The following is a 72,089-nucleotide window of genomic DNA, read 5'->3' on the forward strand; positions in this document are numbered from 1 at the left end:
ACATTTGAATGATCAGCATTAGTTAAAACTAAGAAGATAATTAGAACTTTTCCTAGGTTACTATTTTAAGAGATTATATGATCTTGCAGAATTCTGTCTGAAATAAGGGAAAGGTCTCTTTGTCACATAAAGAAACCAGGTATGGTGAGAATGGAAATAATGTAGTCTCAAAATTCTCAAATATTGAAAAAAAACCCATTCTAAAGGATTAAAGAATCAGATCTACAGGTTTCACTGTATTTCTTTAAACAAAAATCATTCCAACCAATTCTGGATCTAAACATTGTCTCTTTTAAAGACACAGAATTGCATTTACCCTTTGAAAGAGTATTAGGGAGCATACTGGATGGGGCCATAACAAAGGCCACATTTGATTAATTAACTTAAAATTAATTAAAATAATTATACACAATTCAGGAAATGTTCTCCATGTATTAACAATGTTCCTTTTCATTATATTAAAAGTTGCAAACTGAAATATTAAATCAGAATAACATCAACCACAATGTCAAGTGTCACAGGTGTATGCATGCACATACATAAAGCACAAATATAACTATTTTTGTACAATACTAACATTTCTGACTGTATTTTTTATCTTTAAGATCCCCAACCATCAAATGTATAAAAATAATTTCTGAAGTTCTAATTATCTTCTTAGTTTTAACTAATGCTGATCATTCAAATGTACAGTAAGGTTTTCAGTCATAAAACCATTTACTAATGAAGGATTATAGAGGGAAATTATAAATTGAAACAAGCCACCTTAAAAAAATTAACAGTAATCTATCTGTAGATGTTGAATATACATTACACTTAAGGCTATTTTACAATTATTAAGTGAGCTTACTGAATTGGGAAAAAAGGAAATATATTACCACCAAGTTATTTGGTTTAAGTACCCTTGGTACATAATTTTAAACTAAGCCGATTAAATGACTTAATAAAGGAACAGAAAAACTCTAGAAGACTGTAAAAGCTAGCCAGCTGGCTATGCAAGCATTAACAAATTCAAGCATTCACTTCAGAAAAGCATAAGGCTGGAACTGTGCAAACACCTGCAGCTCAACCAGAAAACGAATCCATCTTTTCAAGTGTTCTACTCAAAAGTACAGAACATTTTGAGGGCTTTTAACTGTTCAACATGAAATGACCAATTAACTTTCTACCACCACTAATCTCTTCCCAGCTAGTTCCTCACCATGTTTTCCAAATTACACAGAAAAGAAAAAAGGCTTTCTCTTGAGGAAGAAAGAGTAGACATGGAAAGAAGAAGAAAGGAGAGAAGATATTTTTAAGCGAGATAACTGTTACAAGCCCATTCCTCATGATTTTTCTCAGTTTGAATCCTTCCAATATCAAAACATCTAAAACAGTTTCTGCAATTGTGCTTTATTATAAATTTATAGTAAAACGAAGAATTCTTTGGATATTCCTAACCTAATCCTTGCATTAAAATTTTAATTTCAAGTACCTAAGATTTACATGACATGAAAGAAGAAGGCACGCACACAAGGTCAGATTGATAAATATTTTAAGCTTTTCCCCTCATTTGTGTAGATGTACAAATTTTAAAAAGAGATCTGAGAAACTCTACCAAGTACTTGTACTGTAAAATACTTTTACTATTTTAGATTATAAGAATAAATTTATGACCCATTAGAATGATATTCAAACACAGTAGTATGACAGTTCACATATGCAGAACCCAAATATTAATGGTTACAAGCATCTGGTATGATAACATTATGGCAAGTGACATGGAAAGTATAATACAGTGACATTAAGATAAAAAACTTTACTGAGTAATTATAAACTGTAATGTCTTAACTAACAACAATGCACATTCTTGGTTTCTAAATAAATTAGATTATTCTAGATCTATTTCAGTCTGACTACCGTATAGCCTGCAGCTGAAATAATTTTGGTTACTAATTACTGAATTTTGGTTACTAATTACTGTAATCCATGCTGAGAACAAGACAAGGTAAATCAATGTTCATTAATATTCAAATAAAATAAAATCCTAGTTCTCCTCACATTAGGATCCATGATAATTTGTACTTTATAAGGTTCCTTTGGGTTCCTGTAATTTGCATCCTGAATGACTACATCCATTCCTAAATTTGGTGGTACATATTTCAGTTACATCCATTTTAGATACCTCTAATACTTCTTAAAATTGGCCCCTTTTGAATATTGGAATGCAAGATAGGAATAGATGTTTATCTATGGGTTCATGTTTCTTGTAATCCACAATACTATTAGCAATTTTTTTCCTTAAACAAATGCCGTATCATAATCACAGGACATCTTTGTTTAACAACCATTCATTCAGCAACTGCTCAAACTTACAACAGTGCTGAATGTATGGTATTTATGACTAGTCCTTGTAACTTATGAGGTCACAGTGTCCATCATTATGTGATTCAATATGCAACTTTCACAGTTGGCTTCTGACAAGCTGATCAATGGGGAGACTAGAGAAGACTGCAAATGGGAACCATGTGACTTTGTGTTAACAATGGCATGGGATTCCTTTAACAAAAGCAACTAGAAATGCAACTGCCTTCAATAAGTGATCACCTTTTGCATCTTCTGACAAGCAAAGTCAATGGGGAAGCAAGATTCACTTAAGAACAATGCAGTGATTTACTTTACAATCAAGGCAAAAAAAAAGTCATAAATGGGGCAAAACTCACTTAACTCTCTTGCTTAGCAACATAGGTTTTGGGCTCAACTGTGATAATAACTGATGAGTACCTGTACTTTAACATGGTCACTTAAGTGACAGAAATTGCAATCCCAATTATCATTACTGGTAATAGCATACAAAACCTTATGTTGTTAAAAGTTTGAATTGAAAATATGTGTTTTGATCTTACTGGGCATGTTCTGGCCATATTGGAACCTTTACCTTATAACTGGAAGAGAATGACTACATTTCAGGTAATGTCAAAATAATCTTGTTTGAATTCAAAATATCTGTCTCAAACATGCACATTATGTTTAGGACAAAATCTCTTAAATTTAATATGGTTGGCCTATCTCCATATGCCTTTAAACGTGAGTAATACTTCCTATCCAATCTTTTCATTATTTTTGTGTCCCACAGAAAGTTGTGGTATATTTAAGGTTATTTTCAGGAGACATTACTTACAATTAAAATAACTTGCCCAGTGAAATCCATTTGGCTCTTTTATTAACCAGTTGAAACATTTCCTGTTCCTAAAATACAGTGTATATACTTTTGTAGAGCTAACGGAAATTAGGATTCATTCACAGACTGATATGGGATATGTGGAACATGTCTCATTGATCTTCTTGATGCACTTCTAGGGATGGAAATAAAGCACTACTGTTAATTTATAAAAGCCTGTAACAATGGACCCCCAAGACCCTCCTATACAAGATTATTAATATTTGGGAAGGTCTTTCTCAATAGCCTTCTATCCACCAATAAAACAAACAACGTAATCAATTAAACAGATAAAACCAAACCTGCTACATCAGACCAAGAACCCTGAAATTCAAACATCCCAATTGTCTCATACTGGGCAACCAGATATCTGTGGGATAATGCCACAGATTGTCTGTTCTCCACTGAGCTGAAGGGAGAATCCAGGATGGGTAGTCTCTAGTCTCACAGCTCTGCAGACTGAGTTGAAAAACTGAGGACACACCCCCTGGTAACAGTCCCCAGTTCTTAACTTGGTCTCAGCATGTTCAGACCACCCTTTAAGGGCTCTGAATAATTCAGATTGTAGAAGAATCTTCACCCCCTGGATTGAGATTTTTTTTTCTTCGAGAGGCTTAAAGCACGTTTGACAGCTAGCCGGCTTGCTGGTTAGCACTTTTGCTTTTCATGTTTTTTTATTTGCCTTTTTAAAAAATTCTTTGCTGGTAGACTGGTTTTTCGAATTGTGATTGTAAATTTGGTTGGAGGTGCCCCTGAGAGTCCATGTGGCCCGGGCTGGGGGTGGGAGTCAGTGTCTTATTCAACTTACTTTCTCCCAGTCCATTTTTATTAATCTGTGCTAGCAGCAGAAACCGTGAGGCGCTTCTGCCCCTTTTCGGCGTCGGCAGCCATTTCAGATGTTTCAGGACAATTCTGCAGTTTGTCTCCATGATTGTATCTTGGTGGGGGTACTGGCCATCTGGATTGAATCCTGACCCCCTATCCAGTCACCAAAGCATGGTGGCAGCTGTGAGACACTTGAGACTGCCAAATTGATTGCGGTGCAGCCAGCCTCTGATCTGTTTGCAAGCCTCTGATCTGTCAGGGCTTGTAACAATTTTAAAGAGTCAGCCATTTTGTTTTTACTTTTTGCTTTGACTCTTGCCTTAAATTGCAGAGCTGCTCACCACTTCAGGGTCGCACTAGCCTCCTGAAGTGGTAGACAGCTGCTGTGACCAAAGCAGACTGCATTAGATCAAATAAATTTTGTTTTTATTTTTCTTTTGCCCCTTTTTTCCTTTTCTCTCTCCCTGTTATTTTTGGCGGGCTCAAAATGGCTGCCAGGGAAGCTGGCCAAGAATTATCAGCTCTTCAGCAGAGTAGGGAGAGAGCTGCAAGGGGATCAACTAAATCCAGGTCTACTGGGCTGGAGGCAGCTGCTAAGATCAGACCTAGAACCCTAGCCCCTAAAAGACCCTCTAGGGCAGAGGATAAACAGGCCAGGCATAGACAAAAAGCCCTAGATAAGGAGTTTGATAAGGCGGCGAGAGACTCCAAGATGGCTGAAAACAGGAAGACAAGTCTCCAACAGAACCAGACCTGCACCTGAAAATAAAAAAAGCCACCTTTACCCTATAGTGGCTGGGTTGTGGCCTGAGGAGACCCATAGGCAAGAGATGCCATCCTTCATGAGAGCCTGCATCTCCCAAACAATGACAAGAATTTCAGGCTTAAGTCAACCAGCTGTGCCAGCTGTCTGGTTTGGACACCAACAGAGGCGTTCCTCAGGGGCAGGGGCAGGGGCAGGCTTCTGCAGAACAGCTGATCTACTTCAGAAATCTGCATCCCCTTTGGAAAGAAGCCAGTCTTATGTTTCTGAGAAGGATGTCCTTCCAGAGAGGGCTTTTCGGACAGGGAGTCGGAGGTGGCAGGTCCCCCCTGCTTTAAAGAACTTTTCCAGCTGGCTCTTTTCAAAACTCTGCTGGTTAAGGCTAAGAGCACGGCTCATCTTAAAAAAAGGGACAAGGTCACCCGGGATCTTCCCCCAGAGGGGGAGGATCAGGAAGATTACCTATTCACTGAGAAAGCATCTGTGGTGGATGCTGTATCTGTGCCCCAGACGTTTATGAATGTGGTTAAAAAGCAGTGGGAGTCCCCTGGGGGGTACACTTGCCCCAGTGGGTCTCAGTCTACCTTATTTAATGGGTGGCTGCAGCAACTGCAGGGTAGAATCCCACCTGAGGACCTCAGGGTGCATCAGGACCTAAATAAGATAATAGCCACAGCTCAATCGACAGCTAATGCCACCCTCAAGTCAGCCACCCTGTTTCGAAGCATGCTGCTCTTGATAGACTTGTCTTCCTATATTTAGAAACAACAAATTTAATCAGTATCACCATACTCTCGTCTAAGGAATTCCGTAGTGTTTTGTGATGAATTGCTTTTCTTTATCTGTTCTAACTTTCAATCAAACAGCTTCATTTTTAATTGCACTGAGAAAGGAGGGAATCCTTGGCTATGTATATTTTTTTAAAATCTCAATCTATCATTTCCCTAAATCATCTTTCTTCTTGCCTTACTATTCCAGACTTGTTTTTAAAACATTGCAGATTTGGGGGGGAGGGGCTTTGATCAATTTGAGGATTGTCTTCTTTACTTCTATATATTTTCCACTCTTCTGTTTCTTTTAAATATGGCAGCCAGTATTCCACATGCAGACTTATAGATTTTTATAACAGCAATCCAAGATGCTCTTTTGATTTTCAATTCTTTTAGCCAATTATCTCTAGCATGGAATCTGCTTTTTTCAAGGCTGCAAAACACTAAATTGCCTTTTCCATTGAACTCTCCAAGATATGACCCATCATTATATATATGAAATGAGGCTGATTTACCTCAATGCATCTCACTTTACAGTTAGTAAAATTTGACAATTGGCTAATGATTCACCCAAGTTGAAGAAAATCTGAGTGGTTTAGCATCGTCTGAAAACCTGGCCAGTTCACTACTTACTTCTAGGTCAATACCATTTATGACATATTAAAAAGCATCTTTCACAATAGTCTGTTCCAAAACTGTAGACTGACACTCAAAACTATGAGTAAATACACTAGCAAGGTCTCTACTTGGCACATTAACAACCAAGGGCTGAATTTTTTAGTGTACTGATTCCAATGATACTATATAAAATAAACAAGTCTATGCCAAAACACTGCCAGTGATTTTTTTAAAAAGTATTTAAAGCTGTGTGGAGCCTTTCCAAAATGATTAAATCCTGTTGATTAGCTGTTTTTTGAATAGATAGGCAGGTGGAAATTTTACAGCGGTCTGTATTATTTATATTACTGGTCCATTTGACTGATGAGCATTCTGATGGCATAAGATATTACAGACAAACAGTATCATATATACAGGTGAAACTCGAAAAATTAGAATATCATGCAAAAGTTCATTTATTTCAGTAATGCAACTTAAATGATTAACCTATTATATGAGATAGACTCATTATATGCAAAGCAAGATAGTTCAAGCTGTGACGTGTCATAATTGAGATGATTATGGCTTACAGCTCATGAAAACTCGAAATCCACAATCTCAGAAAATTAGAATATTGTGAAAAGGTTCAATATTCTAGGATCAAAGTGTCCCACTCTAATCAGCTATTTAAGCCATAACACCTGCAGAGGGTTCCTGAGCCTTTAAACGGTCTCTCAGGCAGGTTCAGTAGGAATCACAATCATGGGAAAGACTGCTGACCTGACAGTTGTGCAGAAAACCATCATTGACACCCTCCATAAGGAGGGAAAGCCTTAAAAGGTAATTGCAAAAGAAGTTGGATGTTCCCAAAGTGCTGTATCAAAGCACATTAATAGAAAGTTATGTGGAAGGGAAAAGTGTGGAAGAAAAAGGTGCACAAGCAGCAGGGATGACCATAGCCTGGAGCGGCTTGTCAGGAAAAGGCCATTCAAAAGTGTTGGGGACTTTCACAAAGAGTGGAGTGAGGCTGGAGTCAGTGCATCAAGAGCCACCACACACAGACGGATCCTGGACATGGGCTTCAAATGTCATATTCCTCTTGTCAAGCCGCTCCTGAACAACAAACAAAGTCAGAAGTGTCTTACCTGGGCTAAAGAAAAACAGAACTGGTCTGTTGCTCAGTGGCCCAAAGTCCTCTTTTCTGATGAGAGCAACTTTTGCATCTCATTTGGAAACCAAGGACCCAGAGTCTGGAGGAAGAATGGAGAGGCACACACTGCAAGATGCTTGAAGTCCAGTGTGAAGTTTCCACAGTCTGTGTTGATTTGGGGAGCCATGTCATCTGCTGGTGTTGGTCCACTGTGCTTCATTAAGTCCAGGGTCAACGCAGCCATCTACCAGGAGATTTTGGAGCACTTCATGTTTCCTTCTGTAGACGAGCTTTATGGGGATGCTGACTTCATTTTCCAGCAGGGCTTGGCACCTGCCCACACTGCCAAAAGCACCAAAATCTGGTTCAATGACCATGGGATTACTGTGCTTGATTGTCCAGCAAACTCGCCTGACCTGAACCCCATAGAGAATCTATGGGGCATTGCCAAGAGAAAGATGAGAGACACGAGACCGAACAATGCAGTAGAGCTGAAGGCCACTATTGAAGCATCCTGGTCTTCCATAACACCTCAGCAGTGCCAAAGGGTGATAGCTTCCATGCCACGCCGCACTGAGGCAGTAATTGCTGCAAAAGGGGCCCAAACCAAGTACTGAGTACATATGCATGCTTATACTTTTTAGAGGTCTGATATTGTTCTATGTACAATCCTTGTTTTATTGATTGCATGTAATATTCTAATTTTCTGAGATTGTGGATTTGGAGTTTTCATGAGCTGTAAGCCATAATCATCACAATTATGACAAATCATAGCTTGAACTATCTTGCTTTGCATGTAATGAGTCTATCTCATATATTAGTTTCACCTTTTAAGTTGCATTACTGAAATAAATGAGCTTTTGCACGATATTCCAATTTTTTGAGTTTCACCTGTAACTCATATAATAAAACATTACATGTCGATCCAAATTTAATTGACCATACCACATTTTCACAATCTATTCCTAAAATGTATACAGTTCACACAGAGGCCATTCATTTCTTCAATCTTGAAAAGAATAACAACAGAAGTGATATAACAAAAGTTCTGCTATCAAGAAATTTTAGATAAAAATATGCAAATAATAATTCATTATTTATTGGATTACATTCCACTCATCGAAGACTCTAGGAAGCTTAAACTAACACCTCTAGTGTAAAACTGAAACAGGAAATAACATTAAAATATAAAACCTGTTATCATTATCAGCAACTAAATTATACTGTATACTGAGATACCGAGGCAGCAGCTTCCAAATATATGGTAGCACCCTCTGTTCCAATGGCTGTATAGAAAAGAACCATGTTGACAATTCCATTATATACAGTATTAACAGTGAGAGAGAGTTGTTCTAATCTGTAGGAGCAAATTGTTCTACAGCTGGGAGAAAGATTACTGCCCTGTAAGCCATCACCTCCTTAGTTAAGTAACTAAACATCTAGATCTACAATCAGTATCAAGATTCAGTTAGCCTTTTCTAAACAGCTCAGTTTTCTCTGCTAGCAAAATAAAGTAATCCAACGTAGATTAGAGCCCAGTCTTCTTGAGAAGCTCATAATACTGAGAAAGGTAGGAGGAAAGAGGAAAAAGAGGATGCTCAACAGCAAGATAGACACTCAATTACAATAGCGATGAGTGCACCATTAGAAGACTTGAAGGCCAGGTTGGGACAATAACATCCTGGAAAAGGACCATCAATATGGCTAGTAAGAATCAACATTAATTTCGTGGCATTTAATCACTCAACCAATTGCTAAACTGTATATATACACATTTGCCTTAAGACACACAAATTACTAAGAGCAACCAGACAGAAATGCATCCATGCTATCCAATGCATCCATGCTATCTTAAAAAAAAAAATCAGACACACAGTCACACCCACTTATAATAGTTTCTAACTACTGTGCTTTCTTGTGTTTGATGGAGCATCAGCAACTGTTAATTCTTATTTCATTTCACTTCAATTTATTTTATTTTTCAGTTTGAAGTTATTGCATTTATTGTATCTCAAAATAGTGAGTGTGCATGGCAGTTTACAATAAAACATTCAATCAATATACCTCATATAACCACAGCCATGCTTAAATGAGAAGAAACTATTTAAGAGCGAATGCAGTCAAGTGAAAAGGAAAAACAGCTAAGCAACCTGTAGAAGGGAAATGAGAGCAGGTTATCCTGAACCTACTTTGAACAAGACTGAGAACCATTTACAGTTCACATGACTCTCAGCCTAATCTTCTAAAATGTACATGCAAAACAAGACCTTTCTTGAGTTAACATCACCAGTATGCATTGGGGATTGAATTTCCATATTTCTCAAAACTCCCAGATTTAGTCTTGAAACAGCCAGATGTTCCAGGATGCCTACTAATAACATTTTCAGTTCTTTATGACAGACTATGCTATTTTAGTGCATGCTTCAACATCTTCTCCCTCCTTTCCTTTGGTAAGTTTGGCAAAAGAAAACACCAGCAAGTAAACCTGTGATATACGTGGAAAGAGTCTCTGAGAAGACTTAATTTCCCTACTTATGAAATTAGGCCTTTATTTTATAACTAAATTAATTTCCAACATTCAGCAACTGGCTTTCAAATTTACACATTTGATACAGACCCATTCCAAATGAAACACTGAAAGTTACATAAGATTGCATTTGAAAAACTGCAGGGTTATATATTCATTTGGAAGTAAACCAAACTCACTGAGGGGAAAAAATGGAACAAACACAGGACTCTGCTGTGAAACATTAATTTTCTTTCTATTCCCATACTTAAACATATTCTTTGGACTTGAAACATTATTAAGAGTGTAGTGCTACAAGGCTGTGCCTAATTATACTAGATATCCAGAAATAGGTATATATGACTCAGAATTTCTGCATACTCAGCCAGACTATCAGACTACAAGAAATTCACCAGCTACAGTTAAATTAAGCAATAAGATAGAACAGGCTACACAGCTTCTGACTTTTATCCGCACACCTCATAGTACAGAAGAGTTACAGAGCAGGATGAAAGCATTTATTTACAACAGTAGCTGAATTCTGCCTGAGATCTGAATTAATACTGATAACAAAGCATGGTCTTACAGAAATATGTGCATGCGCACACATACACACAAACACACACAGAGAAGAATGAGTTTAGTAATAATATTTACATAATCTGATATATACAACAGCAAATACTATAGGTTGTGAATTGTGTGATTCTTAACCCTCAAAACACTTGTTCATTATAATCCATTGATTATATTAAGACAACACCAGTATTCCTCTTATGCCATAAATGCTACTTGCTTCTTCTTTTTAAAGACCCTGTTGTACTGTCATTCCTAACGGCTTTAAGACCTGGCTCTGCCAGTCGGCTTGGGGCCCCAATGGGGGAACAAGGCAGTGGAGGTGGTTGATCGACAGATAACAACAGATCCCACATCTCCCTTCACAGAGGAATTATTGAGTCTATCATCCGCATCTCTATAACTGTCTGGTTTGGTTCTGCCACCCAACAGGACACAGACTTCAGAGGATAATTAGGACTGTAGAAAAAATAATTACTACCAACCTGCCTTATGTGTGTGTGTGTGCGTGTGTGTGTGTGTGTTTGTGTGTGTGTAGTATTTAGGTTTTTTTCGGGTGTTTTCCCACGTCTTAATATTTGTGCTTTTATTATAGTGACGTTTTGGCAGAATCTCATCTGCCATCCTCAGGCTTGCGTATTGGATTCCTTCTGTTGATTTGTCCTATGTATGTGGCAGGGCATGATGCGCAGGGTACTTCATATATGCCTTGGTTTTCTAGGTCAATTTTATCTTTGGGGTTTCTTAGAATGGCTGCTATTTTTTGTCCATTTTGGAGGCAGTCTTGATGTGATGCCTGCGTAGTATCTTGCTGACAAAATCAGGACATAGGACAAACCAAAATCATACATAGGACAAACCAAGAGAAGGATAAGTACCCACCTTGAAGAACACAAGAATGCAATAAAAAAGCTGTAACACACTTCCTCACAAATCCAACATATGAAAGCCACAGGTCATAGCAGCGACTTCAATGGCACCAAAACCCTAGCTACTATAGAAAACCTCGGCTACAGACTCATCAGAGAAGCCATAGAAATTGATAAAAGACCTAAAAGTATGAATCCCATTATAATTTTGCTTCCAGGTGTTACAGACATTCTATTGGGATTCTCAGTGAGGCAGCAGCATAAAATGAGACAAAAGGACCACCATGAGGCAAAAGAGTATCACCCCCCCACACACACCAACACCTGGAAATAACCATCCAAATCAGAATAGAACCACCATGATACAATCTCCACATCCCACATTCTGACAACCTGTTCAGGAGAAAACCATTGTTGATGTTATTGAAAGCTTCTGAATGGTCTAGAAAGACCAACAGGATTGCATTAATTCATTAATATCATTTCAATTAAGATATTTCTTATGTCTTTTCTATTTTCTCATAACGGCACTAAGCTCTTCCTCCTTTTCCTCCCTTCAGCAACTTTGAGCAGCAGCTAATGCAAATAGGATGAAAGTAAAACTTCTCTTGCTAAGCTTGAGTCCTAGTTACTATACAAGTTATTTTCTTGGCAATAATATAGTAACGATTTGTCTTTCACTTCTGGAATCTACTATACAGCCAGATAGTTGTCTCCCTCTGAAGGACTATCCAGATCTAACAAATTTAGCTTTTTTGATATCAGAAAAAATGGATTTAGTGCTGTTGTAAATGCAAACATGAAATATCTTCAGGTAAGCCTGCAAAAGGCTCCTGTCTGAAATCTTGGTCAGCCACTGCAAATTATTCTGACATTGGTCTAGTATAACTTCTAGCGTCCAACATTGGAATTTTAATCAAAATAAGTCCAATAAAATGTTATTATTTGGCCATCATTTTTATTTTCCTACAATTCATAAACATACCCATCCAGATATGCTTGTCCAAGTAAATTTCTTTAATCACTTTCTGATACTGATTAAAACAAAGAAGACAGTGTGTCCCTATTTACTTCATGGAACCATGTAGTCAGTATGTGATCTTTCAACACTGTATTTGTAGGTGCCAAAGGGCAGAGAAATAGTTTGGACTTTATGTTTGGGGGAAAAGTAATGGAATAATATGCCTCCAGGTCTGCCCAGACTAGACCAATTTTTTTCTCTTAAGGGGTAAAAGTTACAAAAATGCCATCTCAAAGGCCTACCTACGCTACTGACCTCATAGCACTACCCATCTCCCCTGAAGCATCCCAACAGAGCAAAATAGAAAGTATACTCCTGTCCCTTAAATCAATTGTTTTAATAAAAAAAAGAACATATCTAATTTTGTTTCCATTTGGAAACTGCTTCTGGATTTTGTGCTTGTGATGGAAAAAAAATAAAACTTTGATTTTGCTGATTAGATAGGTTTGTTGTTATAGATATGGCCAGTATAACATTATTGTGTAAAAGTAAAAAAGTTGAGGCTGTAATGTAATATCTAATACTGTAATCTTCCACTGTGCTAAAAAAAAGTCAGAAGTCAACATCTTTTTTCTTTCCACCACCTTCTACTCCACACTTTTTCCCTTTCCCTTTTCCCTCCCTTAGTTTCTCATTATTTTCATTTGCTTCATACTGTATATTCTGATAAACCAATACAATTTTAAATATAAAAAACCTTCAAAAATGTACCAAACATGTACTGAGATTGGCAAATTTATGTACAGTAGCTTTAAAAGAGGATTAGATAAACCCATGATCAGCTCTATTAATGACTATTAACCAGGACAAAGCAGAATTTCCATGTTCAAATGCAATATGCCATTGAACAGTAGTAGGTGTCAGCGTTCCAAGGAAACTCCCCTTTTCATTCAGCACTAAGAAACAAAGTTCATCCAAGTAAAGAATTATTAAGGAAGTCATACCGGCACATCTGGGAAAAAACGAGTCTGAGAGTTCTGGGTTTCCCCTTCAAAACTGAAAATTCAAAACCCATCTCCTGCACCCACCGGATTGCACCATCGCATGGTCCAATCAACCATCGTCCCAGACATTCCTCCAACCATTCCTTTGCAGGTGTAGGGTAACATGTTCTTGACTTTATGAGAAGAATGTTGTTATGTCTAATCTTCCACCTCTTCATGAAATCCCCCCTCTCAAATTCCCAGGCATTAAGATGTGGCAGCTTGGAAGCTTCTGAGTAAAATATGGCTTCCAAAGCTGACAGTAGGTGTTAAGCTCTAATAGTAAACAAATGCTGCCACCTTCGCCACCTTCATGTCTGCATATGAGATTTCTCAGGCATACCTGCTTGGCTATAATTGGGAAAAACATTGTTGGATTAGATGCAATCTTTGGTTAATCAAGCAAATTTTGTGTTTTTATATTGAGTTAGTGGCAGTGAAATAATGTAATCATTTTGGAAATAGAGGCACAGCATGGCACGGTATGTTTTAATGCTGAAGGCTGCTGCTTGACAGACTATCAAATCTATGTCTATATATACTAGTTATGAGAGCCAGTGCATTATACTGATTAAGATGCTGAACTGGAAGCAGAAAAACTCAGGTCCTAGTGCTTTCTCAGGCATGGAAGCCAATTAGATTACTTTGTGCCTGTTACACTTTTTCAGGCCTGAACTGGGAAATTGAAAAGTATCTATCTACTAACCCAAACTGGACCACTGTGATAGATCATAGTCTATAACCCAGAGGTGGTATTCAGCAGGTTCTGACCAGTTCTGCAGAACCAGTAGCAGAAATTTTGAGTAGTTCAGAGAACTGGCAAATACCACCTCTGACTAGCCCTGACTCTATTCTCTGACTCTCAAGTCCCAGCTAATCAGCTGGGTCTTCTTTGGTTGCCCTGCACAGGAGAACAGAGCTGGAAAGTAGGTTAGTGGGATGGGGAGGGAATGGGATTTTGCACTAACCTTCTCCTGCCATGCCCACAGAACCAGTAGTAAAAAAAAATGAATTACACCATTGCTATAACTCTTAATGAAGAGTGTCCTCACTGGATTGATTTAAGATGAGAATGCATCATCAGCAGGCTGAAAGTGGTGTTTAAATGTATCTATAAAAAAAGCATGGCAGATTTTTGACAGACAGTCAAACCAACCATTTTCAGCTTTTCAGCTTTTTTATAGCTTTAGCTAAAGCATTAAGTCAAAGTATCAAATCACATCAGTGTATGCATAAATCATATTTTCAAAACTATGAACCAGATTATATATGTATGTAATAGATAAACATATAGAAAAATGTAAGCAAATAAATAATTTTCTGATACTTTAGGGCTTTTTATCTGTGACAGAAAATTTTAATTTTATTGATAACTATACTTCTATGAAGCTCATGGGTGTACTTCACAGTTATCTACATGGCATCTGATAATTGTTGAATAAAATGTTACTGAACAAATGGAATAGATAAGGGCAGAAGTTATATCATTGCTGATTTCATCACTATTTTGACATAGACTACTAGAAATGCATTCAGGTTATATTATTATGAAATATACCTTCATATTATAAAAAGCAACAATTAGTGAAAGTTAAATCTCTATGGGAGAAAGCTAAAGAACTGTTTGCCTTTTCATTTCTTGAGCAAGAAAGAGATCTGGTTTCTGCTAAATATTAAAAACAAGTTTATATTTTCAAAGCAGAATCCTTATTATACTATACCAGACAGTGATACTGGGAAACAGGAAATAAATTCAATAAGGTACTGGCTTTTAAATTTCAAAAACATTCAGCCATGTAATATTGTACTTCTACTCATGCTACATTCAAAGAATATATACCAAATTCTGTTGAATCAATAGGTTGTAAGGTTTTTTAAAAATTATTATTACCGCATTTAGATGTGCGACAAATTTCTCAAATAGATTCCTATCCTAATTTCAATGAGGGTAATATATAGTCCTTCTGAAATCATGCCAATTGCAAACTTATATTTTTTATAAGTGAGAATATTAAATTTTTGACTGGCCCAGTGATTACATCTTAATTCTTCTGATCACTTGTCTCCAATCTCAGGATGCAATTACAAGGACAGTCAATTATCTGGCAATGTTTCTTATTTCATTTACAGGACAATTCCAATCCCTCTACTTAACACTGGCTTCTTACAATACACTCACTAGCCATTGTTGTGAACCTAAAAATCAATGTTAATTTACTTCAGGACGTTTCTAAACATTTATTCAACTTAAGCATCATTATATGAATGATTTGGTCCTTGTGCTTTGATTCTGCAGAAGTTCCACTTTGTTACAAATGATGGGGCTTACAAGTGTTGAAGTTTTAAAACTAGTAAACCATTTTATTTAAGATTGCAAAGGCTTCTTTACAACTTACAAAGTCCAACTTATTCTAGTTTTGCCACTTTTTAGGCTTTTTATCCACAGAGTTGCTAAAATGATTATAACTTGATTGCTGGATGTCAAAGATACATATCTCAGTATATCTTCTTTCACAAAGTTGGTAGACAGGTTATTCTCAGGTGTTAGACATTTTCTGAATTCATGGTATTTCCTAGCTTCTTTCCCCTCTTTTCCCTTTTAAAGTTATATCACTTGTTAACGTGGATAGTGCATGTCTATGGAGATTCTCAGTCATCCAGGTCATGGTTGTCCCAAAGGTGCTTTTTCAAGGGGCAACTGGACTTTCTGGTTTTTCTTTGAAGAAGTTTCGCTTCTGATCCAAGAAGCTCAGCTGAAGAAACTTCTTGAATCAGAAGCGAAACTTCTTCAAAGGAAAACAGAAAGTCCAGTTGCCTCTTGAAAAAGCACCTTTGGGATACAGACAATTCATGGCAATTGTTTTTCCTTCTCTCTCTTTTACTCAGTTACATATAACGGAAAGATGGGCAGACAAGTAAATATAACTAGATAAGGAAGAAAATTTTATCTGGCTTCTGTTTTAATACAGGTAACCCTTATGGCAAAACCACAATGGAGCCCAAAATTTCCATTGCTAAGACAGTTGGTAAGTGAGCAGTGCTCCATTTTATGACCTTTTTACCATATTTGTTAGGCAAGTCAGTGCAGTTGTTAAGCTATTCATCTGGCTTCCCTCACTGACTTTACTTGTCAGAAGCAAGCTGGGAAGATTACAAATGGTGATCACATAACCCTGGAACAATGCAACTACCATAAATACATGTCAGTTGTCAAGCACCCGAATTTTGATCATGTGACTATGGGGATGCTGCAATTGTTTTAAGTGTGAAAAACAGTCATAAATCACTTTTTCAGTGCCATTGTAACTTTGAATGATCACGAAACAAACGGTTGTAAGTTGAGGATTATCTATACTATTTACAGTGCCACATGAGGACCATTTTGAATTCTTCTTGTCATTTTAGAATCTACTTGAGATATTTTGTTACTATTTTATTTTCTTCTAAATTTATTATTATTGGTGTAATATGATTTGTTTTAAATTCCCTGCTCAGAATTAAGATTATGTTTAAGAACTGAAAAGTATATTCAACAGATAAATTAATTCCCCTTATTGCATTCAATTTCACTATACCTTGCTCAAAACAAACTTAGCAGAAATATTTAGAATACTTGTTTTTTTTTGGCATTTAACTATGCTAATGATATCTCATTAATTGATAAAGTATTTGTGAATGGAAAACATATAAGTTTGAAGTTAGTTCACTCTGAATAACGTTCCTCATCTTTTCATAACTCAGTCACCTCCCACTATGGTAGAATTATTTTAAACTGATCAATGAGTGGCTCTTATTATTAAATCATATAATTTTGTTCCTCCTAACAATAGGTGCAGTTAAAGAAATCCGTTGCTTTTGAAACAACCGAAAGTCATAAGCCAAGCACAAAATCATGGCTTTTATCTCTGGCTTTTTAAGAAAGTAGCAAGGTAGAGTTTCTGATTCATAGTAAAATATAAATAGTGTACGGGTATCCCAGTCTGGGTATGCATATCCACTCAAACTAACAGGAAGAGCGAAGTGGGAACAATTAGGCAGTGCATTAACACCTGCCTGTTCACAATTCAAGCATGAAGTCTTGTTTATTGTGGTATCAGAAATGTTGTTTCTGTGGCTTCCAAAATATTTCTACAACTGTTGAAAATCACAAGAATTTCATTTAAAATAGCAGTTTGGGTAGGCTGGGGGATGGATGGAGGTGCAAAATTATATCAAGCCTTACAGAGTGAATCCAAAAGCCACCTATACACAGCAAGGAAAACATGCACAAATTCTCAAAAATGTCTGATTGTCTCAGACATTGATTGTAACAGGTTCAGGTAACATTATGAACTCATATATAGCTCAAACTATGGATACTACACATATTATTTTAAAACCCAGTTGTGAAATAGTAAATAAAATATTATCCCCAAGAAAGTGTACTTAGAATTTCAGCTGCAAACAGTAACCAAATTCTGCAGAAAATGTTTGGATTCAGTCTCAGGCATTAAGCTTGTCACTTCATATGCTTAGTGAAGAATTTTTATGATGAAACAAGAAAATGAAATTTGTAGCAATTAAGTTGTTCAAAATTGGGTAAAGCAAGTACAAAAGCTTCCTATTCTGTCTATTTATTTATTTAGCTATATCATTTAAATGCCAAAATAAAACAGATAGAAACTGGAATTAAAATTTTTGGGACAAACATCAGAAGTCTCATATAAGCTGATGAAATTACTTTGCTAGCTGGAAATGAGGAATATAGAAGAATTCTTTTCTTGGATGTGAAAGCAGGTATATAAAAGTTGCTCTGTATTTAAAAAAAAAATTATGTCAAAAGGCAAAGCCAACCCAATGCAAATCAAGTGGAGAAGAATCTGAAGTTGTAACAGACTTGCTTTTCCTAGCTCAAAAATTCACAGTGATGGTAACTTAAGCCAACAAATGTGATATCTGCTCTTCAGGAAAAAAAACATCAAGACAAGATCAAGACAAAATATTATAGTGCAGCAGAGGCATCACACTGAAAACACAGATTTATAATGCTACAATCGTGTTTTTCCTTTTGTCACATATGTCCCTGAAAGCCAGTTTGGTCTAATGGTTAAAGTACTGACATAGAAACCAGGAGACTGCAGCTCTAGACCAGGGGTATCAAACTCAAGGCCCGCAGGCTGCATCCAGCCCATGGGGTGCTTAGATCTGGCCCATAGGCCTGCCCTGGAAACAGTGAAGGACCAACACACAGTGCCTCTGCCAGCAAAAACAGAGGAAGGGCCACACACAACCCTTCTGAGCTCTGTTTTCACTAGCAGAGTGCTGCAGGAGACCGTTGCAGCTGAAAATGGAACTTGGGAGGGTCGTGCATGGTCCTCGGCACTCTGGCCATTCCCATCCCAGCCACACATCCCCCCCCCCCGAGTTCAAACAGAACCCTGATTTGGCCCTCAATGAAATCAAGTTTGACACCCCTGCTCTAGACTTGCATTAGGTATAAAAATCTGTTGGGTGACTTTGAGCCAGTTCTTCTTTCAGCCAAAGGGTTTTACTTCACAGGGTTTTGGTATGGAAAAACAGAAAGAGAAAGGAATATTAGGTATGTTACTTATATACCTTGAGTTATTTATAAAAAATTTAAAGATTGATTTTTAAAAAATCTGTAAAAACCCTATCAAAAAAGCAAAACCACAACAACAATAAAAATGGATGTCTTTGAATCGCAGCACATGAAGTACAAATGATTCAATATTAGCTAAATTATATCCAGACTGCTCTTCGGAATCATTAATAATGAAGCTAAAGCTTAAATAATGCGGATACATAATGCAAAGGCAGGAGACATTAGAGAGGCTCTAATGCTTTGGAAAAAAATTAATTGCAATTGAAAAAGTGCCAATAGAAAGTAAGGTGGCTAGATACTGCCACTGATGACACAATAAGAACTCAAAAAAGCAGTAATTGGCAAGCAATTCTGGTGAAATGATGTGCTTCAGAGCACTAACAGTTGGAAGCAACTAAATGATGAGCATAAATTAAGAATGAATTGCTAATTCATTGGATCACAGCAGTGAGAGTGACACTGTTGCATTATGAAGGCAATAAACTTTCCACAATATGAAAAAAGAATTGTTTTTAAATAAAGTTTTGTTTTTTTAAAAGTAAAGCTTTAAGAATATAAAGATGACACCTTTGTAAAATCACAATTTATTTCAGGAAAATTTCAATATTGTCACACAATACTATCATGTGACATCAAAAGGCAAAGCTAAGCTATTCATAGCTTCAGTAGCAAATTTCTACTCTCTTAAGAAATGACAAATTACATCTGAATCTGGAAATAAGAGATCCAGGGCAAAATTATTTAAAATCACAATTAAATGTAACAGATATATAGCTGTAGTTTCTTAATTAATCCAATGTCCAAATCAATCCATTACCATTACCACCATGAGCTTCACTGCTATGATCAATCTGAATTATTCCACTGCAGGATGAAGATCTCTTCACTAAAAATTAAAGGCTGAAGACCTGAACTCATGGTCTCCCAAAGTCTATGGAGATTCTCAGTCATCCAGAAAAAGAACTAAAACACATCAAGGAAGCTCTCAGAACTTGTGGTTATCCCGACTGGGCCTTCATTAAATTCAAAAAGACCCAGCAGGAACTCCTTAGCAGACAAAAAAGAGAACAACAAATGAAGCAATGTGTTCATTGCATATGTTACAGGAATATGTGAAAACTCATGAGGATTTTCAACCAATACAATAATTATACACTGTAAACCCCAAAATACAATAAGGCAGAAGCTTGTCCATCCCAAGGATAAAACACCCAGATGTGAATTGAGCAATATAATGCAGTGAGACATGTAGGACCTGTACTTTGGAGAAACAAAATAACCACTTCACAAACGCTTGGCACAACATAGGAGAACAAACCCATCATGACAAGATTCAGCAGTCCATCTGCATTTGAAAGACAAAAGTCATTCTTTTGCAGATAGCAAAGTCCACATTCGGAACAGAGAGGACTGCTGGTTTGAAAGAGGGGTCAAAGAGGCCATCTACATTAAGACTGAATAGCCCTCTCTCAACAGAAGGGGAGGAACAGGACACCACCTATCTTCTGTTTATAACAGCAGTTCCAATAAAGTTCCACACCCATTTGCACTATTCAGGTGACCCTGGGGGCACAGATGAACCTCAGAAGAAGTGCTAACGACCAGATGACTACAGGAACATAAATCTTTCCATCCTCCATCATTCAGTCAGAACTGAAGAGCAAAATGTCTTCAAAGAAAAAAAAAGTCCAGTTGCCTTTTGGAAAAAAAATATTTGAGACAGTCATGGTCTCCCCAGTTTCTAGCCTGATGCCTTAACAAACTCTTAAGTAACATATACCTATGTGGTTGCAATTTTTTCTACAAGAAATGTAGTTTTCTCTACCATGAATGGCAATAGTTCACCAAAATATATGAGTACTGTATATCCATACAATATAATTGAATTACACATAATTATGTAATTTATATTTTTTCCTCTGTTCTCTTGCCAATTAATTTTTTAAAAAAACCTCTCAAATCAATCAAATTTTATTACAATTATAAACTAGAGGGAGAGAGAGAAAAACCATCAGAACATATCAAGAATCAGTAGGTTTGAACAAGGATGACTATCAAGTTACAAAGTGCTTAATATAGTTTAATTCAATGGTTTAACTTTAATTGGTACTCATTAAATCTAGTTTATAATGTTGTGATTCAAGCACAGGTCAACATCCAAAAAAATTTAAGCATTAGTGAAAAGACCCTGCAAAGACAGGGTGGTGTAAAATTGTCCTATGTACCTTTAATATTTATGTAATACATTCCTCTCAACAACTAATTTCATCTTTCATATTAATTCTCTGAAGTCATTCATTTCTTTTCCACATTATTTCCTTTTCCAGAGATCAAGTTTCCTATTTTCTGTCTCTAAAATTCCAGATTGTACTCAAGTCATATGATCTCCAGTTGTCTTAGACTAAGCAAAACACAAGTCCTAGTCTGTTTTTCTACATCCTCCAGGTTTTAATAGATTTTTAAAATAAATGACATTTCAATAACTGCTGCTTGGAGAACCAAAAAAGAAGTCTGCCTTTGCCACCTATCCTTGTCCCTCTACTCTATACTTCAACAGACCACAACTTGGCTTTAGTTTCATGTTTAGGTATAGAAAATTTGTTATATTTCTTGCAGATTTTATAGATACTATTCCTTGTAAATTTTATATTTATTATTCCCTGGAAAATCTCAACACATTTTCTAATTGTCCTGGTCAATTTCCAATTAGTATATTTCTATCCTTTGAACATTAAATAAAAATTCACAACTAAGTATCAAACAAAGGGATATCTGACAGACAGCTTTGCCCATGCTTAAGCTCAATGAATATAAATGAAGTGTACAGTATAGAATAATACAGACCTATATAAAGCTAGATATAAAGATAAAATATAGAGTCATCTATATACTGATTCTTGATGAATGGACACGGTCATGTGATTTATCTTGGCAACACTACTGAAAAAGTAACTCACAAGTGCCAAACAATTACAGAAAATCCAAACAATTGTTTATTGATCCAAAACTAGTCATGGATTTCTTGCACAGAGACAAAGAGTGACAAGCTTACCTTTTAGGTAGGAATCCAAATACAACAATAATTGCTTTGTCTGATAAGGAAGCAAGATAATTGCAAAGAGAGGCATGGATGTCCTTTATGGTGTGAAATCACTAAATACATTCCTAGAAAGAAAACATAATACCTTACAAGTTAAACCAAGAACTTAATTGTTATATTAGGCAGAGTCAGCTCTAAGCTACAGTTAGTCCAAGTAGGCACTGGCTTGGGACACCAAATTTTAAGGAGTGCTACAATTTAAATTTAATTAAACTTGTGAAATATACAATAAAAAAGCAAACAGTGAGTCATGCTATATGCTCAGTCATATAAATATAATTTCACAGAATTCTTGCCATATGATAACAACAAATGATGTAATTAAAATTATTTCTTGTATAGCAAGTAGGATGAAAAAATCTGAGAAAAGAAACAAAAATACCCAGGGCTGAAAATTGTAAACATAAAGATCAAAAGCTTGGGGGGGAAAAAAGGGTACCTTTTTATAATTCCTAACAAAATTGGAAGATGAGCCAAACTACCAAGGGTGCCAGAATATGACTTTATCTAGGGTACTTAAATGTTTAGAGTCAGTCCGATTCTAACAATCTAGAATTTACTAAAGGGAGAAATAAGCAGCCATTTTAGCATAGATCCTTGAATCTTCAAAATACGAACTCTACAATCGATTAGTCATTACCAGTGGCAGATCAGTACAGTAATAAGCATCCCATTCATAAGACTATTATATGAGGAACACAGAGAAGGTGTGAGCTGTTACTCCAATTCACTGCAGCAACAGCAGCAGCACTGTATGGTAGCGGTTTGCTACTGCCTGTATATTCAGTGTTTTTTTTTTCAAGTTCCAATTTAACCAATGGCTTTAGATATTCTAACCAGAATTCAGCTTCTGGGCTCAGCTGCTATCATGTACTGAGGCTAGGAGCATGAATTTTGCATGCATTTATTGATAATATCAAGTACCCTAGAAACACAATTCTTTGATGTTTTTTTCTGTTCTAAAATCATTTGAGTTTTTAAAATAATTATACAATACAGAATTTTAAAAAAACCATACTGGACTGGATACATTAAAGCAGGGGTATCAAACTCAAGGCCGGATCTAGGGTGCTTAAATCTGGCCCACGGGGCCAGCCTGGAAATAGCAAAGGACCGGCCTGTGGTGCCTCTGCAAGCAAAAATGGGGCAGGAGGATTGCCCACCAGCAACTGGTTTTGGCTGCCAGAGTGCTGCAGGAGGCCTTCCAGGCACAAAACGAGGCCTCCAGGGCAGAGATGCTATTCAGCAGGTTCTGACCAGTTCTGGAGAACCGGTAGCAGAAATTTTGATTAGTTCAGAGAACCGGCAAATATCACCTCTGACTGGAGATTTTACAGTATCCTTCCCCTGCCATGCCCACCAAGCCACACCCACAAAACCAGCAGTAAAAAATCATGTTCTAAAATCATTTGAGTTTTTAAAATAATTATACAATAAGAATTTTAAAAAAACCATACTGGACTGGATACATTAAAGCAGGGGTATCAAACTCAAGGCCGGATCTAGGGTGCTCTAGAACACCTTCCAGGCCCAAAAGGGGGCCTCTAGAGTAGTCCAGGAGGTCTTCCAGGCCCAAAACAGGGCCTCTGGAATGCTGCAGGAGGCCATCCTTGACTCAGAAGGTTATAAAATGGAGGAAAGATAAAATATTTACAATTCAGGCTTGTAGGATTCTGCTCCTGTAGCCTATCTCAATAATATATAGTTGTAATCTTCCTATGGAATCAGTTTTTTGATCTGGTCTCTCTTGCATAAGATCAAGTAGATCGAGTTAGTATTTTTTTAAAAAAAAAACCACAGAAATGTATGCCTCTCTATTTTTATAAATGTATAAAAACATGTGTGAGGAAGTCCCGTATCACGCCCACCATGGCCACCCCCACTCCCACCTCCACCCAACCCCTGAGGTCAAACACAACATTGATGTGGCCCTCGCTGAAATTGAGTTTGACACTTTTGTGTTTGGCGCGCTTAGAAGGAGAGGCGGAGGCAATATAAAGCTTTAACAGGCTTTATTGCTAACATGTAACTCCTAACATGTAGCTCCTTTTATACAGAGATGTCAAATGGTCCAGCCAATCAGGGACTTCTCCAGCTCCCGCTTAAACAGTGGACCAGAGTGAGGACTTGCTGGTCGTAACACTCCTTTCCTCTGACTCTGCGCAAGCGTAATTGCTCAGATGGGCAGAGAGATGCCTCACTCGTTCTGAGCGCCTTAGTACTGCCGGTGGCTGCGATGTGGAAGGACCTGCTGCCAAGCTGGCAGTCTCCCCTCAGGGTGGTATCGACTCTCTTCTCCGGGACTTCTCGGCTGACTGTGGAAGGTCTTCTGGTGTCGCTGGAACCTCTCCAAATGCTGGTGAGTGGTCCCTGGTTGGTATTACGGCTTCCCCAGGTAAGTCCTCCACAAGAGATCGCTGGTCGGGAGTCAGTCGGCTAGGGGCCTCGGTTTTGCCCCATTCGGAGTCCGTGACCTCAGTTTCCCTCTGAGATGGACCTGTTGGGGCACTCCAACAACTTCTTAGTTGGTCCACATGTCGGCGCCATAACTGTCCATCCAACAACCTTACCCTGTATGATTTGGGGCCTGTTTTCTGCTCAACCCACCTGGGCAACCCTAAGGGATTCCCTGCGTAATTTCGGGAATAGACCAGGTCCCCAGGCCTAAGTTCCTTTGTCTTGCTGGATGAGTCGAGGGGCGCCCTGGGGGCATAATTAGGGTACAGCCTGTCTAGGGTTGTGCAGAGTCTCCTTCCCATTAACAGTTCAGCAGGGGAGAGGTTGGAGGCTGTGCTTGGTGTGGTGTGTTGGGTAAGTAGCTACTGGGCTGTCCTGGTAGACCAGTCCCCTTCCGTTATCCTTCCCAGGGAGTCTTTTGCAGATCTTACAACTCTTTCTGCAAGGCCATTGGAGGCTGGATGGAACGGGGAAACTAGGGCATGTCTAATTCCTCTTTGGGCCAGGAACAATTCAAAAGGGGATGAGGTGAATTGGGGCCCGTTAGCAGAAACCAGGGGTGTCAGGGTACCCATGGGAAGTGAAAATTTTGTCTAAAGCTCTGCTTACAGCATCTGAAGTGGTTGATTGGAGGAGAACCAGCTCGACCCACTTTGAAAACGCATCTACCATAACTAGGAAGTTTTTTCCTTGTATGGGACCTGCCAGGTCCATGTGTACTGTATACTATGGTATTTTGGTATCTTCCCACTCCCCAGAAGAGGCAGCTGGTGTGGCAGGCCTGGACATCTGGCAGATGGAGCAATTCTGAACTTAATTGGTGACTGCCTCATCCAGGTCCAGCCACCACACATAGCTCCTGGCCAGAGCCTTCATTCAGTTGATCCCTGGGTGACCCTCATGCAGAACTTCAATAATGCGTGGTCTTAGTAGTTTGGAAATAATTACTCGGGGACCCCACAGTAAACACCCTTTTAACACGTTCAGTTCACACCCAGTCCATTACTTTAAACAGTTGTACATCTCTGGTGGTGGCGTAGGCGATGTCATTGGCTGTAAGAGGCAAATGCAGATCTTCCAGCAGGAACCCAGAGGCTGAAGGGGCAGGATTAGCTCTTTCTGAAGTGATTTCAGCCATGTGGTGCTCTCTCTTTTGCCTCAGGAATTGCCCCAGTTTGTCAGTATCCCATCCTCGTCACCAGTTTTGTGTTTGGCGCACTTAGAAAGAGAAGCGGAGGCAATATAAAACTTTAACAGGCTTTGTTGCTAACATGTAACTCAACTGCAGCTAGCCACGGCTTGCAGAGAGAGACAACTGATTCCATTTGACAGCTCCTTTTATATGGAGCTGTCAAATGGTCCAGCCAATCAGGGATTTCTCCGGCTCCCGCTTAAACAGTGGACCAGAGTGAAGACTTGCTGGTCACAACAGACACCCCTGCATTAAAGGACAAAAGTAGCTATTTTGTGCATGAACTTTTAAAAAGTACAAATATAATATAGATAAACTGATATTTGCCTACCTAAGTGGATGAAGTCAAGAATCACTGCTTTAAACAAGGGCCATTTACTTTTTAAGTGTACTATAGAAAGCAACAATCTTTAGTTTTTTTATGTAATAAGAGTAAAACACATCAATAGCTTCAAAGAAAGATGCAGATAATGTGAAAAAATTGACTCTTTCAGCTTAAGAATTAGGAAAGAAAGGAAAGAAAGGAAAGAAAGGAAAATAAATTATGAAAAAAACAAAAATTATGCCAAAGCTGTTTTGACATAAAATTCTAACCTACATAAAACATGTAAAAACATTTAATGCCTTTTTCTATATTAAAGTTTAATGCTTCCCAGTTGAGAATGTAAAAATGAGAAAGAACTATATCCAGATATCACAATAAATTAAATTTAATACTATTCATCTATTATGATTCAGCAACATACTGACGTGTAGATCCTTATGTATGATTTTACTGCTTTTGTGAGTGACCACAGACATTCAGATTATTACCATATATGATATGTTGAAAAGCCTGGAAGGTTTTGTTTTTGATATGATATGACTGATTTATTCCTCACTTAGAACGTTCCTGGTTTGCACCCAACAAAAAAATAACAGCTTACTCTATGGATGCAAATGGTTTCTGAATCCCCTTCTCTCTCCCAGAAACTTTATATAATTATGAAAAAGTCTGGGACAAAATAGAACCCATAGAAATTGGCTGGAACAATTGCTACAGAATTAATAATATCTTTTTAGAAACAATTTTGCAACAAGGAATGTAACTATCATGTTACTATGCCTAAAATTCTAAACCTACCAAGTTGATACACAGGGTGTATCCTGTCCTGTTTCTAACATTCATCATCACAACAAAGGCTTTTTCAATGCTTAAATTAGGTCAAAAGCAAATTTAAATGGAAAAAATTAAAAAAACTATGGAGGCAAATCATTCAGAAAACAATATGATTATTTTGATATTTAATTCACTATAGAGATAATGCTCACTCTGCTAGTATGGACATGTCCAGAGAGAAGCACCTTCCACTGTGGCCAAGACTGCCTACCAACTAGACGTCAATGGCCAGCTACCTCGCAAGCATCCAAAACAGAGATGTCAAGATACCATCAACAAAAATATGCAAGCTGTGAGCCTGCACCCTGGAGATGCAGCTGATCATGCAAAATGGTGTTCAAGGATCTGAAAAGTGGACCCTGCAACTGAAGAAATACGCTAGGAAGAAGAAGTGATAATCCTCACTATAGAGATAAATCATAATTATCTTGATCATTAACCAAAACTGTCATGATCTTACTTTAGCTTTCCTTTGCTTTACAAACCTGCAAAAGTTATGACTTCATCTCTGTTATAACTGTGAATGATCACTGTATGAGGCTGTTGCTGAGTGAGGGCTATCTATCTGAAAATGCAAAAGTCATATTATCAAGTTCTACCAGCTTACTGACCAGCGTTAAATATTTCAAAATTCCACCTACAAAATATACTTTAAATTGTCTTGAATTGAATCATTTTACATTGTCCAGGGAATTTAAAATTTAGAGCAACCAATAGACATTTCAAATAAATAAGCATGTAAAATACTAAAGACCTAACCTGATAGCTAGACAGTGTCCATCTTTTATTCACAGTGGATTTTTCTAATATTGTAAACTTGCTGTAATTAGATGTACTTCCCTTCTGTTGGTGTTTCTAATTCATGCATAATATCATTTCCATTTGTTCATGGATACAGTAATTGTTTATTTTGTACAAACTGATTTCTCAGTGTGCATGTAAGACTCAAAGTAAGGAAAAGGGTAAAATGATTTCTAAGATATACAACAAAACTGCATTTTGAAAAAAAAAAACACAAATGCAGACAAATATACCAAACCTTTGCAAACAAGAATAAATTAGCAGAAGTCATGTATTGTCCTTACCGCTCAAGGATAGCTCTTGGTTCCCAACGTGGGAATTCACAGTCATCTTAAGAGTTAAATTTCTCTTGATTAAGTTGCTAAGGAGGATAATCTAAGAACCAGAGCAGCCATATCCTTCCTGGTCCACAGGCTGCATGCACCCCCAGGAAAGCTAATAATATGGTCCCACGAGATTTATTACAAAAATAATGGAAGTTTGTTATTTATATACAGTATATTAACTGTATCATATATTTTATATGCAGTCCAAGATAATTCCTCTTCAGTCAGTGAGGCCCACACAAGCCAAAAGTTTAGTCAGCCCATGATATAGAGCAGGGGTCTCGAACACAAGGCCTATGGGCTGGATGAGGCCCGTGATGTGGTTAGACCCAGTCCTTGGGGCCATCCTAGAATATTAAGTGGCTGGTACTTCAGCCTGATCTACCCAATGTGAAGATGAAACATAGGGCCAAGTGTGGCTTCAGCCTGGTCTACCCTATGTGAAGAGGACAAATGGACCCAGCATGGCTTTGGCCCGGTCTACCTAGTACAAAGAGAAAACATGCCAGTAGTTTGAGGAGTAGTGTCAAGCTGGCCACACCCACCCAGTTGGCCACATCCACCCAGTCAGCCACACCCAGTGAGTGGTTCAAGCTGGCCACACCCACCCAGTTGGTCATGCCCTCCCAGTCCACCAAGGTCAACCACAGCTTGATGCGGCCCTCAATTAAATTGAGTTTGAGACCCCTGATAGAGTGTTGGGAAGTATTCTTATTCACATATTCCTTGAACTACATTTGTTTATGCCACTGAACTTTAATCTGTATGTAGACTTACTTCCTAGAAGTTTAAACGACTCAGAATTCAAATGACTTATACTCAAAATCAATATTTTTTTCTGCAAGCACAAAACGTTTTCCACACAATAGCTTCTCCAGCGAATGTTCTACCCTGTTTCTCGAACAATATGGCCTCCACCAATAGGAAGGCCCAGCATGATTTCTAGGCATGAGGTGAAATTAAACCCTACCCCCAAAATTTAGGCTTATTTAATCCATGTGTTTCCCCGCCATTTCTCACATCGTTCGTTAAAACTACACGAGGTGAAGAGAAATGGAGGGAATGGGGAGAGAAAACTTGCCTTTAAGAGCACCCTGCACGTAGAATACCCCAATCTACTACCTATAGAACATTGGCCAATAGAAGCTCCACGAAGGCAGAGTCACCAGCCGCTTCTATCGGCCGGTAGAAGCGGCCTCGGGGCAAATGCCCACACGCTCTCCCCTCACCACAAAGCCGTTTCTATTGGCCGATGGAAGCTCTCCGAAGGCAGAGACACCAGTTGCTTCTATCGGCCATTAGAAGCAGCCTCAGGGCAAGTGCCCCATGCACACTTCCTTCACCACGAACCCGCTTCTACCAGCTGATAGAAGCAGCTGGTGACTCTGCCTTTGGGGAGCTTCCATTGGCCAACAGAAATGGCTTTGTAGCAAGGGGAGTGCTTGTGGGCACTCGCCCCAAGGCTGTTTCTACCAGCTGATAGATTTCTTCCCCCATGCACACCCCCACCTAGAGCGGCCCACGCGCACTCAACTCTCCACGAGGCCACTTCTACCAGCTGATAGAAGCGGCTGGTGACTCTGGCTTCGGGGAGCTTCCATCAGCTGATAGAAGTGGCCTCACGGAGAGGTGACTGCGCATGGGGCACTCTAGGTTGGGGTGGGTGTCGGGGAGGAAATTAAGTCACCCCCGAAAAGACATCCTGGCCATTTTTTTGGGGCTCAAAAAAAAAAAAGACCTGGCCTTATTTTATGAGAAGCACGGTATCAAATATTTAGAAGCTCAGATTAGGTTTATATAAAGAAGAAATTATGTTTCACAATTCACAGGTCTTTTTTTCCATTAATGAATCTCTATTTATACACCATTAAACAAAAACAAAAAACCCTAGTTTTAATATAGTTGACTCATTCAACCTTTTCCTCAGCAGTATATATTTTTCAGGAGAGAGCAAGCAGAGCTCTGCACGCATTAAAGAAATAATTAACTCCAAGAAAAAAAGTTATGGAAATAATTTAAAATTAAATATGAATAAGTGATGCTTGTTTCTCATTACATACATATTTTAGAAATACTTCCAAGATACAATTTTTGAGAGAACATTTATATGTCTCATCTTATGATATAACAAGATCTTCCCTTGCCTTTTCATGTGCTAATATTTATTAAGATAATTTTATGAAGTTCAATACTGAATTACAACTGAAAAAAAGTAACCTTCATTCCATCTCATAATGATACATTTAGTTTCAAATAAAAGCAGTGAAGTATTAATTTGGTGAATTAAGCAAGAAGAGACTGATTGCGATGATATTAACCTTGCATTTGCATTTCAATGTTTTGTTAAGCTTTTATTAGCTACTGCTTCCCAAGATTCTTGAAATGTGAAGATAAAAGATACAAAATGAGCAATAACCATTGAAAGAGACATCTGACATCTCCTGGACTACTAATTTCATTTATCCTGTTAAATATTTATTCTCCCTGCCTACCCTAAAGTCAATCGCATGGTTCTTTGGCACATAAAACATCCAGCAGTATCTTAAACAATATATTCTTTATAGCTAAGACTAGGAGAATCTTCCTCCACCCACCCCCTCATGTATCTTCACTCTGAAAGAAAATTAAAAATACATGCATTAAAAAGAATGCTTGTAAAAATACAGCAAGCTCCCTAAAGAATCATGTGTAATTTATTCATCCAAATTGGGTTCCCAAAGCAGCTTGTATACAATGAATTGAACAACAGCAACAAATCTCTGACATACATACACACACACATACACACACAGATACACATTTAAACAACAAACCAGAGATGATAAACCTAGACTTTATTTCAATGTAAAAATTACATTATCAGAGTTTATACAGGAAATTCTATATAAATCAAATTAACTCAATATTTTCCACATTAAACTTAAGTGTGTTTTTATAATTTCATGCAGGAGATAATCTATCAATATTCATGAAATGAAATTTCACATTAATCAATTTACAAAAACATAGAGTTGCACTGATAGTCAGAATCCACAAGAATTAGAAGTGGTTTCATCCATATTATGATACTATTTTGAGAATTTTCAAATCAGTTCATTCTGGAAAATATATAGTACATTGGAATTTTCAGAGTTGCCAAAATTTCCATTTACAGTTAGAATTAAAATTGGCATTCATTTCCACAGTCAATTATCTAAAGGTACCTGGCAGTCTTCTCTGTTATGTTGTGCTGCTGTGTCATGACTTCATTCAATCCAAAAATTTATATTTCAACAGCTTTAACATTGTTAAAATTGTCTTCAGTTTAAAAATCAGTGGAAAAAAAATATGTTTTCCTAGCACTTACTTGATAACGTGAAAATGAAAAATTCTTAGACTATTTAAAAATCCCAGCAATGCCTATGGCACAAATCAGCAAATACATAAGCATATGATTCAATTTTTATTTGGTAAACTATATCTGTAATAGTTATATACATAAATTTTTCAAAATGCTCAAGAAAATTTTGTCTTCTGTAATGCTATTTTACAACTAGGATTCTTGTATGAAATTCAAGGTGAAACTGAACACCAGTAAGTCACCCCAAAGAATCTTGGCATAGAAGACGAATATCTGTGTCTCATTCTTTTTCAAACCTTTCCCCCTAATAGTTCCTTTGTTTGAGCACCAGCTTGAAGTTTTTCATGTGGATTAACATATAATTAAGCGGATGATTATATAATTATTTGATAGTAACAATAAACATGTATTATCATAGATACAGCAATTGATTCTGGAAATCTGGAAATTCTCAGGAAAGCCCCCAATTTATTCTAACCAAGCCCCCCAAAATTACATTTATTTATTTAGAAAATTTATTCCCCATCTACTCATACTTCCATGCTCCAATCCAAGGCAAGATTTATTAAATAGAGCTATATTCGACTCATTATTTAGCGAAAAAGAATCAACTGTAAACTTTGGTTTCCAGCAAATATTTGAATTTTTCAATCCACTAGAATTGTCAAATTTCACTGAAATAAATGCAAAGATTACCTGCTATCCTCTAAATTCTGTTTATTAGGGGAAATTGTGTGTTCAGCTTTGTTATCTGTGAATGGAATTTCTGAAATCTGTAGCATCTTTTACATAAAATCAACATGCCAGATTGAAAGGTAAATTTTGAAATGTAATTGTCTGAATGTTGTAAATAAAAGGATTGATACCAAAAGATAGCTCCTGCCCTTCCATATTCCACCCAGTCACCCAGATCAAGCAAATGCTTGTAAAATGTCAAACTAAACAGATCTATAAAAACCGTAATGGCACAAGAGAATAAGAGACAGAAAGAGAATGGGAGACAGGAGGAGAAGCCACAGATTGGACAATGGTCAGATAAGAGGCAGCTAAGCCCTAAGAAATAGGGTGAGGCAACTGACTCAAAGGGACCCTCTCTAGTTTCTTAGGCTGTAAAGGCTTTCGGGCAGAGGGGTACTTTCAGATTTGCAAAATTCTTTATTAACCTTACAATAAAGATAGAACTAGTACTTCTGAGTGTGTAGTCCTTGTCTGGAGCACCCCGCAAAATTAACAAAATGTGACTTAAATTTGCTAAAAAAGTTTGTGCCATGGAGGCAGGAGTGGGACTCTACCAGTTTGGCCTGGTTTAGCCAAATCGGTAGCTCCAAAGATCATCTGGGAGCAAACCGGTTCGCTCTGAGGATCAGCTGCTAGGCCCACATGCCCGCCCCGGCTCCATACTGACCTGCTTTTGACACTCAGCTGCATCATGCAGCACAGCGGATTGCCACGTGTCAGCAGTTGAAGAGACAGGGAGAGTGCAGGAGGTCAGTAGGAAATCCTCTGTGCATGCACAAAGTATGTGTGCAAAGCACACTCTCCAAGCCACACCCCCAAACCGGTGGTAAACCAATTTGAATCCCACCACTGCATGGACGCAACATGATTTGCTTAAATGAAGCAATTACAGGAGAATAGTATCCAAAGAAAAATGAGATAAAGCAACATGCATGCTTTGCTTCATACTTAGCAGCAAGGAGCCCCTATTACTTAAAAGGAAGCTCCAAGGGGCTCTCTATTTAAACATTTGCTGAAGTAAACCACCTCCTCAAAGTTCAACACAGCCAGATTACAGAATACATTATGGACCTATAGTTAGGTTACAAATCAAATGGGTTGCACAGAGAACATATAGCAACAATGGCAGCAGCCATTTGAATTGGTTGGACTGTTGCAACTAGACTATATAACACTATAAGGAAAAAAGACATCAAAATTCAGAATGAGATTATGTGAAATGATATTAATCATACTGATTAATAATGAATAATAAAATTGCACAAGGTTCAGCTTAATGATAATAAAATAATGAAAAAGCTTAAATAATAGCACCAAAGAGACACTACTTAAAATTATGACTTCAATAATGCAACAATAGAAGGCTGGTCAAAGAAAGTTGATATAAGCAGCTAATTCAATGGAAACAAATAAGATTTTATCAGATTATTTCTTCTTCACTTTCTCTTTTATCATTTTGGATGTCGCGGGAATCAGAATGTTTAGATACAATAAATCCAGTAATGTTTACTATTAGCAAGCACACATTAAGGAAAATTATAACAAAGGGGAGATCAAATTTCATTTTATCATATGAAGTTTTAGTTAACCTTCATTGGCCAGTATATTTTGAATTCAACATATTCCCCTATCATGGAATTCAATAGTGCTGTTCCCCATGTTCTTCTCTACCAAGAATCTGAGAAAATACTCCCCCCCCCCAGTATCTCTCTATAGTGTCTTTAAGCTTCTAGATATGGACTGTGCCTGTATCTTCACAGAAGTCTAAAAAAAATCTGGAAAGCAAAATGAGTAAGTTCCAGGTTTACTCTGGACATTTGAAAATCTCTAGAGCTACCCTGTTTTACCTGTAGGAAATATACCTATTCTGCACCTTAAAACAAGTTTAGAAGTACCGTGTTTCTCATAAAATAAGGCCGGGTCTTATATTTTTTTGAGCCCTGAAAAAATGGCTAGGCCGTCTTTTGGAGGGTGACTTAATTCCCCCCCTTGCATCCTCATCTAGAGTGCTCCACGGGCAGCCTTGCCACCAGCCGCTCCTAATGGGTGATCATGGCGAAGCGCAGAAAGCTCCCTACTCCCACCAAACACCTTTGCTGCAGACCCAAGACCTTTGGCACCCACCACTGTTGTTTTCCCTTCTGCCCATTCCGCCACCACGTTTGGAGCTGCTGCTTCTGTATTTGGAGTGCCGCCGCCATTTGGAGCACCGCCGTCATGTTTGGAGCTGCTGCTTCCGTGTTTGGAGTGCCGCCACCATTTGGAGCACTGCTGTCATGTTTGGAGCTGCCGCTTCCGTGTTTGGAGCTGCTGCTTCCATGTTTGGAGAGGCAGCGGCGCTCCAAATGGCGGTGGTGCTCCAAACAGCAGCAGTGCTCCAAACGCGGAAGTGGCAGCTCCAAACGTGGCGGCAGCTCCAAATGCAGACATGGCAACTCCAAACAGCAGCAGTGCTCCAAACAGTGGCAGCGCTCCAAACATGAAGCGGCAGCTCCAAACGCAGTGGCAGCTCCAAATGCAGAAGCGGCAGCTCCAAATGGCAGTGGTGCTCCAAACAGCAGTGGTGCTCCAAATGTGGAAGTGGCAGCTCCAAACGCGGCGGTGGCATTGGCAGAAGGGAAATCAACAGCGGCAGGCGTTGAAGGTCTTGGGTCTGCCGTAAAGGTGCTTGGCAGGAGTAGGGAGCTCTCCACGCTCTGCCATGATCACCCATTAGGTGCAGCTGGTGGCAAGGAATTGCTGCCCGCAGGGCTCTCCTATCGGCAAGTCCCCCCGCCCTTCCCCCCATTTTGCATGTTTTGAAATAGGCCTAAATTTGGGGGGAGGGGCTTAATTTCATTTTATGCCTAGAAAACATGCTGAGTCTTCCTATTGGGGGAGGTCGTATTGTTGGAGAAACACGGTATCTAGTATTTAAGATATTATTTTAAATCATAGGCAAACGCAATAACTTTTACGTCTTTTTCATTTTAAGGAGAAAACTAAACATTTGCTCAAATGTTTTTAGCAGTAATAAATAAGTTTAACGTTGCTGAATTATGTTGATGAGAAGAGATGAAAAAATTGAATGTTATGAACTTATGAAAAGATTTAAAGAAAACCAGCAATATCCAGAAATATTTTCCTTTACCTCTGCACTATATTTATTAATAGTAAAAATTAACAAATTAATGATCACGCATTGTTATTTTCGTGGAAGTTATTTTACAATTATAAATTAATGTTTTTGCTAAAACTGCATTTGCTAAAAAGTTAACATTGCTAATGCTGTGTTTGCTAAAAAGTTAACATTCTTGAATTCTGTAAAAATGTGTATTGTGTATGTGCACAAGCACATATTTTATGATGATTCATACAATTTCTGGAGCATTAAGCACTAACAGAATATATTCATAAGCAATAATGACAGACATATGTATCAAAGTGTATTGATCTGTGAAATGATCTAAAATAGTGGTGTCTAAACTGAATTAATTTCAATTTCTATAAATGTGTATCTATTTAAAACCACAGTTAAACATATACAGTTCATCAATGGAAAAAAAATCCCTACCTGAATATTCATTCTCCACAGTGCTTTTAAAGTGTCCTACTAAAGTAAGCGAATACCTCTACTAAAACTATCAGCAACTAAGCAACAGTTCAATATCTACACTATCAGCTGAAAAATAGATGGAAAACAGTATTGATTATAAAGACCACAAAGATATTAAAGTGCTAGAATACTAAAAGCAGTTATCTGGCAAACCTCTATTTCTCAAGTACCATCCTTCACAAATTCAGAATAGCAACATAAAAGCCTAGTAAACTGCACTCTGTGTGAGCAGCAATACAAAATACCCTTGGCTAGGGTGAATTTTCTATTAAGTGGAATTACAAACTCAAGAGTAGTAACGTATTCAGTCTGGCATTTAATAAAAATTCCTTAGGTATATTAAGATGGATTTGTTGAATAGTGTCCATTTGATTGAAGCTCTGCTATTTTCTCATCACAATCATTGGAGACTCAATACAGAATGGATATAATTGCAATTAGGTTGAAAATTAAGCATTATCGTAAAATCTGAAACAATACTTTTATTATTTATAAAACTGTCATAAATAGAGGTATACAATCAAGAATTATGATGGGGGAAAACTTTGAAAAAAAAGTGCTGGGTCCTAGTATTTATCCATTTTTTTTTACTGATTTCAATCTGCATTCATATGATGTAGTCCTAACATATACATAGGTTGCAAATATCCAGATAACCTCCATTCAGAAGCAAAAGCTCTTTTGAATTTCATATTGTGCTTAGTCAGACTTTTGCAGGCCAGATACAATGGTCTGAAGAGGGCTTTGAGTCAGTGTTTGTGGCCCTGGGCTTGTGGCAAAATTTCAGTAGTATTTTGTCACAGCTTCTTCCAAGGGCTGAGAGAGAATAGTACAGTATAAAGATCACCCAACTAGTTATATGCCTAAAGACGGACTAGAACCCATTGTATACAAATACCTACAAATCAGTACATATTTTACAGAAGAGAGAAAATTGTAATAGAAGACTGAGTCAAGGGAATAAATAAATTACTGAATGTTATAGTAATCTTTTAACCATTCATAGCTACTTGAAACATGAGGGAGTAGATTGAAAAACATTTACTTTCAATTACTCGCTCATTAGATCCTTTTTGCTTCTCATTTTCTCTTGCTGCCCTACAAAGGAGCTGATATTAGATGTAATAAAATCAGTTCAAAAGAAAGTAATGAAAAATATGCTTTCATACATAATTTGAAACATGCTTCTTTACATCAGAAATTCTTAGGTTATGGAGTAAAAACTTTATTAGTATCTTAAAACATTCAGATTTCAATACTACTTCAGGGTATTAATACTTTGAGATAATGGTGGTGGAGTGGTTAGAGTGCAGTATTGCAGGTTACTTCTGCTGACTGCCGGCTGTCTGCAAGTTGGCAGTTCAAATCTCACCAGGCTCAAGGTTGACTCAGCTTTCCATCCTTCCGAGGTCAGTAAAATGAGGACCCAGATTGTTGAGGACAATATGCTGATGCTGTAAATCATTTCGAGAGGGCTAGAAAGCACTGTAAAGTAGTATATAAATCTAAGTGATACTGCTATAATGACAGGGTACATATTTTCAATATTTTCATATTGATTACATTACGATAATCAAGATACCATGATTTCTAACAACTATGGATAGTCCTCATTTAGCAACCACAATTGGAATAGGAATCTTGGTTGTTAAACAAAAGTGGTAACAACCTTACTTCAGCTTTCCTTTCCAGATCAATGAAGGTCGTAAATGTGAGAATTGGTTGCAATATTGTTTCATCATCATCACAACAGTAAACAGTCAATCTATAAAGCAGTTGTTAAACAAGGACTATTTGTATTTTCTATAAATGTCATTATTTTAATTGAAGTAGGTGGATAAATAGGTATTAAGAATAACTTGTATATGACCTCTCTCAATAATTGTTCCTTTAGCTAGGATTTGGACCTAGGTTATCACCCTCACTCTTCTCATAGATGGATAAACAAAATGTCCCCCAAATGTTTAAAGGTTAACATATGTTGTTAAGGAACGGCTGAGGGAACAAAATTGCCAGGTGAAAATTACAATAAAGTACAAAAGTAAGTGTTTGAGGAGCTGCTGATTTAAGACACCAGTTTGTTGTATTTTGAGATAATTTATCTTATACTTGAGCACACAAACCTACATAAGAGCTATTCTTCCAAAATCATCTATAAAAAATTAGGAGAACATATGGTTGCGTCTGACAAGCTACAGTACATGCCTTATGCAGTCAAGACAGCAATTATTTCCAACATTCTGACAAAAAAGAGGAGAAATTCAAAACTGACCAGTTTTACCAAAACAAGTAAAGCCACCAACAATTATTATTTTTTGCATAACATACACAAATATCAATGTCCTGCACATTTAGAAATAGAAGAGATGCCAGTGATGTTACCTAGCATTCTGCATTTCTGCAACCACATTTTCAAACAACGGTAAAAGAATTCTCCAAACAGAAACACTTCATTGATTTTTTTTCTCAAACTGTCATGTTCATGTGTAGTTGTAGAAAGAATTTGTGAATTATAATGTTTTCTTGAAGACCTGACATGAGTGACATGATTAATGGAAGTAGAACAAATATAGTTGACATTATATCATTGTATTTCTCATAGTTTCACTTGGATGTCATTATTCTTATACAATATGCATGATTTTGCCACTTCAAGTATCACTGCTAAATTGATGGGAATGAAAAGTGCTCAACTTTTACTGGAATATCACCATTCTCAAGGTACAGTGAAAATTGTAATTTGTCTACAGTCAAATTACTATTAAGGACAGGCATTTAGGTCCTTCCATATAGATAAAGATTTAAGTATAATATTTCAATAGAAGAAATGGTGAAAGTAAAATACTGACTGTACATTAGAAAACAATGGATAAATGTCAGGTCTTGAGCATACTTCCCAATTTAGCATTCTGTAACAGATGGAACGAGAACTCCCAATATATCTGAAATACACACCAACACTTCATATTGAGAAAGGCAGGTAGTGAACTTCAATTTAGATTTCTTCTTGAAGAGAAGTTTACTAAGTAGTTTTACACTGCTATCTCAACTCAATTCCTCTTTCCATAAAAAGGATACAACTTTTATTACCCTAAATGCAAAACTTGATTGAATGGAAATATATAGTTGCATGCAAAAGTTTAGGCACCTCTGATTAAATTGAATAGTTCAGTGAATCCCTAAGACAGGGGTGTCAAACTGGCAGCCCATGGGCCGGATGTGTCATGCCCACCCCAGCTCTGCAAAGGAGAAAAACATTGCAATATGTCACATGATGGCAACGTGACGCCGCAAGTTTGATACCTGTGCCCTAAGGGAATAGAAAATGACATTATTCTTTCTGGACATTTGAATGCTATTGTTTACAGTTTTGAAATAAAAAATGGTAAATATGGAAGGTATAGGAGTTTGAATCTTTAATGAATACTTTGTAACCCTCCTAAAATAACAGCTTCCAAATATTTCATACACCAGGTTTGGGGTTTTTTTTTAGATTTTTTCCTTCCAGTCTTCTTTGCAGAAGTTTTTTTGCTCAAAAGTATTTCTGCCTCCTTGCATAAACTTCATGCTTGTGACCTTTCTGTAGTTTTCAATAACATTCAAGTATAGAGACTATGAATACCATTTCAAAACTTTTTTAAAATTGTTAGTACTTCTTGATCAATTTAGTTTCAAACCATTTCCTTCAGACTCTTCAATTTTTTCATTGATCATTGGTTATTAGCTTTTAGGATATGTTAACATTTGACTGAATCATTTTTTCCTTCTACCACACAGTATTTCTTGTGCCACTCTGCCCCATAACTCCAACGTTTTTGTAATTGTTGTATAAGAAATGTGGTATGACCTTGCGGAAAACAGCAACCCCAGCATCAATTAAAATTTTCAGCATTATGTACATTTATCTCTGGGGGTTCTGTTTTGTAGATATGGCCAGTTTTGACGTTTACCAGAGATTTTTATTTGCCCAACAGATCTTTCAATGACTTCACCAGCTCCTGGATCTTCTTTTCTGAAAAATGTTTCCCACAGTTGAAATTATTTAGCTGAAAAATTTGGAATTATTGTTGCTGTTCTTTTTAAATAGCCTTTCCTTGTTTTCTAAGAATGAAATATTTTTTCAAACGTTCATTGCTTGACAGAAATTCATGATTATTAGACAAACAGTTGCAGCCTGACAGCTTAGAAGGATCAGAATATGTATTCATGGATGGGGTTGTCTTTACCAAGCTAACTATAGGCCTCATGATTCAATACTTTTGGAAGGCTTCTTAGCAAACTTTTTAGACCTGAACCAACTGGATGAACGTCCAAATTTCTGCATCTATCATAGCTTGTTTCCTTTTTTTGAACTGTAAAAAACTTGTGTTCATATTTGAAAAAAATGTATGCAGTTTCTGTCATCTTATGTTTGTCTTCGAATTCTTAGAAACGTACTATTAGATGAGGAATGCCTAACTGTAGACTTTCAGTGTAATGACAAAGATTTTGTCTTAGGCCTAGGGGAAAACTAGCATTGCCCTAGTTCAAATCACACTTGACTGTCTGATTTATGCAAGCTTCTGTTTTAACAACTTGTGGAATATAATGTCCCAGCCGGGCCAGAACAATGGGAATAAATCTGGTTCCCTATCACAAACTAGCAAGCTTACCTCAAAGAATTATTTCTCAACCTCCCTAACATGATCAGTAATATGAGAAGTAATATTTATTTACAGAGTTGTTTTAAGGATTGCTGGTAGATTTTGCTAGCAAATTATTTGATTATGAGAGTTTGAGTTTGCCTATTAAATGCTATTATTTCAACTTCAGATACCATATTCAATACAAGATTATTAATACCAGCCTATTTTACAGGCCATAAAGCTTTTGAAATCTGTTGAATGCTTTTACTACTTGAGACATACTAGTAAGTGCTGTAACTGTTGGAAATAGGAATTATGAAGAAACTTGTACATTTTTTAAAAAACTCTATATTTTAGTAAAATATTTACTTCTACCAAACTCTCAGAAATCACATTTATGCTGTTTGGTATGTTATATTTGTTCCACAATTATGAATTATTCATAATTCAGTCTTCCTTCTTAATCCTCCAGTCTTCTTTAATAATTATGTATCATAATTCTACAATTCTAATAAAATACCTATCCCAATCTCTTTTTTAGCTATTTCACTACATTAAATTATTTTAGAATCAAGGTTCTTCCTTCATCCTCTTTCCTGGGCTCCATTTCTGCACCTATTCCTATCAGTCCTTTTCTTGATAGAAAATAACCAATATGTCTTAACTTTCCATCCCAACTTTTAGATAAAGTTTGTTTACTTCTGAGGAATATTGATGGTTTTTACACCTTTATTACCTTCAAAATGTTTTAGCGACTGCACATTTTCAATACTTGCAAATGTTGTTTCTTAGATAGAAGAGCCATTACACAATTAACTTCTAAATACGTTCCAATGTATTTCTTCCCATTTCATTGTCACTGGATGATACTGGCATTCTTCTATTTTCAGCTAAATGTTTTAACGCAATCGAGCCACATCAATATATCGCAAATAACTCTATAATGGAGTTTTCTGTACATACCAGTACATACATTACAATGAAAATTCCAAAACTTTTACAAAAGCCTCATCTAAAGTGTACTTTCACACTTGACAGATGGAGCCCAATTCTCCATATGCTCCACTTCATGATCAAGAAATTAAATTCAGGTGAGTGAGAATAAGATTGCAGTTTTAAAGTCTAAATTGTCTTAGGTTTGGGGGTATTTTTGGCTGTGTTTGTATTTATAATTTAGATATAAAATATACCCAGGCCAGGATTTTAACTTTACTATTTCTACACCCCCCCCTCCTTTTTTTAAAAAGGAAATATATTCACAATCACACCTCATATTAAATAGCTCCAATACACTTTATATTATTTGGAAATGCCTTAAGGTGATCAAACCTGCAGAGTCATCCAAAAGGAATGGGTGCTTTACTCTAGGTGCTCTCAAATGCCCAACCACTAGTCTTATTCACTGAATTTTAAGCAGGAGACAACACGTTTCCTCCGCATGTTAAATCCTCTCGTCTTTTCTCAACTATCCTTTGATGCTTTTTTTTTTTAATTACGTGGAAACCCGTGAAGGAAGAAAAGACAAGATTAGAAGCAGAATATGCCTTCCGACTGGTAGTACTAAGATCCCTGCATACGGAAGCGCCCTGTCACGTTTCTACAGAATTCAAGGGATGCTCATTTTGCAAAGCGCGTAAAAAGGGACTCCAGGGCATTCCACAGCAGTAGGATGCGCCGCCACACCTCTGACCTCACCGCGCGCCGAAGTGTCCCTCGCCTCGGACAAGGCATTCCACCGGGTCACTCCTCCGACAGGTGGGGGGCTCCACCCACTTCCCCACCCATGTGGCCGCACAGCCACCGCCGGAGCGCACGCGTCTGTCCCCGACACCCGTGGTACTCACACGAACGCGTGATAGATGAAAGCCCAACCTCTGGGTCTCTCCAATACATTGTAGAGATAGTTCTGCAGCTTCCGGTACTTGGCATTCCGCCGGTAGATCGGGTTGCTGCTGTAGGAGAGCGGTTTCCCCAGTAGGCTCATCCGGGCTCTTCCTTGCTTGCCTCGCCGGCTCTCTCGCAAGCCAAACCCGCCGCCGGTGCCCAGGAGGAGCAAGCCGTCCCCTCGGGTGGGCGCCGAGTTCAGGAGCACCCTGCTCCGACCGGACTCCACATCCTTCATGCCGCTGCTGTTCCCGCTGCAGCCGTAGCGCCCCGCCGAGCTGCTCTTTAACCAGATCCCGGCGGAGCCGCCCTTGTCATCTCCTCCGCTGTAGCTGCGGGGCATGGCATCACGGCAGGGGCAAAAACAGCGGCAATGGTGGCGGCGGCAACTGGGGATGGGAGGCGAGCAGGTTCCTTCTTGGGCTGAGGAAAGGAAAAAGAGGCGGTCGAAGAAAAACTGGGGCTGCAGCCGCCTCGCGTTTTCCCCACAACTCCCGCCAAGGAGGAAGGGGGCTGAAGGAGCCGTGGGGGCCACCTTGATAATCCACAGGGAGAGATGTGGAGGCTTTTGGGAATGGGGGAAGGGTGGGGGAAGCGCTCGCACTCCGCTCCCCTTGGAGATTCCCGCTTGGCTCCGGTTTCCTTCAGCGGCTTCGGCAACGCTTCATTTCCTCAGCTGCCTTTTTCTTTTTTTGAGAAACTTTGGAGTAGAATAGGGTACCGAGTTCTCCTTAAAGGAACAGAGCGCCGCTCTTCCCTCTCCGCCTAAGACGAGATCCAGGGGCAACCATGGTTGACACCAGGCAAACGAGGAACTGCTTTGAAGAAAGCCGGGGAGGTGGGGGGAGGCGGTGAGAAGCCTGCCGCCTAGATTTACAGAAACTGTTTGAAAACAAGGGGAGGGCAAAAAAGAAAGAAAAGAAACGAAGGCTGGAGAGGCTCCCGCTTCGATCCGTGGCCGGTATTTTGCTTTGGCGACGCTTCCCGAGCGAGCAGACAGGCAAGCTGTTGTCTCTCGTGCAAACGCTGGCGAAAAGTACTCGCTGCTACCGAATAAACCGGATAGGAGGAGCAAGGAGGGGCTCAGAGGAGGCTGTGCCCGCGAGCCTCCGGTCCCTCGAGCCAAATAGCAGCAAAAGATATAAAGAGGGGCAAGTCAGCACCGCAGGAAGGAAATCTTCCTCGAAAAGTCATTAGAACCGCTTCGGGTCCAGCCATCGCAGCAGCTCCAGCTCGGGGAGAACAACAACAACAGCAAAAAAAAAAAAAAAAGGTGGAGAAACCGATCCGACTATTACGAATTTTGATCATTAAGCTCGGAGTTTTAACAGTTCATCCATCGGGTTAAGAGCGTCGCGCAAAACGACAAGGACCTTTTCCTTATGCCTCTCTCCCCCCGCGGCACATCTATTCTGCCAAAGCTGGAGAGAAATTACCGTATGCGTAAAAACGCACCGGTGCGAAATCCGCCCAGCAAAACGGAGAGCGGGAGGGACCTCCTGAGGGATCCCCTTTTGCCTCTTTCCGCACACTCTCTCGCCAAGTTCCCGAGAAGTTTCAGCCAGCTTTGAGGCGAAAGAAAGATGCGCCCGGGGGTGGGGCGGGGAAAGGCGGGCGAGAAAAAAACCGCAAGATGTGACCGAGAAGAGAAGAAGAATGGGGGGAAAAAACCACACACACCCCAAAACAGAAACCTACGCTTCTAAAGAGGCCGCGGCTCTTCTCTCGCTCTTTTCCCACCGCTGGAAAACGAGCCCTTGTGAGGAGCCTTGCCGTTTTCCCGCTCTTCTCTTATTCATGGCGACCCACGCTTTAAGAAGCAGGTGGCTTGCGGAGACCCGCCAGCCCCCGCCCCCCATTTACGTTTTCTCCGACCACACGACCTCCCCAGCCCTTGGAGACTGACTGGGTTGACTCCGAGCGCTCCGAGGCGATGCGCGGGGTCGCTAGTGGGAGCCGCTTCCGTGTGACTCGCAGCGACTCCCTCGGCGCGAGGCAAAGCGCTGAGCCGGGGACACGGGTCGAGTCAGCTGCTCTCCGTCAGAATATATCCCCTCCGAGAAAGAAACCAAACCTCGGGGAAAGGTGGGGGAAGATAGTGTAAGTGGAAGCCCAAGGAAACCCCCGGTCAGAAGGGCCTACATTTTCCCCCAGCTTCAAGTCTACAGGCTGGCTTGCTTCTTCTCCTCCCTTCAGTATTTTTACAGGGAAAATATTTTCCGTAGCTTAGATCTTGCTGTCTCTCTCTCTCTCTCTCTTTTTTTTTTTTGCTTGCTGCTGCTAAGGCTCAGCCTGACGTTGGCTTCCAAATTTAAATTGGGCAGACAAGCCTGCCATCCACAAGCAACTACATGTTTCGAAAAGAAAGCAGATCAGGAAATGATGCTGTGACAGCAAGTGCAGCCAGGGATTGAGGAGGTCGCTCTCAGCCTTCCAGTCGAATCAGTATTTGACTCATGCCCGGGTAACCTTTCTGAGCCCTATTCTGCCACCTAAGGAGGCTGCTGACTAGGGCTGTCCTTGCAATTTTAATGTGGAAGCCCTTAAGGAAAGCTACTGGAGCATATCCATATTCATATCTGTGGCTGTTTGCTCTCCTGCCACTTCATCCTCAAGAAATAACAGGATTCCCACCCCCCCCCCCCCACAACTGGGCATTATCTTCTGAACAAGTGTCCTAAAGTAGTCAAAATGACAAGTCACAGCTGCAGAGGAGGGACTCAGAGCAAAGCATGAGGGTGGGGTTAATAATGAACTCTCTTTACTGCAAGAAAATGGCAACATTGCTAGCAAGTTCAATTCTGTCCTTGTGATAGCCTTAGAGCCATAAGGGAGCAGTTAGAAAAAATGATCTCCCCTTTGTATTAAAAATGATAAAAAGTGATGCCATCAGAAGCCCATGTTTAAAGCAATGGAGAACATTTAATGTACCCTTTGGTAACCAAATCTACAGTTCAAATCTGACTCTCTTTTCTGGTTTATTTGACTTCAATGCAGCATAGATTTAGTGATCTTTCAAATGCCAGTCAAACATTACATGGGCATCTGTATTAGCCAGGCTTCCACTGACTTCAGGCAACTTCTTCCAAAATGTATATGAAGGGCACTCCAGCCACAGGAGGGGTGTGTCTGCCTGCTGCAAACTGAAGGGACCAGTAGGAACTGGGGAGATTACATTGGCCATATCAACATCATTTCAATTGAATCTTCAGCTCAAGGGGAGGAGAGTAAGCTATATCTGTAGAATGGATACAGCTAAAGACAGCTTGAAATTGTCAGAGCTGTTGGCTGGAGATGACATGCAGGCAACATCCTGGGAACACGGCATAGGTTAGTAGGGCATATTTGTACTGTGGTTAAGTGTACAAATGAGCTTTCAGCATTTCAGGTTTCATTTGAGAGCTGTTTCATTGCCAGAGTTGTAAACATCTGAACTGAAAGGCACTAGAATACACTGAAAAAAATCTGCATACACATATAATCTGCATACTATGTCTAAATACAGTTCTCTCATTTCAACCCTCAGCTACAAACATTCTTGTTTATTGGTACAGCTCTTTGAGACTGTAGTGTTATCACTCCTTAGGAATAAACTCCACTGAAATTGGTGGAATGTACTTTTGACTAAACATACATGAGAATTGTTAAACTGCAGTTCATTTTTAAATTACTGTGCAAAGGAAAGGTACAACTCCAGGCATTGTCAGTTAAGCATTAAAACAAAGGGGAATTTGGTAGCACCTTTCTGATTAAGAGATTTTATTGAAAAGCCAAGCTTTTTGTATTGCAGCTCACTTCATGGAAGCTTAGGCCTTTCAATAAAGTGTGTTGGTCAAAAAAAGTGCAAGTGGACTCTTAATTTTTGACTGCCATAGACTACCATGGTTCCACAATGTCACTTTAAGGTTTGAGAATAGCAACTCAAGTGAAAGAAGAAATAAAAGCGCTGCCAACTTCTCTGTAAAATAAACAAATATTTCAATTTATCTAGTACAAAGCTTAAAAGGAAAATGTATCGAACAACAAGATCCAGAGACACTGAACAAATGGGGCTATCTGGTTGCTTCTGGGAGCTTATAACAAAGTAGAGATTATATAAAAGTTTTGTAATCCTTCAATTTTCTTTCCTTTTTTCATATGCCTCATATGCCCTATTTCTTATATGAAATATGTATTTATCTGATTGATACTCTAATGCATGCCACACTTTCCTCAAACAAGGTGGTCATACGAGCACTCTTTGTTGCCTAATTCAGAACAAGAGCTGCCACTTTCTCCATGATTAATGACAAAAACCCTTACTTGAAACAGAACTAATTCAACTTTTTGTGTCATACATAGGGAGGAAGAGGTTCTATTTCCCCCAGTTTTCTCTTCCTTTCCTTAACACTATACCAATAATGCACTATGTGAGTTAGGTCAGTTGCCAATTAAGCTGAAAAATCAAGTCAAGCCAATGTCCATTTATTAAAATTTATTTATTTATATTTCATACTTCTTAACCACCCATTTCCCTTGTAGAAGGGCTCTGGGCGATGTACAATTTAATCCAGACTAAATGCAACAAAATTCCAGAAATGGTCAATTGATTGCAGAGTTAAATGAAATATAGAAATAAATATTGGATGTATATCAAAACTTCCATCCTTAAAGGGAATTAATTCAAAATGCTTTCCAGAAGGCTTTCGTAATCTTAAACTAATGTGACCGAGACAAATCTCAGTACAAATATATTTTGATGGGAGATGGTAACTTCCAGAGAGGGAAACTCACAATCATTCACCAGTGTCTCAGATGACCTGACACACCTAATTATTCTCAAGACTGTGCTATGGGCCCATATTCCAAATCAGGACAATTCAAAATCTTCAAAAAGTTTATTTTTAAGTATACATCATCACAACTCTCAATATTGCAAATATAGTGGTATCACCAGTCTTTTGTTGTAGACAGATAACACTTAACAGCTCTCAAATCATAATATTATATTTCTGTGTTAATACATCCTATGCAATAGTGGAATAAGCAGTATGCATCATACAGTTGTGTTTTGTATGCATTTTTATTGATAAAACCCCCTATTGTCTATACCTTTGGCCACTTCTCGGTAACATTATTCAGAAATTCAGGGCATCACTTATATTTTCTGGCTCTCCAGAAGATGAGTTTTCTAAAGCTTAAAATAGTAATGTTAGGGATTGAACAGTTTTATTTTTCCTTTAGGGTATTAAAATATAAAATCAGTAGCTATATTAAAAATGCAGATCTAACTTGAGCTCTGGAGAATTATGCCCAGCAACTGGGGGGTGGGGTAGGGGAGCAGAATCTGCTTTTGCAGGATTTTACAATAATATTTGCTTTTGGCATTGTGCAGTGTATGTATTGTGGTTATTTGTGGTTTAACATATGTAAATCCAGCCACTTTGTGGCTTATTAAGCAAACTATGGTTTTAAAATATAGATTAGTTCAGTGTATCAAGGGCAAATGCCTTACCGACCTAACTCTCTTCTATTCTATGCTGGGAGGGGAAAAATATAAATTCTTCACAAGCTGCTCATTCACCCTAAAGAAAGCTACCTTTAGTACTTTGATCAAACTTCAGTTTCCTGCATTCCTCATATTGATTTAGTGAAAACTTGGAAATTCTAATTTACCAACAAGTGAAATGTCATAGATTCCTATTCTGCTCTTCACTAATTATACTGTATTTATTAATCAAGGCTGGCAGTTTTGGGAGGGTGGAACTGGTACCGTGGCAGTATGATGCATGATCTTAATCCTCCAAGATTGCCTTTGATATCTCCACTGCTGGACATTCCCGACAGATCTAAACCATTCCATAGAGATGGTGATTGATTAGGGCACGTCCTGTCGATGCCAGGGACATCGCAAAGTCCCTGGTTGATCCAGGAAAAACCCTTTTGTCGGCAGCGGAGAGGCAGCCATTCAAGCTGCTGAAGCTGGGACAGTTCTGGAATGGAAGAGATTGAAGGAATGTGTGTCAGTTTGGTGAGATGAACTTTTACTTATTATTGCTTGAAGAGAACACCCTGAAAGATTTAAAGTGAAATTAAAAGTGAAGAGAAAAGAGTTTAAGTGGCGAAATTAAGCTAGTTAAAGTGAAAGTTTTCCCCCCCTTTTTATTGGAATTTTGAATTTGGTAAAGCTACTGAATTTTAAACTGGACTGGTTTCTTTTAAATTTTCCATCTTTGTTTTTTTTTTAAAAATAAATTTTTGAAAGTCTGTTTTGGTTAAGACTCTTCTTTTGGATTTGAGTTTTACTTTTTTTTAAAAAAAGGAAGGATCTCATTTTCTCTTTTTGTTTCTGGTATTGGATACATGAGGGGGGAGTGAAAGTGAAGGGGAAAAAAGTAGCGCTGCCATTTAGAGGCTTGGATACATTGTTTCTTTCTTTCCTCTGTTTGTTTATGTACTTGTGCTATACTCAAGGACTCTGAGCTTTGCACTGGAAAAGATAGTGGGATGAGCATGGCAGATTGTTTATGCAGGTGCCCATCTGTGAAACTGTAAATAATTAGAGCTTCGAGTTGAAGCTGAAAGAAAGAAGATTGAAGTGACCTTGAAAATACTGGAACTAGAAACATGGAGTTGATTTATTAAAGAGCCTTGGGTACTCAGTGGCAGTGGCTAGCTTAATTTTAGGTTATTTTTCATCTCCTTTTTTAACTCCCTCCCCCAGCTGGATTTTTATATTTGGATTTCAACCTTCTATTCCAGAAATTAGAATGTAAATCTTTTACTTTTTTATCCTCTTCCTTTTCTCTCTTTTATTAAGAGAAATAATTGGATTAAGGTACATAAGTGCCTGAAGATTTTTCTTTTTCCCTTTTTATTTTTTGGAGTGGCAATTGCCTGCCTGCACTCCTTTTTTTCTTTTTTCTTTTCTCTCTTTTCTTTCTCCCTCTCTACAGGTAAGCACTACAAGATGAAAAGAAAGACAACAACCCCAGCTTCCTCAATACTAATAGCCTCTTCACCATCTGGAGGACAATGGTCAATACAGACAATCTTACAACAGGAGAAAGAGAAGGAAGTGACATTACAGATGATTATGCAAGGAATTCAGAAGATTGAAAAGAGAATGGAGAATATTGAGCAAAGAACTGAAAAGACAGATGAGAAAGTATAAAATATTCAACAGATGATGATGAAATATGAAGATAGATTTTTAAAAAATTGAAGAAGATACACAAAGGGACAAGAAAATTGGAGATATTGATACTCGATTGAGCAATGTCGAGAAGGGCAGATACAAACCATTAGGATGGGAAATTGATAGATCAGAATTCTACTTAAGATTTCAAAATGTAGAAGAAGGAAAAGGTGAAAACCTTGCTGAAATAATGACAGAAATACTGGCAGAAATGTTATTGATAACCAAAGAGAAGATCATGGATGGGATAGATGAAGGGTTCCGTGTCTTTACAAGATATGTAATGAGAAACAGACTACCAAGAGAAGTTCATATCAGATTCACTAAAAAGATTATCAAGACACAGATAATGCAGGTGGTAAGAGAGAAAACTTTAAAGTATAAAGATAAAGAAATTGTGGTGCTGAAACAGGTATCAAGAAGAGTAAGAGAGATGAGAAGAGAATTCTTATTTTTGACCAAAGAGTTATTTAAAAGAGGAGTAAACTACAGATGGCTGATGCCAGAAGGCCTCTTGTTCACCTGGCAGGAATAAAGACACAGAACTGACACAGTTGCAAAAGCTGAGCTATTAGAATATTAGAATATTTCAGAGGAAAGAAGGAAGAAGCAAGAAAGGAAGAGTCATTAATTGAATTTCAAGAGGAGTGTTTAGCAGTAATTGAAAAAGAAAAAGGTGCAATAGGTGGTGTACCCAGAGAGTAATGAGAATTAAGACCTACTAGAGCAATAAAAACCCCTCATAAAGCCTAAAATGGAAGAAAGAAAATTGATTACGATTAACATAAATTGACTTAATTTGGCTACTAAAAGAAGGAAAGTATTTCACAAATTAGAGAAATTAAAATTTGATATAATTTGTCTACAAGAAGTACATATTAAAAAACAACATGAATATATATTGAAACAAAAAAATTAGGGAAATTATTTATGTCGCTGGCACAAACTAGAAGAGGTGTGGTTTTATATATTAAAGATACAATCTCGGCAGAATTAATTTACTCAGATGACGATGGAAGGATTTTGATGGTGGGAATAATGGACAATAATGTTAAAATACTTTTAATTGCAATCTATGCTCCGAATGATAACCAAGAAGAATTTTACAGGAAAATACATATGAAAATAATTGAATTGGACTATGTTAATATTTGTATGATGGGGGATTTTAATGGAATAGTTAATGATCAGTTGGACTATAAAACGCAGAAATCAACAACGAAAGCTAGAAAGATACTACCAAAATCTTTCTTACGAATAACTGAAGAATTTAACTTAAAAGATGCATGGAGAGAGAGAAATGTGGAAAATAAGCAATACACTTTTTATTCAAACAGACATGCATCATGGTCTAGAATAGATATGATATGGATGTCAGCAGAATTACTGGCCAACATATGAGAGATTGAAATAGAAACAAGCACCTGGGCAGACCATAATCTAGTGACAGTTATTTGGAAAGGACATAAGAGGAGATCTAGATGGACCTTAAATAATACAATATTAAAAGAAAAAGACTTTAAACAGAAAATGGAGAAAGAACTTGTTTTCTTTTTTAAATAAAATAGAAAAGAGGATACATCTTTACAGAATCTCTGGAACACGATGAAGGCCTACACAAGAAGCTTGATAATAGACTACACAAGGAAAAGAAATATAAAACAGAAAAAGACTTTCAAAACATTGGAGGATGATTATAAAAGATTGGGAAAAAACCTACAGAAGTCCCCACAAAAAAAGACATTAAAAATAAAATGGATATAATTAAACATAAAATGGGATTAATGGAAAAGAGGAACTAGCACAAAAAATTAAAAATGCTAAATAGAATTACTTTGAAGATGCAAATAAACCAGGCAGATGGCTAGCCTATAAATTGAGAAAGGATAGAGAATCAAGAAGAATTAGGCAGTTAATAAATGAAGGACATGTTTGCTCTGGAAATGACAACAAGAAGAAAAATTATACAAGATTACTATGGAAAATTGTACTTTCAAGAGAATATTCAAGAAGAAAAAGATGGCAATATTTACAGAAAACGAATTTACCTCGGATACCTAAAGATATTGAAACAATGCTAGAAGGAAATATAACAATGATGGAATTAACAGAAGCCTTAAAAAAACAGAATGTTGGGAAAGCACCGGGTCCAGATGGTTTACCAGCAGAATTTTACAAGACTTTCCACGAAATATTGAATCTTCACCTACTGGAAGTTATGAACGAAGTTATGCTAAAGAAAAGAATACCCAAAACATGGACAGAAGCATATATTACACTTATACCGAAGGAGGATACAGACCTGCAGCAAGTTAAAAATTACAGACCTATATCCCTATTAAACTCAGACTATAAAATTTTTGCTTCAATTTTTGCAGAAAGACTAAGAAGATATTTAAATAATTTTATCCATATTGATCAAAATGGATTCCTGCCAAAGAGAACAATCAAAGACAATGTGAGAATTATTTTGAATACTCTGGAATACTATGAGGTGCATCCTGAAAAGCAAATGGCCTTGATGTTTTTAGATGCACAAAAAGCCTTTGATAATGTGAGTTGGCGATTCATCTTATTTCAATTGACACAAATGGGCTTTGGTAAAAAAAATGTATTCAAGCCATTGAAACGATAGACCATGAACAAACTGCAAAGGTTATGGTAAATGGAAAACTAACAGAATCTATAGATATAAGAAAAGAGACAAGGCAAGGTTGTCCACTGTCGCTCCTACTGTTTGTATTAACATTGAAAGTGTTGAATAGAAATATTAGAGAAGACAAAGAAATAAAAGGAATGAAAATTAAAAAGGAAGAGTATAAATTGCAAGCTTTTGCAGATCACCTGGTATTTATATTAGAAGACCCATTGGAAATAGCATCTAGACTAATAAAAAAATAGAAAAGTAGCAGGTTTGAAAATAAATAAAGATAAAACAAATATATTAACAAAGAATATGTTAGCAAGACGAAAGACAGAATTGGAAGAAGTTTTAGAAATACAGGTCATACACAAGGTTAAATATTTAGGGATATATATTACACCAAGATGTAGCACACTGAAAGAGGATAATTATCTTAAACTCAAACAGCAGATTGCGACAGATTTGACAAAATGGGGAAATTTACAATTAACATTGATTGGGAGAATATCTACAATTAAGATGAATGTATTGCCTAGAATTTTATATCTATTCCAGACAATCCCAATCTGACTAGGGAGAGAGTTTTTTGAAGACCTAAATAGAATTGTGTTGAAATACAGTATATTTAGCAGGGCAAAAAAGCAAGAATAAAACTAAAATTGTTACAAGATGCAAGAACAAGAGGAAGGTTTGCCTTGCCCAATTGGGAGTTGTATTACCAGGCAACAAATCTGATGTGGGTAAAGGAATGGATAACATTAAGGAACAGTAGACTATTGACCTTAGAAGGGCATGACTTGCTGTTGGGATGGCATGCCTTTCTTTGGTACAAGGGAACTAAAACACAGGGGTATTTTAGAAGACATTACATCCAAGAGGCATTGTTTTTGAATTGGGAGAAGATAAAAAGACAATATTATTTAAAAATTCCATTATGGATATCTACCATTGAAGCTTTTTCTTATCCAATAATATATAAAAAGGAACAAACAGTTAGATATGGTGAGATATTGAATGAAAAAGGTGAACTTAAATCTATGCACGCGTTGGAAGAACAAGGTATAAAAATGAACTGGTTTTCATATTTGAATAAATCATATTTATCAATCTAGATTTGATAAAGATGTTAAAACAGAAGGTATTTATGATAAGTTGACTGATTTAGATAAAATCTTGATGGGTACTGATGAAGAGGTAATTAAAAAACTTTATGGACACTTATTAGAATTTAAATTGGAGGAGGAATAAGTTAAAGAAACGATGATTGCTTGGGCGGAAAATTTTGGATATGGGATTGATTTAGAAAAATGGCAAAAATTGTGGTCTCAAAATTATAAAATGACAATGTTAACTGCGTATAAAGAAAATTTGTATAAGATGTTTTACAGGTGGCATCTACTCCCGATGAGACTTGCGAGAATGTTTAAGAATAAATTGGACATGTTGGAAATGTCATCAGATACCTGGTTTATATTACCCTATGTGGTGGACATGTTTGGACGCAAAAAAAATTGGACTAAAATCCACACATGGTTGGAAAAAATGATAAAACAGCATATAGACTTTAAACCAGAGATCTTTTTATTGGGAATTATACCGGAAATATATAACAAAGAGTTGAAATATTTGATTATAAATGTTTTAACAGCGGCTAGGATTGTATTTGCTAAGAATTGGAAAAACAATAAAATACCTATGCAGGAGGAAGTTATTAAGAAAATTATGGACTGTGATGAAATGAGTAAATTGACATTTGAAATTAGGGAACAAGAAGATGAACAATTTTATATGATATGGGATTGTTTTATCAATGGTTGGATAAAAAGACATGGTAATGTAATAGACTAGATAATTCTGTGATAGAAATTTAATAGACTGATATAAAACATAATATAGACATATATAACCATTGGTTGAAAGTATAACATAAATTTAAAGATAAAATTTGGAATATCTCATATAAAATGATGGAATAAATAGTTTAGTCATGGATGATTAATAACTGATAAATATATAAGCATATGTTAGTTTGATGATGTGAAAAATTGATATAAACTGTGAGTAATGACTACAAAAGGATAGCATGTATATTAAAAAGGATAGATATGTATATAAAATGGAAGATGGTTTTATGTTTTGTATATGTATGTTTGTTTTTTAAAAAATAAAACTTTTTTTTTTTTAAAAAAAGGCTGGCTGTTTTTTGTTATGGTTATTTCTAATTTAGTGCTTGCATTTTATGTACAGTATCCCTGTTCTCTATCACTCTAATGCACAGACTCCTAGTTCAGAAATTCAACATTTCTTGTCCTTAAGTGCACAAACTGCCCTGCTAGTACACTGGTACTCTGTATTTGATAGCTAAATAGGGGACACTAAAATGTTGTTATTGTAAGACATTGGAACTAGCATTCAGAGTTTTCTTCCTTCTAGCTGATAAAAATAAATCAGACAAGACCATTGGGTCATTATATGATTATCAGCTGTATTTTAACAAAAAGTTAAGCTAGAAGGACTGTTGAGGCAAGGAGAAAAAGATATAAAGTCCCACAAAAAGTGTTCCATCAGCAGAAGAGTACAATCTATATAATTTATTACCAGAAAAAAAAAAAATCAGGATTAGGATGGGGTAAAAATTGGCTCTAGCATCTAAGCCTTCAAGTAACTCAAGCTAAGTAAATTGTACATCTTTATTTTATGTGATGCATTGCTTAATATAGGTTAGATCTTCTATGAAATAAGAGCAAGTTAAAAGGGCGCATACAAAAAAAAAATTTAAGGTGCTAAAAACTTTTGGGTGAATCTGTTAGAATGGGATTTCGCTACATTCAGTAGAGAAGCTTATATTACTTAGTAATATCTCTATTTATTTATTTATTGGTTGATGGAAGTCTATTCCTGCATTAAATTTTTAGGAAGACAGCCAGCATTTCTAATATAAACTCAGAGTCGTTTCTTTTTCATAATAAAAACTTTTATCCTCATAGATTTTAAAATGGCACATTGCTCGAATAGGAACCAAAACAACATTGATCCTTCAATTTCTTCTTAAGTTCTAAAGTCCTGTTGAGAATGAGCCACTGAGCCATCATCTTATATAAAAATAAATATATGCTATGAACAATACTGCTCCAACAATACTGCTTGTAATATCCTAGAGTTGGTGGTCCCTGGAAGTTTTCAAACATATACTGGACAACCATTTGACTTGGATGATATAAGGCTCCTGCCTTGAGCAGTGGGGTGGACTAGAAGATCTCTGAGATACCTTCCAACCCTATGATTCTATAATTCTAAGATTTTATGATGATCGTGCAAATCAGCCAATTGCTTTGGATCTGTAATCTAAAACAGATCCAGTTTGGGGGTGGGGGGGGAAATAGACCTGGAAAATGTTTTTGTGTGTATCTTAGAAATATGAAGGGAAAATAGAATTCCTGTCTTTTCATTGTGGATGTTTTGTGGATTTTTGTGGATTTTTTTCCAAATGTCAATTGGCTATGTCAAGAAAAATAGATGTCTTCAATTATGAATGATCCTATTATATTAGAGACACTACCTGTACCATGTCAAAATAAACCTATGCAGTTGAATCAATAACATATTGAAGATATGCACATTTAACCTCTGGGACACTTTACAAAACCTGTTTGTGCCTGTTTCAATCTGCCAGTGCAAAATTGGTCATGTTTAGCAGAATATGGTTATGCTGTTTTCCTACTGGATTGAGCAAAGAGCAACATACTTTATGCATTCAATCTGAAAATTCATCAATTCTGAATTCTGTAGAAAAATGTTCTTTATATCTTACTCTAAAAACAACTCTTACCACAACAAATACAATTTTTAAAGTATCATATCTCAAGAAATATTTAAAATCTTATCAAGAGCAGCAAAGGCTATTTAAATTATAGCTAAATTTCCTAACATTTAGCAGAATATGTCTTCCTATAATTTGAATTGTTTTGAGAGTAAGAAGGATCTTTCTTCAATGTGACAAGTTTTCCAACTCATGATAAGTTCTACGATATCCAACTTTGCCTTCCACCCACCCCCAGTTAGAACTTCCTAGTTATTTTATTTTAATAAGAACGGTTCTTAATTATCACAACTACCCTTTTTTACCAATTTGTTTCCATTTGTCTGGATCCTTCAAATGTGGGGTCCAAAACTGGATCTAATATTCAAAGAGAAATCTGACCACTAAAATATAGAGTAGAACTTTATTCAGATGGTTTGGAAACTATTATGGATGTAGCCTAAATTGAATTTGCATTTTTTGACTACATCACTGCTGACTCATTTACCATTCGTAATTTAAGTATTATTTCGAGATCGTTTTCACCATTATTGCCCAGCCAAGTATTCCATTCTATAACTGCTACTGATTTTCTAAGTGAAGAACTTTGCTACTGTTAAATTTCATTCAATTATTTTCAACAACTTATTTCTCTAACTTATTTCTATTTCTAGAGCATTAACTGTTCTGCCAATTTTGTGTCATCTGAAGATCGTTTATTTCAACTTATCATCCAAATCATTAATAAAAATGTTCAATATGATTTTCCTGCCAGCTATGTATCTCCTTAATTGACATTATACCCAACTCATATGTAGTTAGCTTCCTAATCAGAATATTAAGGACTATTTTTCTCAAATGTTCTCAAATAAAATCTAGATATGTTATGGCTTTAGCATTCCCACAATCAATTAAAAAAAGGCTATGTGGTCAAATAAAGCAATAAGATTAGTCTGACATGAGTGATTCTTGACAAGTACATCATGAATTTGAATCATCACAGTATTTTCAATTGATTATAGATCAACTAATTTGATATGCTCTACTGTATTTCACAGTATCACTGCAGATAGACATATTCATATTTTCTTGTGCTCTTCTCCCCATTTGCCTTCTATAAGCCACCTGACATTTTACCAATTTTTTCAAGATAAAAGTTCATCAAGTACTTGCAGAAGTCTTTGCCAACTCATTCCTTTATCTGAGACTTGGCTATTTCTGTATATTTTTCTCTGCTGATTTCTTGTTCTGCCTTTTATTAATTTGCAGATATTCAGTATAGTCAAGCTGTTTCTTCTGCTATCTTTTTTATACTTACTGGAATTCTTTGCAATGGCATTTTATTGTCTCCCTTTTTAGGAGCTTCTATCCATCCACTTCGTTTCCCAGTAGCTTCTCCTGCCATGGAAACCCATTTCTCATTACTTTACATCTATTAAATCTGCTTCCTTAAAGTCCAATGTACACAAATAATTTTTAGTTTCTCTTAATATGAAGAAAATTCAAGAAAAGTTGTACAGCCTAATGAAAATGACTTTAGCTTGCTATTATAAAGATATATTAAACAGAGCTTATATGAAGGAGAAACAGAGCAACAACAGTAGTGTAATAAAGCCCATGAAGATGGAGAAACCACATGCATGCCTTCCTTGAAGACTCAGTATGCCTGAAAGCAATTTCCACACCGGGTGGTGAGTTCCGTAATGGCCACATATACTGTAGGTAATGATGGGTGGTAATGAAGATACCCCACAGTCCTTCTGCTTCCCACATTGCATACACAAAAAGTATTTCCATTTATTAAACACCCATATATGGATACAGCATCCATCCATCTAATTTCTTCCTCTCTTGCTGTAATATGAATACATACAACTGCAATCTGCAACGGGGTTTTCCCCTACTGATTGACCAGGGATGAAGAATCTCCCCAATGTGGTCAAAATGTGGACCACATCTTAGTTTCTCTATTGTGCATTGGGAGATTCTCCCCCTTCCATTTTATTCCCAAGGGGAGCATTTTCCCCTCAACATTAATTGCAAAGGTGGGTTTTGCTTATTTACTATCCTAAGATCTTCTGAACAACAAGTTTGAAGAGCCACCTGATCAGTTTACCTCCCTTCTTTGATAAAATAAAAAGTGACTCTAAGTTTAACAATGTAAAGATTTGAAAATAAACAACAAATAGTAAATAAGCCACAATAACATGGAAGTTAGAGTGCAGTACTGCAGGCTATGTCTGCTGACTACGGCTCCCTGCAATTTGGCAGTTCGATCCTCACTGGCTCAAGGTTGACTCAGCCTTCCATCCTTCTGAGTTGGGTAAAATGAGGACCCAAAATTGTTGGGGGCAATATGCTGACTCTATAAACTGCTTAGAGAGGGCTGCAAAGCACTGTAAAGCAGTATATAAGTCTAAGTGCTACTGCTATTGCTAAATAAAATTTTGATCTAAGAAAATTATAAACAAATTAAGGTTTCACATAACTTTGGAACATTGAGACTTTTACTATAAGAAATAATAGAAATAATTAAACAGCATTTATAATATGAATGGCTTTATGTTATTTATATTATTACATTAACCTAACCCTTATAATAACAACAATGATAATAAATTGCAGCTTAAATAAAAATAAGAAAATAAATAATAAATAAAAATAAGAAATTGCATCTTGAATAAAAATAAGAAATTGCAGCTTCCTGGTAACACCAGCGGAACTGCAAAAAACGGCACTTTTCAGAACATCGTACATTTTAAGAAGATTCTTGTTTGATACATAGGGTGCTGGCAGCAACCCATATCAACCATCAGTGCCAGTCAATGATATTTGTGATACAATTTTAAATGTTGAGTTGACTGTTCATGTTTCATGTTTAATTTATAAAAGAAATAACAATAACAAAACATCAACAATAATAATATAAACAACATGGGGACCATATTGCTTTGCCTATCTTAAGTCATAACAAAAACTTGAGACTTTGGGTTTTCAGAAATTAGATTCCAAGTAAAAAAAGGGGGACAAAAGTAGACTTGCCCTTGAATTTCGGTTCAACTACAAAATGACAGAAAATGTTATAACATTAAAAATACTTCAGGAGATTTTTGAGGAATAGAGCCAGACACTTTTACCTACAATATAAGAAATATCAGTAATTATGTCTGATTCTATGGGTAAACTATATGTAAAAAAATGTGAGATATGATGTACAAGTTCTAGAATCAGAAATACTAGATAATAAAAATGTGTGGCTTGCAAAATAGAGAAGGCAGTTAAAGTGGAATTAGAAATTACAAGCCAAGGAAATAACCCTGATAAGAATTTTTTAGTGGATATACAAAAGAAGCTGGTTAAAATTTTGAAGGAGAAAGTGAAAATTCAAATGATAAACCAAAGAAGTTTGCTAATGCCTCAAAGAAGCATCTGTGATGGGAAACCCCTCCCCCCACCGAAGAGAGATTAAATTCTATGACAACTTTTGAATGAATTAAAGTTCAAGATGGTTAGAACAAAAAGAAACAAATATAGAGTTGGTTAGTGTGATCAAGGTAACCCTGCATGGATTTTTTTGCTGACAGGAGGACTGAATAGTTAATGATTTATAGCTGTGCTTATACAAAAGGAAAGTTTATGGGTTATAGACAGAAGAGATACTTGTTTGTAACCCTAAATAGGCAAGAGATATCAAATTTGTTCTTACTTGTCATGAAAATTAGTCATCCAATTTTTACTTATTTCTTTTCTTTACCTTCTTTTTTTTTGTTTCTTTGCACTTTTTATTCTTTGTATTTCTTTTTCCTTTTTCTAGTATACTTTTTACTGACCATAGGATGGAAGGCTTGAGCTGATCAGGACCATACTCCTGGCAATGGGTAAAGTCAGTCTGCAATACTGCATTCTAACCACTGCATCAATTTGGAGAGAGTTGTACATGCACATTAAATTCCATGACAACCAATTTCAGCAAGCTCAGAGATGTACTAGGTGGGATCTGAAGCATAGAAATTCTCACGTTAGAAAGATTATACAAGTGGGCCCCTCAAAAATAAAATTGGAAATCAATCATTCACCAATCCAATGAGGAAAAAAAGAAGAAGCAGTTTAGGAAACATATAAATGTATTGGAAGTTTTCAGCTGAATGACATGTTGAAAAGAAATCTGTAGAACATGGAGGCATGGTCACCAAGTAATCAAGTAATTCTTAACTGCAGAAGTAAAATCAGGAAAGCTAAAGCATAAAATAAATTTAGGTGGTCAAGAGAAAGTAAAAGCAATTAAAAGGGGATTTTTGATGTCTCTATAGAAAAGGGGAAACAATGGAAATTTTTGTAGGATAGTAACAAATAACAGGAAGAGAACAAATCTCTGCAACTTCTACTTTGAATCATTCTCTTCCTCCAAGGGGTATATTCAGTGATGAAAGTCTTCAATAATAAAGCTTTCCATTAGAGAAAATGGCAAAATATAAGCTTGACAACGGTACCATTACATGGCGATGGACCTAGTTGAACAAGTTTATAACACGAAGTATACTGCCTTCGTGTTCCATTTTAAGCTCTGTGCTGTACAGTATAAGTATACATGACTTAGGTGAGGCACTGGAAAATATAATTATCAAATTTGTGGCTGGAAAAAAGCTGCAGAATAGCAAAAATGGTGGCACTGTATGTAAAAAGATTTGGATGTCTTGGTGAAGCTGCAGAGAAAAGCAAAGGTAGGCCTAGATTGCATAAACAGGTATACAGGGTTGAGTTCAGGATTAATTACTTTTCCTCTTTTTTTTTAACCATTCAGACCACATTAAGGATATTGCATCCAATTCTGAACCTCACATTTTAGGAAGGACACTGATAATGTGGGGCCTATCCAGAGGAAATGATCAGGAGCCTGGAAGAACGGCTTGACGAGCAAGGTGGTAAATTATGGATGAACATGGTAAGTGTCTTCCAGTATCTATGGAGCTGCAGTGTGGAAGATGCCATATAATAATTAATTTCCTATATACTAATTTCATAAAGGAAAGGGCTGTTCAACAAGGGAACAGAATGGGTTGGGTGTGAGTAGGGGTGAACTCTCCTATATTAAATGGCTATCTGTTAGGGTGCTACAGTAGTAGGTTCCTCACTAAGCAGAGGATTAAACTATATCTAGTAATGGGCTCCAACTTTTAACATTCTGAGTTGATGAAAAAAAAAAGTAGAATGGTTTTATATGGAAAGACGCTAGTACATAAGGCAGATCTGTCATCACCTCCTGTCTACCAAAATAAAAATAAAAAATACAGCACTATGTACACTCCTACTATCTGCTGTTAAGGAAACAAGAATATAAGTTTATTCCTACCAAAGACATAGAACTTCAAAGAAATATTTGCAGAATAACATATCAAGTAAGAAACATTTATTTCATGGCTTGTATACACACCTGTGCTTTCATACACTTTTGAGGAATACATTGAAATGTTCGAGAATACATTTAACCTTGCCTATTTTGTAATACTAATTTTATATGTTTGAAACTTTGCCTCATGATATGAACTTGTTGTGTTGGGAAAATATATATATATATATATATATATATATATATATATATATATGTATGTATGTATATGTATATGTATATGTATATGTATATATATATATATATATATATATATATATATATATATATATATATATATATATATATATATATATATATATATAAACTCTATTTAGCAGGTAATTTATTAAACAGACCTACTCATTTTCGGCTCCAGAAGAAAATACCTTAAGAATATTGTGCCCTCTAGTGGTACTTGAACTTAAAGATTGAGAAAAAACACTTGGTGAGCATGAAAACAAACTGCACCGCATCAGGTATTTCCTGAGACAGACAAAAAGATAATACAAAGTTTGTATTTGTCATAGAATTCTGTGAAAATGTCAGTGAACATGAAATTGGTAGAAGATTTCATTGGTGATACATAAATACAGCAATTCATAAATTTTGTAAATCAACATATATGGGTACTTTTGTGATACTTCATAAAATACAGCATGTAATTGCTTATTTGTGTCATTATTGTCATCGTCTTTAAACTTGCCTCTAAACTTCCATAATCACGTATCTCCCATTCAGTTTTACACCCGAACAGCTTAAACTAAATTCTACTTCTTGGTTTCTTTAGAACAGTTTGCTGAATGCCTCTAGAAGACAATGATAAATAACAAAACTATCCTCTATCAACCGTATTCATTATTAAGATTTCATTTTATACTTCCATACTTCAAGACTTGCTTTTCGGGTAAGAAATCCTGAGTATATATTAATACTATTTCTTTTCCATTTTATTTTCTTCTTTATGTCTATAATCTGCTCCGTGTAATGATTCTTTAGAGCGTAGTCTTTGGCTTCTTACTTTTCTCTTTTATGATTATTCTCTGTGGCACTACATTAGATTTCTTAACTTTCATTTCCACTTTTCGTATTCTTGATCAGAATGCAGAAGTGAACATGCAATTTCATTGTGTGACTAGTAGAAGGCAGTTCATATAATAAAAAGCAACTTTACAGCAGTTATCTTTTCTGTCCAAAAGTATAAGGCCAGTGATTCCAAAAAGAATGCTTTAGATAATCTTTTGCACATATATTCCTCCTGTTCTCCCATTTAGGAGAAACTTAAAATGAAAATATGGACAACACATAGAAAAAGTTCACAATTTAATAAGGACTTTGCCAAAGCATTTGTTGGTTGAAAAAAAAAACTTTGGGAGGAAGAAGGCGGAGCCTCCTCGCTGACGGACCATAGATCGTGACTCTCTGTGGCTATGGTCCGTGCTCTTTCATTGGAGAGCCCCGATCATTATGATTAGGGGCTGAAGCTGCCTTGGAGGGGTGGTGGAGTAAGGGGAAGCTGCAAGCCAGGTTGAGGGGAGCCGCATCTCCCCCCCTGGGCTTGGTCTTTTTCCCCCCTGAAGATGACCCCCGAAGTGGTGGTTTAAAATGGCCACCCTGAAGAGGAGGACTCAGCTGGATTAAGATTTGTGCAGGAGGGAAGAAAGAGGTGGATAACATCTGAACCGGGACAATTGGGTGATGCAACTAAACAAAAGTACCCCGGGATTAAGGTAACATGGAATTTTTAAGAAAAGAAAACTGAGCTGCAAAATTACAAAGGGACAGGGGAGGGAAAAGAAAATATTTCTGACAGCTAAGCAGGGCTTCGAACCGGGAAAGGAAGAAGCTGGAACTAAAGATTTAACTAAATTGGACTAAAATGTTTTGGGAATAAACAGGCATAAAATAAAGCTGGACTTAAGATTGTCAAATAATAATAATAATAAAGTTTACAAATTGGAGACTGGACTGTGCTGGAATATTGAGGTTCGAAAAACCCTAAATAAAAAAATAGGGGGAAAAGGTGAAGGCTTTGTATAATGGAGAGTGCCACCTTTTTACAAAAACTTGAGCTCAAACAAAAGGGAAAGCATCCTGTTTCTGAACGAACTTGTGTGGATATAACATTAAAGAAATATTGAAACAAAGTAAGAATCTTAGAAAATGAAAGCAGAACCAGAATAAAGAAAAAAGCAAGGAAAGACTGACTGTGGGATTGATTGATGTTTTTGGTATAGACCCTCGGCTGGAATAACTGAGAACTTTAGAAAATTGAACGAAGAAAGAAGGAAAGTAGAAATGTTTGTTTTTTGTGTGGACTGTAACGATCATAAAATATAAGAGTATGTAATGATGATATCTCTTCGGGAATTAAAAATGGAACTTAAAAATATGAGAGAATTACTACAGGAAAAAGGCAAATCACTTTGCTCTATGTTAGAAAAAATGGAAATGGCGATTGAAGAACAAGAAGAAAGAGCTTCAGAGGAGGAGTCGATTCAAGGAGAAGACATTTTAAATAGACAATTAACACAAAGAACACTACAAAGAAATGGGGAAAGAAGGAAGTTTAAAAAGTTGAAATTTAAGAAGGCAATCAAAAGGAATACCTGTGAAGTCAGGAAAGGCAGAAAGACCCAGAAGACAAGGGGAAAGGAAGATATTAAGAAAGAGAGGGATATAAATTGGAATGAGAAAAGATATGGGGAAAAGAGTGGGAGGAGAAGCAGTAAGAAACAGGTGCATGAAATAAAGAAATACGGAAATAGTAAAATGTTGAAAAATTGTTTTTTCAGAGATAGTGGTTGATGAATTAAAAAGGGGATTCTGCAGGGTGACAAGGAGCAATAAGAATATTTCTGCAATAAAAATATTTAGAAAATAGGGTAATATAGATATTGATAACTCTAATTAAAAATCAAGCGGGGAAAATATGCTGCGGAATCCAAATGAAAAGATGTAATGATTATTATTGTAACTTCTTAAAAATAATGGTTTATTGGGAATCAAGATGAGGGAATAAAGGTATATTTTAATCATTGAGGTGTCACACTCAAAACAGTAAAAGGGGGGAAACCTATACTTGTTTTTTTTTAGTGTTAAAATTTGTATTAATCTAGAATTTATAAAAAGAATGTGTAATGGAAAGGGAATATGACAGACTAAAGAACCAACTAAATTAATAAGTTAATATAAACTATTAAAAGCAAGGAGAGACATTGGTAACTTTTTTATTATTATCATCATTATTATTATTATTAGGCAAACACATATCATTTATCTTTATTTTTAAAATAAATTTTTAAGGATTATATTTGAAATAATGGAAATGAAACAAAAAGATGTTTCGACTGAGATTAATGAAAGAGGCTAGAATTAATGTGTTTGTTTCTCTCCTTACTGAAAATTTGGAATGGAAAAGGTAATAATATAATTAAGTATGCATATATGAATGTATAATTGCTGTCATATTTGTATGTAAAGGTGATGACCCGGAAATATGTTGTCCACTAAAAAGAGATTTTTGTTTTTAATGTGAAAAACTGAATAAAATTTGTTTAAAAAAAGAAGAAAAAAAACTTTGCATCATCTAATAGCTTAATCAACAATAACATAAAGGTGATTTTTTTTTCTTAATGTGCTATATAGTTCTTTCCCTGAAATATGAAATTTAATTGCTTAATCACTGTGACTAAATAAGTTTCATTATTATATATACCAAGGTACTAAAAACAGGATGCCAGGCCAATATTAATAAAATCGCTTTTGAATGCAATAATAAAAATACAGATTTTCTTTGTGTGCCTCATTGCTAAAGTCAAATACAGCTATCTGGGTTTTCCAAAGAGTGCTGGAGTGCAGCTTTCACTCACTGTGCTGACTTCATGATTCAGTTAAAGCCATTCTTTCTATGGTGAAGATTAACATTAGATACCTTAAAAGCAGCAACTGAGGTTTGGGAACCAAATTACAAATTAAGAAGTAAATTCATGAAGATATAGACAGGTTTATTCCTTTCTCCATAACATTATGAATGTGAATTAAGGGGTAATTTGTTTTCCATAAAACTGTGGCTATCAAATATTCATCCCTTAATACTATTATAATTATATCATTTGTTGCAGAGCATCATATCAGCCAAGTTTGCCTTTCAACAAATGAGATTGTTAATCAAGAGATAAAATATATTCTGTTATCACAGAACATTCAACTGATTAGAAGCATGTCTTAATTTCTTTTTTAAGCATAATGAAAACAAAAAAACAGAGATTAAAAGAACTTGTACAGTAATAATTATTGTGAAGATTTTAAAATCAATTAAAAAAGTGGAATATGGAAGTATATGCTGAGATTGAAACATCTCCGTCTTTCAACTGATCAGGAAATCCATCAATGTGATTTGGTGACACTATGAAAAAATCATACAAAAAGCAGCATTGTTCCAATTCACTGGACTGCTAAAATTAATTTCTAACTCACTGGCAATTTTTGGAACAAACCCTTCAAGTTCCAAAATAAATAACCCTGAAAGCTGTGCTGTACAATAAGAACAAATGATGTATCCAAATAGGCAGCAAATGGAATGTATTGAACCAGATCTAAAGGTTCTTAGAAGAACACTAACATTGAATATAAATATTATGTCTTCAGAACTGGAAAAAATATAAGAATTATAATCAAAACCTGGATATGGTTATCATGGCTTGAGTTAGACTTTACTGAATTTTGGCTTGACTTAAGTAATGTTTTCTTTTTCCTTTCTTTTGATGTAATTTAATATATTTTTAAAGTACAGTATTGCAAGGATGCCAGTAGGCAGAAATGTAAGCATTTATAAGGCATAGAATATTTCTCCAAAAACATGTAAGGATTAGAAAATAGGTAACCAAAAGAGGTTACAAATAAAAATATATACAAAGGAACAGACAGGACAGCCAATACTTCACAAAAGAATTATAAAATTTAAGTACAAGTAAAATCAATTATATATAGACCAAACATTATTCTTGACTCCCTTCTTCCTATTAGGCAACCCCTGTCTAAAAAGTGGAACTCTTTGGAGCAGATTCGTGTTGATAGCAAAAAGTTTACTTAATTAAGTTAGTCTGATTTTCTATCTAAATACTTTTCAGGTGCTAATTTGGTGGCGACCAGAACACGGGCTTTTTCCCGAGACCCCTACTCTATGAAACATCCTCCCTTCATAAATTAGAATGACTCCAATCCTGTTAGCCTTTTGTAAGGCCATAAAAACCTGACCATGGGGCCCATGGTGGCTCATGTGGTAAGAAGCTTGCCTTGTGCACTGCTGAGATTGGCAGCTCGTCATTTCGATTCCCATGAGTTAATAAACCATGCAGGGACAAAAAAGGAGTCTCCTTCGAATGCTTACCGGCATTCAGGCTTCCCATGAATAAAAATAACAGCACCTGAAAAAATTCCTTTCATAGAGGCAGCCAGCCACCTCAGTGATTCCTGGCTAGCATGAGCCATACCCTAAATTTAAAACAAACAAACACCTGATTATGTTCCTATGCCTGGGCTGCTGAGGGCCCATTTCCTGGCTGTATCAGTTACTGGCAAGTATCTCGGCTGCTATGTATATTTACTTTGGATTTTTAAAATTGTTTCTTTTGTTTTAAAATATTTTAATGTCTTAATTGTTATATATTGTTTGAACTGGTATAAGCTGCTCAGAGTCATTGACTGAGATGGGGAGCTATAGAAATTGAAGGACAGAATGAATGAATGAATGAATGAATGAATGTAATATGTATAAATGTATATAAATAACCATAGACTGGTATAACATTTCTGGTGTTAAGGAAGAGAAACAGCATGATAGTAGATATTTTCTGAAACAGGAGCATAGCATGAAAGACATTTCTTTTTAAAATTTTGGAAAGAGAAATAATATTATATTTTTTTTAAAAAAGTAACGTTTTGTTTACTGCCCAAAGTCATACATATCTTGATGGGTGGCCAAATGAATTTATTAAATAAATAAATACATTTCTTTAGTCTATTTCTATTTCTTCTCTGTCTTTTTCAAGTCTTGTTCCTTTCTTTAGAGTGTTCCATCATTGGATGTTGTTTTTTTTTCCTTGTTTGAAAAGCTTTTTAGTCAAGTGTTAATGATTTTTTTTCACACCCTTAATTTTTCAAAATAGTTGATTAATAGAACTTTAAATATTAGTCTTCTTCAACCCTCAGGTTTGCCTAAAAGAGGCATTTAAAAAATCACTGTTCAAGTTTGAAAAGGTTGGCTTAATTTTAAATATCTGAATAATGGAAAATTAAATACAAACCACCAAAGCATTCAATCCGTCTGTTTTTTTTTAATTTGATTTTCAACATTATGTAAATTATACACAAAAATAAAATGTCCATACACTTTACATAAAAAAATGCTCAAAATGATATTTGGGAGATTAATGCTGTTGTAAATTGCAGTCAGATTAACATATTGCAAAATGTCCACAAATGTAGTGTTCTACTGATAAGTATCTGATGTTTTTGCAGAAAGAGGGTTTTCTTTTTATTTCACTGAACATGTAATTATTTCTAGTAATGTTTTGCAGAATCTTAGTTTATATTAGAGCCTGTGCAAAGAATAATAACTGAATACTGAATCTGAGGTGTTTTTTTTAGAGGGGAATGGGGGAGAAGAGGATCTATCCTTAGCATTAATACAAAACTAAGGCCATTCTTTGTTGTGTTTTAACAGATAACTTTATTGAAGTCTGTAACCAATACATATCTTCATATACATGCCAATTAAAAGAAGTTAAAAGAATTAGAGAGGAAATGGGAAGGGAAGGGAAGGAAAGGGAAGGGAAGGAAAGGAAAGGAAAGGAAAGGAAAGGAAAGGAAAGGAAAGGAAAGGAAAGGAAAGGAAAGGGAAGGGAAGGAAAGGAAAGGAAAGGAAAAATAGCTCTATCAAGTGGCTTGGGCTCAAAGAGAGTAACTGGTTCAAAACCACCACAACTCACAATCTGGTTTCTAGCCTGGTGTTTTAACCACTGGACCAAACTGTTTCTTGGTGTTTTGGATCCTGGGATATTTTGAATTTCCACTGTGGTAGCACTATTTCCCCATTGCATACTTGTTGATTGTAAGGGGAATAAAACACATGATCAAGGTCTCCTTCTCAAAGCATTGATGGAACCTCTGCACCGATTATCTACAGAGAAAATAATTATGGTCACATGCAATACTGTTCTTGTTTGGGGGTTATTTCCTACATGTGAGTTTAAAACCAGTTCATGTTTCTGTTGGTTCTTAATGCTCATGTATAATCTTCTTGACTAAGATTTACATTAAAATGGTATTTTTCTGCCTTCTCTCTATGTTATTATGTTATTATTATTTTCTGCCCTCTCTTTATGTCAGGTGTTTATATAAATACCACCTTAGGTGCTTCAAAGCAATTTAAGGCTCCATTACAAACCAGCTTTTAAGAGAACAGCTCCTCTATCAATTTCTCTATCGTGGATTCAGCAAATCAAAATAACAAGTCATCTTTCGTGATCCATCAGCACTATTTTGGACCAGCACCAACCAGGCAAGCACATAGCAGCTCAGTGGCTAAGACACTGAGTTTGTCGACCTGAACAGTCAGCAGTTTGGCAGTTCGAAACCCTAGCGCTGCAAAACGGAGTGAGCTCCTGTTACTTGTCTCAGCTTCTGCCAACCTAGCAGTTCAAAAGCATATAAAAATCAAGTAGAAAAATAGGGACCACTTTGGTGCGAAGGTAACGATATTTCGTGTGCCTTCACTGACCACATGACCATGGAGATGTCTTCGGACAGCGCTGGCTCTTCGGCTTTGTAATGGAGATGAGCACCGCCCCCTAGAGCCAGAAACAACTAGCACATATGTGCAAGAGGAACCTTTACCTTTACCTTTAACCAGGCAAGGCCATCTGGTTCACCACCTCACTCCTATTTAGTATTCCTTTTGACAGATAACATGGAATACAATTAACTGTGAAATAAAGTCAACTTTTCAGAAATGTACTACAAAACATGTTGGTTGAGTGTCTATAAATGTCAAGATTTAGAAATTATAGATATTTATGCCTCATATTTTAATATATTGGCTAAAGATGATTCAAAACATGTTAAAAAGAATAATAACAAAATATGATCTATCTTATCAGGCATGAGGTAATGGTGTTAAGCCAGAAGTAACTAGTGATTATGAGATGATTACAAATGTAGTCTCATCTTCCCCTACATTTCCCCTCTTAAAATCAGTAAAACAATAAAAATAGCAGCATTGAATATATTTAGTTTTTCAGCTTGTCCTGTTCAAATATTTGTGCTCTTTTTTTACAGTACATGTATAGATTCAGAGGAAAGCAGCAACTGACTTTGTCTGAAGCATCCTCTCTATGAAACCATTGGCAATAAATTATAATTTTATAGCACTGACATTCATTATATATTTCAGATGTTTGTACAAATCTACCTTATTGGATTAGCAATACATTGACATACAAAACTTCAATCCCTAAAAAATAATGAGACATTTGCCATATCATTAAGAATTATGGGCAGAGGAGAAACAAAATAAACTCTCTTTAGTTTTAGGTGTTTTTTTTAATACAATTTTTTTCAAGGATTTCAACCTAAGCTTATCATCATAGAGAAGCTCATTGGGTCTAAAGGGAACTTTGTCTTCAAAGAATGTTATGTAACATTTATTATTCATATCAGATTCTCTGTAGACATATTGTGCCATGGAAACATAAATTCTGCTTATAAAATAAATAATATATGTTGCGTCCCTTCCCTGCTGTACTGTTTTTTCTGGCAAAATATAAATGATTATTCTTGAATACAGTATCCATTAGTATAATATTAGTGGGATTTATTTATTTATAAATGCAGTCTATTCACTTCTCAAACCAGTTCAGGTGTAGGCGGTTTACAAATTATACATAAAGTATCAATAATTTACATGGCTCCTGCTGTGCCCATCTTTAGGCACTCTTGAAGAACCTGGCTTTTTGAGTTGACTTTGGGTTTAATAGATGAGCTTGCTGTAGGAATTCTGAGCAACATGGAGAATTTTTGCTCCCTGAATGGATGCTATTTTTATATTATATTATTGTTTCCATTTTGTAAAGTCACCCAGAACCATTTGGAATGAGGCAGCCTAGAAATTCAACTCAATCAATCAATCAGTCATAACACAAAAGTTATTAAGGCAATCAATTAATGTGTATAAAAATTATAAAAATTGAGGTATATGTTTTGCAGGACAGAATCCAGAAGAGGACACACTGTGCAAGACCAGAGATCATTCGTGGCTGAAAGTGAAATGCAGGTACCGCCGAGGGGGCATATGCAGGCAAGCAAATTCTCTACTATTTGCTTTCCAGTGCTGGAATCTGAATGGAGCCTGGGGAAGTATATTTCTCATTTCAATGAAAGGCATGCACAATCTGTATCACAGTGCACAAAACAATGCTTATAAAACTGCTGAATAACTGATTGACTTGGCAATCATCCCTTGCCTGTAATATAAGTGGAGTAAATGTCTGTAATGCCGGTCAAGGCAATTATTCAAACTATACTTTTGCTGGGGAAAAAAACAACAAAAGAAAACTCTTGCCGTGAAAAATTAGTATTCTGAATTTGAAAGACCTATTTTAAGTAGCAAGAATAGACATGGTGTGCTGCAGAATGCAAATATTCCTGAAGTCTCATTGTTGATACAGCAAATGCACATAATGATATAGATGGACCTTTCCTCCTCTGTACATGTAATTCCTATTACTGATGCATGTTAATTAATTGTCCTTGTGCTGCTTCCACCGTATTTATTCTGTCTTTATAATGAAAGATTTTGATACAAAGAAGGAAAATTTGGGCACATCATTTTGTTTTTCCTTTAATGACCCCTCAATCTCTTACCAGGGTGGAGTTGGAACTGAATGAAACTGAGTGTTTACTGGCCGGATGCCCTTCCTGTCGCCAATGCAGAGTTCGCAGCAGGTAATCACTCATTGTGCCCAAAGAGAAAAATATCTGCCGCTACTTAGGATAGAACTCACAGCATCCTGATTGTGAGGTGAGAGCTCCACCTCTAGGCCACTGCACCATTCTTGGGCACATCAAATAGTTTATGGTTCATTTTAAGTCACCTGGACTATTGCTGCTGACAGAGTAGCTCGCCAGAGATTCCTTGAGCAAATTCTTGCAAAAAATATAAAGGGTGAAACAGATCATCATCATCATCATCATCATCATCATCGTTGTCGTCGTTGTCTGCATTTTATGCTTGCGCAGTACACCACACTGGCTTCCAGTTCCTTATCATTCAGCTCAGCAGCCTAGGCCTATTCCTGGACTACTTGTTCATTATTTTTTATTCTGTCTTTTCTTTTCCAAGGGAATTAAGAGATGGGCTAGATAGATCTCTCAACTATCCTACAAATTAGGCTTTCGATTTTAGAGATTAGCCTGTGCAGGGATTGAAGTAAAGAAGGCTTTGCTACATATCTGTCAGCAGAGGGGTGTATGAGGGCAAAGGACAAAGTGTGAATTTTAACACTTCACTCCTTATGCCACAGCTCTGTACATTTTACATACATTTTTTTATGATGTGGATTTGAAAATTAAAGTTGTCTAGTTTGAGAACCTACTAATTCCCCAATCAAACTGTAATTTTTTTTTCTTTTGTGTAACTTACTGGTGTTTACAGCTAGTTGGCAATGCTTACAAAGCGTTCTTAGTGAATGCTTTCTGTTTTCTGTCATTTTTAGAGGCTAGCATTTTTTAAAATTTATGATTTTAATAAAAATTGTTCCCATGTGTATTTATCAGAGAAACCTTTGTTTGTACTAAAACAAATGAAATCCTTCTTCCTGAGAATAATTATTGAGCATCATAATTTTATCTCTTATATAATATATAAACATACTGTCTTCTTATTTAACACTGTATATTTAATATTTTTCCATAGTTATATGCTTCTTTTAAACATTGGGATCTT

This window comes from Pseudonaja textilis, chromosome 1, assembly GCF_049901715.1.
Source record: "Pseudonaja textilis isolate UNSWEBS1 chromosome 1, rPseTex1.2, whole genome shotgun sequence".
Taxonomy (NCBI): domain Eukaryota; kingdom Metazoa; phylum Chordata; class Lepidosauria; order Squamata; family Elapidae; genus Pseudonaja; species Pseudonaja textilis.